We start from the raw sequence: 72,089 nt of genomic DNA, 5'->3' as shown, positions 1-72,089 counted from the left end.
CACTACCATTATCAAAATGCTCTATTCTCTACCACAATCCATTAGCCACCTCTGCTATCCAACCATATCCTCTATAGCACGTGGAGATTGATTAACATATGGTAGATTTTAATAAACAAATAATAAAAAGGTTTTTAATTAAATATGCAATAAGATTAGAAATATAATAAAACGTGTAAATTATTTCAATAATTTTTTTCAGAAGGTAGAACTATTTTCTGCCATAAAATAATATATAAATAGAATCAGTTTGATCTGTATTCATACTTTCTGTAAGTGAAATATTTCAGCTACAGATTCATGTTTTATGCTGTCTTCAGCACTGACGACCATTAATAGGTTGGCTCACTGATGGGAGTTCCTATCACATCCAGGATGTATGTGCTTAGATTGCAACCTGTTCATTTTAAACATAACAGACAAGCCAAAAATCAATACACATTTTTTATTTTAAATCCAAATCCAAATTTTATTGCAATTAAAATACCCCCAAAACAAAGAAACTAACAATTTTTCACATATTGTGATTTTAATTATAATTTGGGAAATACTTATATGATGCTACTGAAGTTCTTGATGTTTATAGTAGGGCAATAAGGAAAATATTACAATTTCTGATGGACAAGAGAGCAAAGTGGGCAATGTGCTTTTCTGGCATACGTTTGACCCAGGCTCTTCTGCAGCATACTGTATTTTCTGGGGCAGCACCAGGAGCCATCCCCAGGCACAGAACCAAAAGGAAACCCTGTGAATAGTTGGATGTGGCGAAACAAAGAAACAAAATTGCTGCAGCAAATGTCAAATGCAATACAATGAATAGAAAACAGAAGCATAACCCTAATTCATGATATATTTGAAAAATGTTGTGATAAAATGATCATGAATACAATTTAGTGTTAAAAGTTTATATTGAGAAAAGTAAGTTTGCAATAGAAAAGTCAGTAGATTTCATTAATTTTTATTTACTATTCAGCATATTTTACTACAAAATATGTGATATAATATATGTATGGTTTAAAGTATACCATACATATATGTACTATAGGATTAAAAACATAATTGCAGAAAGCAAAGAGAGTTTTGGACAAGTAACACAAATAATTCTTCATAGACAATGAGAACATACCCGGAGTTAAAATGAAAAAAAGTTCCTGTTATGCAAAATAAATTCTGAAGTAGTTTATGCATATATACTTCAATCTATCTATTGCCATATATGGTATTATATTTATAACCCTTGGAAATTTTATTTTAATATACTATATCACAAATCTGCACTATAATGCAACAAATTTTGAAATTAATAAAGCCAATTTCATCAATGTAGATCTATCTACAATCTTTGTAAAAACAGCAATATAGTGAAAATGTCATCTGTTGTACTCAGAAAATCGCCAAAATTTAAAGTGCTCATATAAGTTAACTGTAATGGGGACAAAAGTATTTAAATTTGTAGTCAAAAGATTTGAAGCTTTGGAAGTTCAAAGGAGAAATGAAGGTGACTACCACAGTAAGCAGTTCATTTTTAACACTTAAGTTCAATGATATTCATAAAGCACTAGAAAGAAAGGACCTCAAAGGTCTCATAAGCATAAAGAAGTCAAAGGAGGTCATTCTTAAAACAGCAGCTGGAGGGGATCAGAAAGATAAAACTTAAAACGCTTAATTACTGTTAGAAAATTAGAGGAACAAAAATGGTCAGCATCAAATCAAAACCTTTCAAAGTGGCAGGGGATATACCTACAAAACAGCAATAAAATCCCTCAGCATTCATATGGAATACCATTAAAGAGAATATTCCACTTGTACTTATCAGTGTAATATCAGAAATTTTCTAAAAATCATCCAGCAGAAGCAACACGTAATAAATTTATTAGATAAAAAGGTCAGGTGATTTCAGTCATAGAAGAGTAAAAACTTTAAGAAAACGCATCAAGTCAAGTTTCTCAGTGTCTCACTCACATACTATACTATCAATATGACCCTTGATTATAATAGTTTATGAATATTGGCTAAAATTTAGCTATAATCACTGTATCACTGTCATTCCATTGCTTATGGATTTGCTGGGGTGGGCACCAGTAATGTCTCCATTGTGAGATTTGTTGTTACTGTTTTTGGTATTGGCATATTGAATACACCAAGGGTAGCTTGCCCGCCTCTGCTGTGCGGGCAGGATACTTGAGGTAGCTTACTGGGCTCTTTGAGAGCGATGGAGGAATCAAACCTGGGTCAGCCTCATGCAAAGCAAACACCCTACCCAGTGAAAGTTCTACCCAAATAATTTTCTTAAGATATCTTAAAATTGTGAAATCTTTTGATTGAATTATGAGTTCTCATATATCTGGATCCCAGTCCAATGACAAAGCACTTTTCTCTTGAAATATTTCTTTTATATTCTTGACTAAAAGTTTAATTTTATTCAGCTTTAAAAAGAAAAACACATAGTTCACCACATGTCCTTATTAATGATAACCAGAGCACTGATGGGGTTCAAATATATTCTAATAAAAACTTTGTTAAAAAGTAATGTTAATTCAGTTATCAAGGCTAATTTTTAAATCTTATATTTTTATTAGCTGCAAGAGTTCAGGAAAAAGTTGAAATTTTCATAGTGGCAATATCCATTGTAAAATACAGAAAAACAAATCCTCTGTTCATTAGTCAATATATGAAAACTATCAGATTTGTCAAAAGACTAAATGGTTGGATTGAATATAATTTTTTAGCATAGCAATATAATTTATATAAGAGAATGAACTCGCCCCATGTTAATAATACTTTTTTTCAAACTAGAAAGAAACATCCCCACTCCTATGCCTTTTAGGATGATGGACAAGAAACCATGTGAAAAAGATTTGATTTTTTTTATAAGTATTCTATCAGGCATCAGTCACATATTGGACATGCTATCAGTTCCTTGGATTCCTGACCAAATCTTCATGTGGCAATGAGCAGTTTCTTTTTTTAGAAAAAAAATTTATTGAATCACTGTGAGATAGTTACAAGCTTTCAAGTTTGGGTTACAATCACACAATGATCAAACACCAGTCCCTCCACCAGTGCACATTACCCACCATCAATATCCAGGTATATCTCCCCCTTTCCCACTCTCCCCCTGCCTCCATGGCAGACAATATTTCCCATACTCTCTCTCTAATTTTGGACACTATAGCTTGCAGCTGGGAGATGGGAAATCTGGGCGGAGGAGGCCCAGCCTTGGAGGTCTCATCCCCAGGTCCCACACACCTGGGTTCTTCTGCCGGTTCCTTAATGCGTGAGGCTCATTCGAACATGTGGAGAAGGGCCTTGAGCATGGCTGTGGCTGGGTTCCGGAGGTCTTCAGCCACCGGGACCTCTGCTCGGAGTGGGGAGGGAAGCTGGAGCCCATCCCCTCCAAGGGGCCCTGGGGAAGACAGCCAGGTGCACGGGCAAGAGACTCTCATCCAGAGACTTAAAAGTCATCTTCCAGTAGCGAGGCAGTCACACCCAGGGACTGCCCCCAGCACTGTGTAATCCTGTCAACGGCCAGCATCCAGAGACTTAAAAGCCAGCTCCCGAAAGAGAGCAACACAGAGAGTTTTTTATAGCCTACTTCTCCCTCTGTGAGAACCTGGCAAACTACTGGGAGTTTCCTGCCCACATAAGAGAGCCTGGCAAGGTCCCTATTGTGTATTAATATGCCAAAACCAGTAACAAGCTGGGTCTCATTCCCCTGACCCTGAAAGAGCCTCCACTACGGCATCCTTAGAAGGACGAGTAGAGACAGGTTTCTAAAATCTCAGGGCTTGGATGAATAGAGATGCTAATGATAGCGCTGGAGATATTCAACGATCAATGGGATGATGGTGATGATGATGATGATGATGGCTTGCAACACAGACACTGAGAGGTCATCATGTTTCCTCCATTGTGTACTTTTGGCACACATCTCCCATCCCGACTGGTTCCGCCAGCCATCATTTTCTTAGTGATCCCTTTTCTATTCCATCCTCCTTCTACCCTCTGCTCATGAAGCAGGCTTCCAACTTTGGGGCAATCCCCCTAGCCCTTCTCTCATCCTTAAAAAAAAATCCCTTTGTAATATCACAGATACTGAAACCAAAGAGATAGCACTTCGAAGTGACCCGTTAAAAGATTGATACAGGTCATAGATCTTATTATATTTGGAGATTTCTGTTTTGTTTTGGTTTGGGATCATATAAGAAACAGTGCTCAGAGCTCACTCCTGTTTACTCAGCTCTATGCTGAGGGATCATTTCTGGCTGTGCTCACGGGATGATATAAAGTGCTGAAGACTGAATGTGGTGGGCCATGTACAAGTTTACAAGCTTAAAATAATTTATAGTTAAAATTAATTAAAAGCTCGGAATTACTTAAAATCTAGTCACAAAGGACTTTTGACAATGTTTAATGAGCAAATAATTTATGTCCTCTAAAGCAATGGTTAGGTTACTAGCACATGTAGACAAGGTCACCTGGTGAGTCTCGGCATTGTTTTAGCATTGCTATTCTCATGAAAAAGATGTGGGCTCATGAGTTTAGAGCTGCTCAAGCCATTGAATTTAGCTTAGTTGGAAAAGTTTATTGTGAGCTAAACTCTGGATTTCCCTTGAAATGCAGGTAGCTCACTCTGAGAAACCTAGCGTCAGAGTTTTAGGTAATCAGTGGTTCTCCATAATTGTGTAACACTCCTCAAACCTGCAGTGCTCGCAGAACACTACCTGGCTAGACACAGGGCAAAGTGCGTTGTTTACGTGTTCTTGCTTTAATCCAGCCCATGAAATGACCCTGGTCAGAAAATTTAATCTCCAACCCTGGTTTAAAAAAAAAACATCTCTGAATGAAAATGGAAGAATCTACTGAGTGGGAAGAATAAATATGAACCCAAACTCCGTACATCAATATGCGAGAGATTCCATTTTTATTTCTGCTATTATAGAAGCAAATATGCATATCTAAACAATCGCCAGGTTCTAAAACCAATCTAGATCTATGTTCTACTACTCTAGAAGCTTAAAATTAAAAACTTAGAACTATGAAACAGATTGCTCCCCTAAGGACATGAGTATGAAAATAATCACAGTGTGCATAAATGGCTCTGGGAATATGACAAGTGACCATACGAACAGGTCAAGTCTACTCCACTCCCTTGAGAATACAAATACCACAGTGACTAATCTCCTTGAACAAAGGGAAAGTTTGTTTAAATTTGGATTATTGGAGCGTGGATATTTTGTTTTCATTTTTATTGACTGTGGTGTAACTCTAATGTATTCAGAGTCCTGAACTAGGGTTAGGTAAAATGTTTTATCATAGATTGGATCCCTGAACAAAAATAATACGAAATGTATAAATATAATCTAGAGTTTATTTAATAACAATACATTACTGAATTTGTTTTACCCAGTTATGCTAATAGGAGGTTAATGACACTTTTTTTGTGTTAAACTGTTGTCTGACATATCCTGCTACCTACGTGTCCTCATGTAGACTAGGCATTGGAGAGAAAGAGGTAGGTCAAACTCGCTGCAAAAAGTTAATGGACTCTGTAGAGTCTGGCAGCAGACGTATTTATATTAGTGGAATCCCTAGACCAGATTAATAATGGAGACAATGAAATTCTTACCACATAGATGGTAAAATCCTTAAAAAGAAATGACAGTACCAATAGACACCCATGGGCCCATCTCCCTCGTCTAAGTATAACTATTTGTTTTGCTTTGCTTTGTTTTGTGTGGAGGGCACACCTGCCTCTTTATTCCAGCACTCAGGGATTATTCCTAAATCTGTACTCAGCATTCAGCCCTGGAATTTCTCGGGGGACCATAAGCAGCACGAGAGTTCAGAACCCAGTCAGCATTGCACAAGGCAAGTGCCTTAACTATAATTACCTCTCTGGCCCACATGTAGGCTTCCTTCAGAAGGGAGGCTATATCACTCTTATACAAAAACAGAACTACTATGGAATACCTTGACAGATCACTGAGAAAATGTTTTATAAACAAGATCAGGTGAAATGATCATGGTGATCCACATGCAATCCTAGAAGCCAGAAAACTCAGTCTCATATGTGAGTTCTACCACTAAATAATGTTGGCACTTATCCTCTCCAGTTTCGATAGTACAACAGGTAGGAGATTTGCCTTTGCATGCAGCAGACCCGAGTTTGAGTCCTCTGTCCCTCTCAGAGAGCCCTGGAAAGCTACCGAGAGTATCCTGCCCGCACAGCAGAGCCTGACAAGCTACCCGTTGCGAATTTGATATGCCAAAAACAGTAACAAGTCTCACAATGGAGACATTACTGGTGCCTGCTCGAGCAAATCGATGGACAAAGGGACGACAGTGCTACAGTGCTATAGTGGTACTTATACTCTCCATTCTAGATTATAATAAAAATAATGACAGAAAGCACCTCTATAAGTGAGTGGGTATTCATTGTTATGTGACATTCGAAATTCAATGAGTCAATATTTTTTTCACATGCAGTTTTATTCATGTATTGTTTTCATTAATATGACATTATGGCATATTAATGCCAAGGAAAATCATTATAAATCTATGTCTACATAAACTAAATTAGGTTCATCACTAAAGTTTAATTCTATCATTAAACAATCTTAAATTACTTAGCATAATATGTAACAAAATGTGAAACTTTTAAACATTAAAATACCTTTAAGCAATTTACTAATCTGTAAGAGAGGGAAGTCAGCTTGGTAAAAAGTATAAATTTTAAAATACTAAAATGCATTTCAGCTGATTAGCAGCCTCAAATGCAAATTCACTTAAAATCAAAAAAATGCTAATGTTAAGATTTATCATATATATATATATACTCACACATATATATATACATACATATGTTCACACACATAGAAAGAGAGATAGCAACTTTTGAACCTGTTTACACTATTGCTCATTTTCCCATCACCACTATTTTAGGGTGTTTAATAAATAATGTTTTAATACATTTTACATTATTTTTGAATATTTTTAAGTTTTCAAAAATGATATTTAATATATTCTTCATTGTGTGACCTTTATTTATACTATCAATATTTGCCAGCATTATTGTCCCTGCCTCTAGGATAACATTTTAAGCTATTGAGTGGAACTTAAGATATAAATTCTTCATTTTATCCATTTTATTTTCTAAGTGAGGATTTGAAAACAAAGTCTACTTTTGAAAACTACAAGAATACCTGTTTAGTGCTAAAGGACAGATGGTAGATCATACCAGTGAAAACAAAATCTTAGAATAATTATCCAGATTAATTGCTCATTATCTTAATGTGTATGGCAGAGACTGGCAAGCTCCTCATGGCGTATTCATGTGCCAAAACCAGTAACAATGATGGGTCTCATTTCCCTGACCCTGAAAGAGCCTCCAATGCAGCACCATTGAGAAGGATGAGTAAAGAGAGGCTGCTAAAATCTCAGGGCTAGAATGGATGGAGATAGTACTGAGACCGCTTGAGCAAATTGATGAACAGGATGATAGTGACACAGTGATACAGTGATCTTAATGTAAATCCTTCTCACAAAAGATAACTTGGTACTATACATATATATGATAGTTATATCTCTAATATATATGCTATTTGATATAAAATGTATACGCTAGTCATATCTTTGAATTTATACTTCTGAAAATTTTACTTCAGTAACTTACAAGATTATATTCAAATTTTCTTCTTTTGAAAATTCTTCCTGTACATTTTGCATAGTAATCCTCAGATAAGACATTTGAAACATATTTTCTAACATGAAGTTAGACATTCATTTCTAATGTGAGCAGAAATATTTCTAATAAACATATTTAACTATTAATTTGAATTTACAAAATAAGTTACATACAAATATTCAATGTTCACATTTAGGTCATATTACAGGTAGTTGCATAATGTATTTATGTATTTAATATGCTTATGCTGTACATATTTTTATATTGTATAAAACACATATTAATAGGGGGCTGGAGAGATAGCACAGCGGGTAGGGTGTTTGCCTTGCACGCCGCCGACCCAGGTTCGATTCCCAGCATCCCATATGGTCCCCTGAGCACCGCCAGGGGTAATTCCTGAGTGCAGAGCCAGGAGTGGTCCCTATGCATTGCCAGGTGTGACCCCCCCAAAAAAAAACCACATATTAATACACTTAAAATGATATTATATGTGCATCTTTATATCTTTCTCATTGGAAACGCAGGTTGAAAAAGAAATTTCAGACCCTTGCTTAAATTTGCTCCCTATGCTGACCTATGCTTCCTTGCTCCTAAATAAGAGCTAGCAAATATTCTTACAAAATTATAGCAGTGTCTTTAGAGTTAGAGATTAAAGTTGATTTAATGATTTTTTTCTAACTCACAACTCACACTTGAATTTTACTAGTCTTTCTATAAAGTTTACTAAAAGTTAAAACCCCACAATCTTTGTCACTCTCTAAATTTCCTTGCTATAGCTGTGTTCTAATATGAAAAATTTTCTCATTTTTTTAGCTTCGTCCTTAATATTTTTGAAAAGTAGGTCAAATTTTTCTAGAATGTCCTACAATTTTGGAGTAATTAATTGTCCCTCATTATCATAGTTAAATGATGCAGTATTTGCAGGAAAAGCATAATTGATATTGTGCTTTTCTCATGAATCATATCAGGAGGCACATTATTTTTCCATTATTGATGATGTCAGATTTGTTCTCTTGAGAAAGAAGATCTTGACAAAACTGCACTACAAAGTGCTGATGTTCCTAGCAACAGAATACTAATCTATGAGGGAAAGTTGAACTTCTACTATCTTGATCAGATACTCACTCTACCATCCCAATAGTTCTAGCATCTCTTTCTAGAATTTTTATCCATACAGTTTTTATTGCTTAACTTTGAAAGGTAAAGGAGTTCAGATCTTTGCTCTTTATTAAATCTTGTTGTATATATTATCGGAATGATATTTTATTGAATTTTTATGACATATAGTAACCCTTACTCTGATACTAAACTTATTCCAGAATTGTTGAGGGACTCATGTTTATCAGCTCCTGAAGTCATCATTCAACAGGTCCAATTATTTCTTATAGCATTTTCTTACCTTTAGCAATAGCAAATACTAGATTTATCTTGTGTTTCTAGTCTGTGTATAAAATACATATTGTATAATAGCTTAGAAAGAACCATCTATTCTTCAAAACACATGTATTTTACGCATTTGTAGATATATTTTATGCACGTGTATAGTATATTACGTATTCCACACTTAAATATATCTATGTATAAGTGTTAAACATATAATGTTCAATACATATATAATATGTTAGTGCATGTAAATATTTTTGCATCAAATATATAAGATATATATTCATTGTTTATTATATAATATAAATATAAAATACATTTTCCATTGTTTGATATGGTATTTTCAAATATGTGAGGATAAAAAGTTAGATGGAACATATCTTCCCCATCAAAATAATAAGACTAAAATGTTATGGTTAAATTGAAGGAGATTATGACTATAAATACAACCAAAAATAATAATAAAACACAATCAAACATACATGTGTTTGAATCTACTTTTCCCATTGATAGTAATAACCATATTATGCTATGTGGCAGGACATGTCACTCCATTCATGCACTCTTTTTTTCATGCTGAATTAATTATTTGTATGTCTTATGACCTCCGGGGAAAGGTCATTTTTTACAAAAAATGTCTAACAGGATTTGACTTAGAATTCATGAGTATAGTTATGAGATTGAAAAGATTGTTAAGTGATTCCTGAGACAAGAAGTTAAAAATAACTCATGAATAATGCATTCAATCCCAGCACCTCATAAACTCTAAACATCACCAGAGTAAATCCCAGTCATAGAGCCAGGGGTAGCCCCTGAGCTCTTGAAGTATTGTCCCCAAACAAAAACAAAAAATATCAAATTCAAGTCAAATGTCAACAGATCTTGAATGAAATACTGGCTGCATAAATTGTCAAGGTTAGGTTACATTCTAAATATGTTTTATTGTCCTCATCTGTATAATCTTGCAATTTTTATTCTTACAATAAAGGTTTAATATTGCATGATTTCCATAACATAAATTTTGTCTATAAAGTTTTGTTTTAAATATGCATAAAACTATTAATGACTATATTTTTTGCTATGATAATAATTTTAGAAGTTTAATATGAAAAAGATAAAAGAAGAGAAAAATAAAACTCTTGCATTTAAAATAATAACAAAGAGGAGCAAAAAAAATTTTCATTTTCTAAAGTTCTTACAGCCTAACATATTTTGTCCTTGACAAATTTGTTTTGTTATGAAAATGAAAGCATTTGATCCCCAAATTAAAAGGAAAAATACTTATATATATATATATATATATACACTATTTCCTCTGTTAATAAGATTTTATGCAAGGTCTTTGTTAATCTTAGCTAGATGATTCTCATTCAAATAATATTGCATCTACATCAAGGAGCATAAACTTCACAAAGGGCTGTCTGATAATGTTTTTCAATCAACAGAGCTCTTGAAACTGTTCAGCTATTGAAGAGTACATCCATCTCTGAAAACAAGATTCAGGCAAATATAGTCCTCATTTTCTCCAGCACTTAGTTTGTTCAAAAGACTGTAGCCATTTCAAGAGGTGCTAAAGATATTCATGCATAAGGCTTGATCATGCTAACAATGAAAAAGTATAATGAGCATTTATGATTTGAAATAAAGATTTTAAAAGGAATGCAAATTAACATCTTATCTAAAATTATAAAATATATTCCACCAAGTTAAAGAGCGATTTTCCAGGTTCTAAGCATAGCATGAGCATCTTAAAAAGAACTAGTGTTCACTCGACTTGCTGATAGCATATCATATGGGTCCATTTTTCCCTATGGGAGAGCACTTCAGAAATATCAAGGACTCCAGCTCCTAGCAAAGTACACACATGGTGGTAGGGTGGTGATGATAATGACTGGGAAATGTCATTTGAGAAAACGTTATAAATTTAGCTGTTGAAGTTAAGAGTAGGAAGATGTTATTCATGCCCATTTCATTCATTTTCTATGACTCTATTCTGATTCTGGTCTCTAGGTGAGAAATCTTTTCAGATTTGGCTGGACTCTCTGGTTAGGCAATCCCTCAAAAACTAGGTCAGTAGTTGACTGGATGGGGAAAGATCTGTTTGCAGTTTATTCCTAGTGGAATGCATAATACGATTTAGTTTCTTACTGTTGAATGAGAGAGAAGAAAGTGACGAAAATTAAGCCCTAAACTCTCCTAATTAGGACCATTTTATTTGTTTCTTCTGTTTATTTATTTATTTATATTTTAATCCCGATTTCTTTTCCTCAGACATTTCATTTAACACTTTTATAATGCAGGTAGAATGAATGAAACAAATTGAATTTTGTTTGGTTCTATTTTTGTTTCGGGGCCACACGTTGCTGTGCCCAAGACATACCTCTTGCTCTGTGCACAGAGATCATTCCTACCAGGAACTGAACCCAGATCAGCAGCCTGCAAGACAAGTGAAGCCTACTCACTTTCCTATTTCTTTAGTCACACTAATTCAGTATTTTATTTATTTATTTTGATTTTTTGGGTCACACCCAGAAATGCACAGGAGTTTTGCCTGGCTCTGCACTCAGGAATTACCCTTGGTGGTGCTCAGGGGACCATATGGGGTGCTGGGGATCAAACCTGGGTCAGCCACGTGTAAGGCAAATGCCCTACCCACTGTTCTATCAATAATTTAGTATTTTAAAGTTCACACATTTTTAACTGAGTAATAAATGGCAATTATTTTTACCATAGAAATTTGAAAAGTAAATGAATTTTAGATATTTTCTTCACTTTTTAAATTTTTGCTACAAACTCATTCAAGTATTTCACATCAATAACATATGTGGTTTCCTGTGTATGATTTTTAAAACAACAGTTTTTAAGGGAAATAGCAAACATTATCTACATCCTCAGAGTGCTAGTCCTAATGACAGAGGATTGAGGGAGGATCATCTTGTTTGATTTTCACAAGTTATTGTATAAAGTTTGCGCCAAACTGTGCTTCTGTAATGAAATAACAAAAATGTTTCAGAATGAAAATTATTGCTGGCTACATCGAACCTGGAATATTTGATCAATTGTTTCTCCCTGTCTTCATGTTATATTCTAGAAATTTTATGTCATTTCAATATTTTAATGCAAAGGTACAATTTTCAGATTAGTATCACATGGTGATCATAAAATGTGGTTGGTTGCTTCTCAACAGCATAAGTTTCATGTACCCTTTCATATGTATGTTCATATAGCAGTAACCATATAAAGCAACCAAACAGTTATCATTATTTTAGTTTCTACGTAATGCCATTCTAGTAGAATAAAATATTTATGATTATGTAAAAGGTTGATTACTTTTATAATTTAATAGATAAATATTGTCAAGTTGGAGACCTGGAGAAGGAATTTTACTGTTTACTATAAAGAACAAATATCTGATCATTTCACTCCTCTACATTATGTTATAGAGAAACGAAATGAATAAACAGACAGCAATGGATGATGAGAAACCCTTGACCTTGGATTTCAAAGCTGAGATTAGCAACCATCAAGAGAGGTGGGAATAAAGAGACAAAAATTGCAGAAACATAAGAACATTGGGGAAGGGTATTGGACACTTTGAGGATGGTGAGGTGCAACAAAGTTACATCAATATCATAAATGTTAGCACTACTGTAAATGTGTTAAAAGCAACAACAATAAAATATTAAAAGTATAATAAATAAATTTCAAAAAGCCACACTTCATTAAGCCTTAGATAAAAAACATTTTAAGGAAGATTGTAAAAAAGAACACTTCCTTCCTTCATTTCTTTGAAAAAAATTACTGGTCTTTTCTATATAGGGTATTTATTCATATATTCATCCATCGATCCATTTCTCCCAAAAGAGTTAATCCTATTTTCAAGTCTGCACATATTTCCACCATTACATGCAATTTAAACCTAAGTATATTCTTTAAAAAAAATGAACACTTAGATCAGAATAATTGAATAATAACGATATAAAAATGTCATTCTGACCCAGCCTCCCAAAAGCAACATGCCCCAAAGTATATTCTAATTTATTAAATATCCTGTTCTATCATCTGTTGTTCTAAAAATAATCAAACAGATCTTTGCATAATTTTAGAACTCTGCATTTGTTTTTAGTATCAGTATTATGTATTGCATTCTATGTTTTTAAGACCTCTCTCAGATCTGGTGTCTGAATTCAGAGGTAACAAAATAACATCACCTATTGATGTTATTTGGGCTGGAGGAATAGTACAGCAGCCTTTCTTCTTTCTTAAAGAAAGGTGGACCTGGGTTCGATAACTCCGTGCCTCTCGGATTGCCCGGCAAACTACCGAGAGTATCTCCCCCACATGGCAGAGCCTGGCAAGCTACCCATGGTGTATTCGATATGCCAAAAACAGTAACAAGTCTCACAATGGAGATGTTACTGGTGCCCTCTCGAGCAAATCAACGAGTAATGGATGACAGTGATACAGCAATACAGTGATTGATAGTTTACTACTTATAGCACTAGACAGTTTTCTACCTTCATTATTGAGACGTTCCTGTGCTCAAAACCAAGTGCTTTTCCATTTTCAGGTGGCAATTATGTTTTTCTTTTTTTTTCTTTCTTCACCCATAAGTGATAGAAGCATGCAATTATATGTCACAAACTCTTAAGTAAACCTTAAGCTGTGCCTGATCTTAGAGAACTGGTCAGAGACTTATAAGAACTGCTTACCCAAATGTCTGAAATATTTTCTGCTGACGTTTTCTAACTTCTGTTAAAGAATCCTGTTAGAAGATTTCCCTAAAATTGTGAGTTGGGTGAAGGAAAGGCTTGTGACTTCCAATATTCCTGGTTATAATAAACCAGTAATGAAATTAGGTCCTTTATTGTGGCAGAAGGTTTACTTAAGAGTTTGTGACATATAATTGCATGCTTCTATCACTTATGGGTGAAGAAAGAAAAAAAAAGAAAAACATAATTGCCACCTGAAAATGGAAAAGCACTTGGTTTTGAGCACAGGAACGTCTTAATAATGAAGGTAGAAAACTGTCTAGTGCTATAAGTAGTAAACTATCAACCACTGTATTGCTGTATCACTGTCATCCATTACTCGTTGATTTGCTCGAGATACCACCTCACACCACAGAGACTAGCACACATCCAAAAGAACAAAAGCAACCGCTGTTGGAGAGGATGTGGGGAGAAAGGGACCCTTCTTCACTGCTGGTGGGAATGCCGACTGGTTCAGCCCTTCTGGAAAACAATTTGAACGACTCTCAAAAAATTAGATATTGAATTCCCATTTGACCCAGCAATACCACTGCTGGGAATATATCCCAGAGAATCAAAAAAGTACAATCGAAACAACATCTGCACATGTATGTTCATCGCAGCACTGTTTACAATAGCCAGAATCTGGAAAAAACCCAAATGCCCCAGAACGAATGACTGGTTGAGGAAACTTTGGTACATCTATACAATGGAATACTATACAGCTGTTAGAAAAAAAGGAGGTCAAGAATTTTGTAGTTAAGTGGATGGGCATGAAAAGTTTCATGCTGAGTGAAATGAGTCAGAAAGAGAGAGACAGACATAGAAAGATTGCACTCATCTATGGTATATAGAATAACAGAGAGGGAGACTAACACCCAAGAACTGTAGAAATAAGTACCAGGAGGTTGACTCCATGGCTTGGAGGCTGGCCTCACGTTCCGGGGAAAGGGCAACTCAGAGAAGCGATCACCAACTACATTGTAGTCCAAGGCCATGTGGGGGAAGGGAGTTGCGGGCTGAATGAGGGCTAGAGACTGAGCACAGCGGCCACTCAACACCTTTATTGCAAACCACAACAGCTAATTAGAGAGAGAGAACAGAAGGGAATGCCCTGCCACAGTGGCAGGGTGGGGTGGGGGGTAGATGGGATTGGGGAGGGTGGGAGGGACGCTGGGTTTATGGGTGGTGGAGAATGGGCACTGGTGAAGGGATGGGTTCCCAAACTTTGTATGAGGGAAGTATAAGCACAAAAGTGTATAGATCTGTAACTGTACCCTCACGGTGATTCTCTAATTAAAAATAAATAAATTAAAAAAAAAAAGATCAGGCTGTGCCACATATGCTAACATCATGTATGTTTTCCCCTCTGGGGCACAATTCTTTTTTTTTTTAAATAAATTTATTTATTTTTAATTAATGAATCACCATGAGGGTACAGTTTCGGATTTATACACATCTGTGCTTATGCTTCCCCCATACAAAGTTCGGGAACCCATCCCTTCACCAGTGCCCATACTCCACCACCAGTAAACCCAGCATCCCTCCCATCCTCCCCAATCCCATCTCCCCCCACCCCACCCTGTCACTGTGGCAGGGCATTCCCTTCTGTTCTCTCCCTCTAATTAGCTATTGTGGTTTGCAATAAAGGTGTTGAGGGGCCACTGTGCTCAGTCTCTAGCCCTCATTCAGCCCGCAACTCCCTTCTCCCACATGGTGGGGCACAATTCTTATTTCACTTTGTTTACCCCCAGCAGGATTACCTCTAGATTACCGTCAGTATTTCTAAACAGGAGAAGGACAAACCAGAAGTAATTTCTCTGCAACAAATCTATCACTGACAAATCATTTAAAATCAGAGCAATTCTTGAAGAAAGGAATTTTCAAAATGCCAATTACAGCCACACTTAAAGTGTTCTTAATAAAGAAAAAAGATTGATTAAAAATAATTACAGCTTGGAATCACAAAAGGAAGGAGTAGTGCTTCAATAAATCTGACAATTTTTGAAATGGAAGCACAAAGAGTCAGCAGGAGAAATGGGAGCACTAATCTGCCACAGCTTCGAGAGTATTTTCGACAAACTACCGCACACAAAAGACTAATTTAGGGGGTCAGGAAATATGGCATTACTGAATGAGCAATAAAAGCAATCTAGGTAAATTTAGCTGGTGAAGACTTTAGGGGACAAAATGCTTTCAGAATGGATCATATCTGAGAGAAGTGTCACTCAGAGCTGTCCCTAATTTCAACAATGTTTTTTCATCGACCTGGATGGAGGCTTATTGCATGAAATAACAAAATATAAAATTAGTAGATTATTCAGACTTCTGGCAAATGTATAAAACATAAAAAAATCAAGTTGAATGGCAAACCTAGATTAGAAAATTTAAAAATTAGCTATTTTTAAATATATGTGTAGCTCACACACATAAATTCAGGCAAGTGTGCCAGTGAAACTATAAAATCTTATTAACAGAAGACTAAAACTTAATAAAATGTGTTTAGAATAAAAGAATAAAATATTAAAATATGAGTATCTAGTTATTATCAGTTCAAATGTAAAAAAGTAATTTGGGCTGACAACTATTATGCATTCTTCAAATTGGATTTTTTCCTATATTCAACCCATGATTTATTTATTTTAAAAACACATTTGGTTCCTTTTGGCTACAGTAAATCCTTTTGACTTCTCTGCTTTTACATTCTATACCTTCAGATTCTTTACTGATGGTGTCTGGAACACAAGAGTTCTTGATTCAAGTGTAATATCCATTACGAAGGTTCACTCATAACCATATTTATCACTGGATACTGAATGAATAAGGAAGTGCTAATGTCCTATAATAGTTTTATATATTTCATCAACCTTTACATAGCATCATGCTAATGATTTTTATAGCGATGACAGCAGTTATTTTGAATAGAATAATTGTAAGATATTTTCCTTATTATACTTTACACATATTACATAATTTAATGATTATAAGAGCCTATTAAATAAAAGTAAAGATTTTGATTTTGTAGTCATACATTTGAATAACAAGTTACTTCAACAAAATAATAATATTCAATAATGTATTCTATCACATGATATGAGTTTCATTTTATGTTTTCTCTTAAAACACCCTTAGAATCACTTTGCTAAATGTGCACATAAAAATAGGACAACAAAATTACAATCTGAAAGAATGTTAGTTAAAGCCAAACTATTGGGAATTAGTAAAAATAATGTACAAATAAGAGGAACCTTATGCATTCACATGTGGGAGCTGTTAGTTTTCAATAGATATAAAGAAAAGCTTGTAATTTTAAATAATGATACAAACCCCTCAGTGAACTTGGTTCATTTTAGATGGGATAATACAACATAATGTTATGCACAAGGCACTGATATTTACTGAAGAAACAGATCTAATAACACCTATCACCCAAGAAGCCATTTAAAAGAACATGTTACACCTTATTAATTTTATTGTGTATTTCAGACAGATAAATGAAAGTCATAGTATATATTGTCATATGCAATAAGGTTTTGAGATATTAGCACACTCAGCAGTTTTGCATTCTATAAGTTTATAGGGTGACTGATTATATATAAAGATATAGTAAATGTCCAGTAACACAAAGAGAGACAGAAAGAAAGAGAGAGAAACAGAGAGAGAGAAAGAAAGAGAGAGGCAGAGAGAGAGAAAAAAGGAATGGAGAAAGACCAAATGCCAAGTAATAACTTCACATTTCAGTGACCTAAAAGAAGATATTAAATTTTAGGGATGAGTAATTAATAATCCTGGTCATAATTTATCGTTTAAAACTAACTCCAGACAGCACGACGAATCACTCTTTTATAAAGTTCTATTTTTTATTGGAAAGTATCATTAATTCAGTCCAGCAATGATTTCCCAGATAGTTATTCACAATCAACTAAAATAAATATAAAATTTGTATTTTAAAAAAAATGATTATTTTTCAATTTTTATGTTTTAGATTTGCATACATTTTGTGAAAATTGTAGAGTCACAGCAGAATCCATACTAAGATTTCTTTATTAGAGTTTTAGATTTCTACAGTGAACATTGAACATAATAAAATGGAACTATTGTTAACTGAAATTTATGCCTTGTTTAAATTTACCTAATTTTATTTAGGTCCCCGCTAAAGATCCACATTACATTTAAGTAGTTTTGTCAGTTTTTATTGAAAAATAATATTCTCTTTGCTATAGTTTAGGAAATTATATATGTTTAAATATATGGTCTTTAATAACGGGACCGGGAAACAGATCCTCTCCCTGCTTCCCCAGACCCCCAGTGCCCCAGAAATCATACCCAGACCACCCCACCCTACTGACTACAGATAAATAACTGATAGGCCAATCTCCACTTCCTCCACTATCCAGCTACCACCACACTCCAGGTCATTTTGTGGACACATCATAAGACACTTAATACCCATTTTCCATCATTACTGCACCACATAGGATAAGATTCAAATATAGTGTTAATCATGGGAACACCTGTAAGGGCAACTAGAGGCCGCCCAAAAAGCCTCCATCCCTCTCAGAGATACCGGCAAGCTACCAAGAGTACCCCGCCCGCATGGCAGAGCCTGGAAAGCAATGCATGGTGTATTCGATATGCTAAAAACAATGGGCCGCATTCGCCTGTCACCAAAAGAGCCACCATTATGGAAGCGTTAAGAAGAGTAAGCAAGGAGAGGCCAATAAAATCTCAGAAATGAACTAGACTACCCAAACAAAGAAGGGCTAAAAAATCTGCCTGTACTTTCAACCCATGTATGCTGGCATCAGAAGCATCCATCAAGGACCTGATGGTGAAAGCACAGAAAATCAAGTACAACATCATTGGTCTGACTGAAACAAGAAGGCATAGATCGCATCACGCCATTTTCGATGCTGGAGAAGAACTGTTCCTCGGAACATGCGACAATACAACTGTCGGTGGAGTCGATGTCTTTGTCAACACAAACTTGGCCATGAACATTGACTCATTCTAATGCCTAACAACCCGAATTGGACGATTACGCTTGAATAGATGTGGCTCACTGCCAGCAGTTTCTATCTTCATCATCTACGCACCAACATCCAACTACAATGAAGAAGAAATTGAGAAATTCTACAAGGAGTTGGAGAAGTTCTATAAAGAAGACCACACCTTCTACAAGATCATTGTCAGTGATTTCAATGCCAAGATAGGACCAAGAAGGTCACCCAAAGAACTCCATGTTGGGACCTATAGCCTAGAGTGGAACGAACAGGGTGAGAGACTGTCTGAGTTCATCATGTCGACCAAGACCTTCCATGGTAATTCACAGTTCCAGAAAGCAAAATCTAAATTCTGGACATAGAAGTATCCAGGTGGACAGTTCCACAATGAAATTGATCACATCGTATTCAGTCAGTGGTTTTGCATGACTGACGTTGCTATTGTCCCAAAATTCCAAACAAGGTCGACAACATCTCCTTTGTGCAAAATTCTACTTCACAGAGCAGGGACAAAGGACTGCAAAGCTTAAGTGGAGAACCCTCAGATTCACCACCATCTGGGAGCTCTTTGGCACTATTGTGGCATTGTGGGAAGATGCAACAGTGACAAGGAATACAATCGACTGCTTCAGCTCCTCCATGATTGCACAAGGAATGCCGAAAGAGGGAAAGCCACAAACAGAAGCCTGTCTTTGAAAACTCTCGAGCTCATTCGTCAACGTGGTTTGGCACAAGCCTCAGGCAATCACAAGCTAACATCTGAGCTTACAGAGCCATGCAGAGAATCGATAAAGGAAGACCTCAAAGAGAGAAGAACAGCTGTGTTAGCTGATGCAGCAGAAGTCAGGAAAAGTATTTGCAATGCTCGCCTGTCCTTCACCAACTACAAGACCAAGATGACAGCCCTCCTATGTCCTAATGGATCTATCACATCTTACAGAAGGGCAAGAAAGACTTCTACTTGGATCTCTTTGACAGCCATGTCCACCTCTTCACATACCATATTCTGTAGGATGGATATGTTGTTCCCAACGTCCTCCCTTCCAAAATCCGACATGCTATTTCATTGGTAAAGACACATATAGCAACTGGTTCAAACAAGGTCAGACCCGAACACCTGAAGAATCTGCTGCCAGTACTCATCAATGCACTGGCTTGGCTCTTCACACACTACCTGTCTGAATGCAAGGTTCTGTCCCAATGGAAAACCAGCAGGATATTCTGTTGTACAAGAAGGAAGATATGCATGACATTGGCAACTTTGCCCAATCTGCCTGTTGTTCACTTGAGTCATCCTGAATAGGATTGGCAGAACACTAGACAAAGGACAACCATGTGAGCAAGCCTGGTTCTCAAAAGGATTCAGTATGATCAACCATATCCACACAGTGACCAAACTCATTGAAGTTTTGCGAGAGTTCAAGATGCCGCTCTATCTAATGTTCATTGATTTAAAGAAGGCCTTCGATTCTGTTGAGACTGAAGTGGTCACTGAAGCTCTAGCCAAACAGGGCATTCAAACTTAGTATATCAAGATCCTCCATGAACTGTATTACAGATTCACCACCAGGATATCACCATTCTACAAGGAAGTGATCATCGACGTAAAGAGAGGGGTTCGGCAGGGCGATACCATTTCACCGAAACTTTTTAGTGCCACCCTCAAGAATGTCATGAGACAACAGAAATGGGAAGGAATGGTAGTAAAGATAGACTGTTGGCAACTACAGCACCTCTGCTTCACTGATGACATCGTTCTCATAACACCAAACCTCCACCAGGTGGCACAAATGCTGGCCAACTTGGACTGCGAGTGTGGAAAGGTCACACTATAGCTGAATCTCACCAAGATAATTTTCATGAGTAATGAACTAATCCCTGATGTTCCATTTGCTTTCACAGAACGAACATCTCCAAATGCAGCAGCTATGTGTACATGGGTCGAGAACTCAACATGAGGAATAACTTGGTGCCAGAACTGCACAGGAGTAAGAGCAGTGTGGAACACCTTCAAGAGTGTCAAAGAAGTGGTTAAGAGGATGAAGAATCTCCGGCTCTGGGCACATATTTTCGATTCTACCATTCTTGCTGCACTGACATATGTCTCAAAGACCTAGGCCCTATGAAAACAGGACGAGAATGCTATTTGTGTATCCCAAAGAGGAATGGAAAGAGCTATGCTTAAAGTATCATGTTTCACTCAATTGAGAGAAGGAATCCGGTGTTCTGACCTCCATCTATGGTCAAGAATCAGGGACGCTGTCTCGTTTGCCAAGGCTTTGAAAATCAAATGGGCTAGACACAGAGAGATGACCACTGGACTAGATCCGTTATGGACTGGATTTCACGGGATGTCAAAAGATTCCATGGCCACCCACCTCTGAGATGTTCAGACTTCTTTGTCAAAACCTCGAATGAATGGTTTGAGGTTCTTCGAGTTCCTGGAGAGAGAAGATAGCATTGGGCTACGCTAGCATGTGACAGGGACAAATGGAGACGTTATTGGTGCCTGCTGGAGAAAAATCGAAGATCAGTGGGATGACAAGTGATACAAGTGATATGGTCTTGATATATAAACTTATTTCTTCCCATCACCACAAAGGTACCTGTGACCTCCACCACTAAAATTTTAATGAGAATTGCATTGATTTTATATAATGCTTTTGATAGGATTAGTCTTTTGACAATGTTCATTCTCCTACCCATTAACATAGACTACTGTTTCTATTTTCTGAGTTCTATTTCTTTGTAAAGTGCCTTATATTTTTCTCTTTACAAAAGTCTTTCACCTCATTTTTAAAGTTTAAACCATATTTTGAAAGATATTATATTTTTTTCAAATTTATTTTTAATTGAATCACTGTGAGATAGATCCTTACAAAGCTGTTCATGATGAGGTTTCAATCATAAAATATTCCAACACCCATCCCTCCACTAGTGTACATTTCTCACCATCTGTCTCCCCAGTTTTCCTCCCACTTGCTCCCACCTTGAATTTTCTTTTTTTTTTTTTATAATTTATTTATTTTTAATTAGAGAATCACCGTGAGGGTACAGTTACAGATCTATACACTTTTGTGCTTATACTTCCCTCATACAAAGTTTGGGAACCCATCCCTTCACCAGTGCCCATTCTCCACCACCTGTAAACCCGGCGTCCCTCCCACCCTCCCCACTCCCATCTCCCCCCCACCCCACCCTGCCACTGTGGCAGGGCATTCCCTTCTGTTCTCTCTCTCTAATTAGCTGTTGTGGTTTGCAATAAAGGTGTTGAGAGGCCTCTGTGCTCAGTCTCTAGCCCTCATTCAGTCCGCAACTCCCTTTCCCCACATGGCCTTCAACTACAATGTAGTTGGTGATCGCTTCTCTGAGTTGCCCTTTCCCCGGAACGTGAGGCCAGCCGCGAAGCCATGGGGTCAACCTCCTGGTACTTATTTCTACGGTTCTTGGGTATTAGTCTCCCACTCTGATATTCTATATACCATAGATGAGTGCAATCTTTCTATGTCTGTCTCTCTCTTTTTGACTCATTTCACTCAGCATGAAACTTTTCATGCCCATCCACTTAACTACAAAATTCTTGACTTCCTTTTTTCTAACAGCTGCATAGTATTCCATTGTATAGATGTACCAAAGTTTCCTCAACCAGTCATCCGTTTTGGGGCATTCGGGTTTTTTCCAGATTCTGGCTATTGTAAACAGTGCTGCGATGAACATACATGTGCAGATGTTGTTTCGATTGTACTTTTTTGATTCTCTGGGATATATTCCCAGCAGTGGTATTGCTGGGTCAAATGGGAGCTCAACCTCTAGTTTTCTGAGAATCGTCCATACTGTTTTCCAAAAGGGCTGAACTAGCCGGCATTCCCACCAGCAGTGTAGAAGGGTCCCTTTCTCCCCACATCCTCTCCAACAGCGGTTGCTTTTGTTCTTTTGGATGTGTACCAGTCTCTGTGGTGTGAGGTGGTATCTCATGGTTGTTTTGATCTGCATCTCTCTGATGATTAGTGATGCAGAGCACTTTTTCATGTGCCTTTTGGCCATTCGTATTTCTTCCTTGGTAAAGTTTCTGTTCATTTCTTCGCCCCATTTTTTGATGGGGTTGGATGTTTTCTTCTTCTAGAGTTCAACCAGTGCTTTGTATACCATTGATATCAACCCCTTATCTGATGGGTATTGTGTAAATATCCTTTGCCATTCTGTGGATAGTCTTTGGATTCTGGTCACTGTATCTCTTGCGGTGCAGAAGCTTTTTAGTTTAATGTAGTCCCATTTGTTGATCTCTGTTTTTACTAGATTGCTTAGTTCCGTGTCACCTTTGAAGATACCTTTATCTTCAATATCGTGGAGGGTTTCGCTGACCTTGTCTTCAATGTACCTTACGGTTTGTGGTCTAATGTTGAGGTCTTTAATCCATTTTGATCTGACTTTTGTGCATGGTGTCAGGTCAAGGTCTAAACCCATTTTTTTGCATGTGGTTGTCCAGTTGTGCCAGCACCATTTGTTAAAGAGGCTTTCCTTACTCCACTTCACATCTCTTGCTCCCTTATCAAAGATTAGATGATCATACATTTGGGGTTGTGTGTAGGGATATTCCACCCTGTTCCATTGGTCTACGGCTCTGCCTTTGTTCCAGTACCATGCTGTTTTAATTGTTACTGCTTTGTAGTAAAGTTTGAGGTTGGGGAGGGTGATGCCTCCCATCATCTTTTTCCCAAGAATTGTTTTAGCTATCCTTGGACGTTTGTTATTCCATATGAATTTTAGGATTGCTTGATCCATTTCTTTGAAGAATGTCATGGGTATACTTATAGGGATCTCATTGAATCTGTATAATGCTTTAGGGAGTATTGCCATTTTGACAACATTGATTCTCCCTATCCACGAGCAGGGTATATGTTTCCATTTCCTCATGTCCTCTTTGATTTCATGGAGTAGCGTTTTGTAGTTTTCTTTGTAAAGGTCTTTTACTTCCTTGGTTAAGTTGATTCCGAGGTACTTGATTTTCTGGGGCACAATTGTGAATGGGATTGCTTTTTTCATGTCCCTTTCCTCTGCCTCATTGTTTGCATATATGAAGGCCATGGATTTTTGGGTATTGATTTTGTAGCCTGCAACTTTACTGTATAAGTCTATTGTTTCTAAGAGTTTCTTAGTAGAGGTTTTAGGCTTCTCTAGATATAGTATCATGTCGTCTGCAAATAGTGAGAGTTTGATTTCTTCCCTTCCTATCTGGATGCCCTTAATCTGTTTTTCTTGTCTAATAGCTATCGCAAGTACTTCCAGTACTATATTGAAGAGGAGTGGTGAGAGTGGGCATCCTTGTCTTGTGCCCGATCTCAGAAGAAAGGCCCTTAGTTTTTCCCCGTTGAGGATTATGCTTGCCGTAGGCTTGTGATAGATGGCTTCGACTATCTTGAGGAAAGTTCCTCCAAACCCCATTTTGGCGAGGGTTTTCATCATGAAAGGATGTTGGATCTTGTCAAATGCTTTCTCTGCATCTATTGATATGATCATATGGTTTTTGTCTTTACTTTTGTTGATATACTGGATTATATTGATTGATTTCCGAATGTTAAACCATCCTTGCATCCCTGGGATGAATCCCACTTGGTCGTGATGTATGATCTTTTTGATGAGTTGTTGGATCCTATTTTCTAGTATTTTGTTGAGGATCTTCGCATCGCTGTTCATCAGGGAAATTGGTCTGTAATTTTCTTTCTTAGTGGTGTCTTTGTTTGCTTTTGGTATTAGGGAGATATGTGCTTCATAGAAACTGTTTGGGAGAGTTCCTGTTTTTTCAATTTCCTGGAAAAGTTTGAGGAAAACAGGCAATAGGTCTTCTTTAAATGTTTGGAAGAATTCGCCAGTGAAACCATCTGGGCCTGGGCTTTTGTTTTTGGGGAGGTTTTTGATTACAGTTTCAATTTCCTTAACATTGATGGGTCTATTCAGGTATTCCAGGTCTTCTTTCTTCAGTGTTGGGAGATTGTAGGAATCAAGGAATCCATTCATTTCTTTTAGGTTCTCCTTTTTTGTGGCGTAAAGACCTTCAAAGTAGTCTCTAATGATCTTTTGAATCTCACTGGTTTCTGTTATGATGTCCCCCTTTTCATTTCTGATTCGATTTATTAGAGTTTTCTCTCTTTCTTTCTTTGTGAGTCTTGCTAGCGGTTTATCAATCTTATTTATTTTCTCAAAGAACCAACTCTTTGTTTCATTGATCTTTCGGATTGTTTTTTGGTTTCGATGTCATTAATTTCTGCTCTAATTTTTATTATTTCTTTCCTTCGGTCTGGTTTGGAGTCCTTTTTCTGGTCCTTTTCTAAGGTCTTGAGTCTTGAAGTCAAGCTATCTATGTGGGTCCTTTCTTCCTTCCTGAGGAATGCTTGGAGAGCTATAAATTTTCCCCTTAACACGGCTTTAGCTGCGTCCCATAGGTTTTGGTAGCTCGTGTCTTCATTCTTGTTAGTTTCTAAGTATCTTTTGATTTCTTCCTTGATTTCCTTCCTGACCCACTCATTGGCCAACATTGAATTGTTTAGTTTCCAGGTGTTTGATTTGATTTTCCGTGTTTGTGAGTGGTTAGCTTCTATCTTCAGCGCATCGTGGTCTGAAAAAAATGGTTGATACAATTTCTATTTTTCCGATTCTATTGAGGTATGTTCTGGGGCCCAGTACATGGTCTATTTTAGAAAATGTTCCGTGTGCACTGGAAAAGAATGTGTATTCTTTCTTTTTGGGGTGTAAGGCCCTGTATAGGTCTATTAGGCCTCTCTTTTCTATTTCTTCTTTCAGAGTCAGTGTTTCCTTGTTGAGTTTTGTTCTTGTGGATCTATCTAGAGGCGATAAGGCCGTATTGAAGTCTCCAACTACAATCTTGCTTTTAGTGATGTCCTCTTTGAAGTCTGTTAGGAGTTGTTTTAAATATTTAGCCGGTCGTTCATTAGGAGCATATACGTTTAAGAGTGTGATTTCTTCCTGTTGTACATATCCCTTGATAAACAGAAAATGACCTTCGCTGTCCCTTTTGATCTTTTTCATCCTAAAATCTATGTTATTGGATACCAGGATGGCCACTCCAGCTTTTTTAAGGGGGTTGTTTGCTTGGAGGATTGTTTTCCATCCTTTGACTTTGAGTCTATGTTTACTCTGTTTGTTCAGGTGTGTTTCTTGCAGGCAACAGAATGTTGGGTTTAATTTCCGGATCCATTTAGCCATTCTGTGTCTCTTGATAGGTGCATTTAGGCCATTGACATTGAGAGAGATTATTGTGATGTGGTTTTGTGTCATCTTTCTGTGGGATTTGTTATTCTTATGGGGCTCCTCCTTGTCTTACAGTAGCCCCTTTAGACCTTCTTTCAAGATTGGTTTTGAGTCTATGAAGGACCTGAGCTGTTGTTTATCCGAGAAGTAGTGTATGGTTCCTTCGAGTTTGAGTGAGAGTTTAGCCGGATAAAGTATTCTTGGTGAGGCATTCATTTCGTTGAGTTTTTTCACTATGTCCCACCATTGTCTTCGGGCTCGGAGGGTTTCTTCTGACAGATCGGCCGTAAATCTGAGGGGTGCTCCTTTGTATGTGATTTCCTTCTTTGACCTTGCTGCTTGCAGAATTGTGTCTCTATCCATGGTATCCGCCATTCTGACTATGATATGCCTTGGGGTCTTTTTATTCGGGTCTCTTTTTGCTGGTACTCTTCGGACTCCTTGTATCTGGATGCCTGCCTTCTCCAGCTCTGGGAATTTCTTAGCAATGATATCTTTGACTGTGTTTTTTTCATTGGGGTTGCTTCCCTGCGGTTCTGGTACTCCAATGATTCTTATGTTGTTCCTCTTGAAGTCATCCCCCAGGGCTCTGATTCGCTCTATAGCCATTTTGAGGTCTTTGGCCATGATTTGTTGTTGTCTATAAGCTTTCTGCAGCTCATCTTCCAGATCACTGATTCTGTCTTCAGCTGTAGTCATTCTACTGTTGAGGGCTTCTAGTGAGATTTTTATTTCATCTACCGATTCCTTTATTTGTGAGACTTCCGTTCGAAGGTTTGAAATTTCTGCTCTCATTTCTGCTCTCATTTCTTCCTGTATTTTCTTGGTAGACCGTTCCAGCGCTTCATTCATTTCCTCCCTTAATTTATTGGATGTCTGTTCCATATTTGCTTGGAGTAGGTCGACTCTCCTCCAGATTTCCTCTCTGAATTGTTTATCTGAGAGGTCGTAGATGTTGGGAGCCTCTTTTGAGGTTTCTAGTATCTTTTCTTCTCCCTCTCTTCCTGGAGGGGATTTTCGCTGCTTCTTCATATTGTTATGGAAGTATAGGATTGGAACTTTGTAGGTGTTTATTCCTCCTACCTCTTGCTGAGAGAAGGAGGGGCTCTGTTTGTGCTATTTCTGATGGCAGCTTTATTCCTATTCTAGAAGTCTTCCTTACACTCAGCCTTTTCTTTGTGATTGATGTTGGGGCTTTAATGAAGACTTAAGGCTAAGTTGTCTTTACAAAAGCTTTGCTAAGCTTCTCTTATTCACTGATAATTTTTCTAAACTTAGAGCTAATAGGCTAGGTCGCATAAGTGTATGAGATGTGTTAAACCGATTATCAAAGCAAGAAGACCATACCTAATGTGCTAAGGTAGGAAATAATAACTGCGGCCACGTTAGCGGTGGCCGCTCTGGCAGGAGGCCACGCCCCTTTTTAGACCACGCCCCTTTCAGGCCACGCCCCCGTTTCTTCCTAGCAGGGGCTCCTGGGACAATGGTCCCAGGAAAGCCGGGGCGGTGGGACGCTGGAAGTGGCGGCAGCAAGGGTCCCAAGTCCCGGCGGCCGCGTGGGAACCAGGGGCGCACTCGGGAGGCGTGGCTGGGAGTCTCCTGATTACCTGGGAAAAGGCCGGGTTGGAGGGAGCTGGGCGGACGGGAAAGCCGGGGCGCTGGGACGCGGGAGGTGGCGGCGGCAAGGGTCCCAAGTCCCGGCGGCCGCGTCCCACCTTGAATTTTCTTCTCTCCCTCTCCCTCACCCTCTCCCTATCCCTCTTTCTCAACCCCCTTCTCTCTCTCTCTCTCTGTCTCTCTGTCTCTGTCTCTGTCTCTCTCTCTCTCTCTCTCTCTCTCTCTCTCTCTCTCTCCTCTCCATTCTCCTTCTCTCCCTTCTCTCCCTTCACCATTTGGGCATTGTGGCTTGCAATACATATACTAAAAAACATTTTTAGGGTTTTTAAACCTTTAAACCTTTCAGGGATATCCCTTTACCTACTTCCATCACTCAATTCTTATGAAGCGTGATAATTTTTCCAGCTATTTTTATCACATTGGTCCCTTCTCTATCTTACCTACCCTCTGCCTCAGACACATTTGTGGTTGATTCCAACCATTAACCAGTCCTCCTAGTCCATTTGCTTGACTGTGGATATTAGTATTCCTATATATATTTATGTATATATATATACATATATATGTATGTATATTAGAATGTGTTAGAATGCTATATGTATACATCACTTCACTTGTATCACTTATCATCCCATTGATCTTCAATTTGCTAGAGTGGGCACCAGAAATGTCTCCATTTGTCCCTGTCATGTGCTAGTGTAGCCCAATGATATCTGCTCGCTCCAGGAACAGGGAGACCGTCAAACCATTCACTCAGGGTTTTGAGAAAAATTCTGACCACCTCATTGGTGGGCTGCCACACGGTCTTCTGACATCCCGTGGAATCCAGTTGGTAGCAGCTCTAGTCCAGCGGTTGTCTCTAAATCACATTATGTGTCCAGCCCATCTGATTTTTGACGCCTTGGCAAATGAGCCAGTATCCCTGATTCTTGATGATCGACAGGTCGGAACTCTGGATTCCTTCTCTATATGTATACATAGTATTCTGATATATGTATGTATATGTACATATTTGTATTGAATGCAGTCATTTTATATCTGTCCTTCTCCTGTCTCAAACTCAGCATGATATTATTCATGTCCATACATTTATAGGCAGATTCCACAATTTCATTTTTTCTAATTATGTCTTGCAGCTGTGGCATAGATTCTTTATGCATTCATTTGTCCTCAGGGAGTCAGGTTGTTTGTCGATTCTGGCTATTGTGAATAGTGCTGCAATGGACATAGGGCTGCACTTTGTATTTCTGCTGTTTATGGGCCTCCAGGGAATATTCCTAGAAGATTTCCTGCTGGGTCAAATGAGAGCGCAACTTCTAGATTTTTGAGGAATGTCCATATTGTTTTCTAATAAGGCTGCACAAGTTGGCAATCACACCAACCATGGAGAGTCCCTTTCCCCCACATCCGCGCCAGCACTGGTCACTCTGATGTTTTTGGGTGTGTGCCTGTCTCTGTAATGTGAGATATCTCATTGTTGTTTTGATTTGGATCTCCCTGATGATTAGTGATGAGGAACATTTTTTCATGTCCCTTTTGGTCATTCAATTTTTTTTGAGAAAGTTTTTGTTTGTTTCTTCACCTCATTTTTGATGGAGTTGGATGTTATTTTTTTTTTCATAGAGTTCAACCAGTGCCTTGTATATCCTTGATATTAATCCCTATCAGAAAGGAATTGGGTGAATAAACTTTCCCATTCTGTAGTCATTCTTGGCATCTTGGTCACTGTTTCTATTGAGGTGCAGAAGCTTCTTAGTTTAATGTAGTCCTGTTTGTTTATCTTATTTTCCATTTGCTACGAAAGTGGCAGGCTGGAGCAATAGGACAGCGGTAGGGCGTTCGTGGCCAACCCGTGTTCGATTCCTCTGCCCCTCTCGGAGATCCCAGCAAGCTACTGAGAGTATCGCGCCCGTACGGCAGAACCTGGCAAGCTACCCGTGGTGAATTCAATATGACAAAAATCAGTGACAATAAGTCTCACAATAAGAGACGTTACTGGTGCCCGCTTAAACAAATCAATGAGCAACAGGATGACAGTGACAGTGACAGTGATGTAAGTGGCATTTCATCTTTGATGTTACCTTTAGTTTTGATTTGTGGAGGATTTTGCTTACATTTTTGTTCATGTATCTTATGGATTCTGTTCTGATGTTGAGGTCTTTAATTCATTTTGATCGGAATTTTGTGCATGGCTTTAGATAGATGTCTGAGTGCTTTTTTTTTTTTTGCATGTAGCTGTTCAGTTTTGCCAGCACCACTTGTTAAAGAGTCTTTCCTTGCTCCACTGCTAGCTCTTGCTCCCTTACAAAGATTAAATAATCATATATTTGAGCATGTGTGTCAGGATGTTCAAGACATTTTATTGATATGCAGGTATATCTTTATATAAGACCATATGTTTTAATTACTACCACTTTGCAGTACATTTTGAAGTTGGGGAAGGTGATGTATCCCATTTTATTTTTTCCAAGGATTGCTTCAGCTATGTGTGGCGATTTACTTTTCCATACGAATTTCAGAAATGTTTGGTCAATTTATTTGAAAAATGTCGTGGGTATCCTTATAGGGTTTGCATTGAATCTAAAATTTTGGGGGGAGTATTGCCATTTTGACAATGTTAATTGTCCCAATCCATGAGTAGAGGATGTGTCTCCATTTTCTTATGTCTTCTTTTATTTCGTATCACTGTATCACTGTTATCCCATTGCTCATCAATTTGCTCGAGCGGGCACCAGTAACATCTCCATTGTGAGACTTGTTGTTACTGTTTTGGCCATATTGAATACGCCATGGGGAACTTTCCAGGCTCTGCTATATGGGCAAGATACTTTCGGTAGCTTGCCGCGCTCTCTGAGAGGGGCGGAGGAATTGAACCCGGGTCAGCCTCATGCAAGGCAAATGCCTTATCTGCTGTGCTATGGCTCTGGCCCCTTTTAGTTCATAAACTAGTTTTTTATAGTTTTCTTTGTACAGGCCCTTTACCTTCTTATTTAAATTCGTTCTGAGTTACCTAATTTTCTGAGGCACTATTGTAAACTAGATTGCTTTTTTAATATCATATTATTCTCTTTAACTATTTGTATATTGGAAAACCATTGAATTTTGGGTATTCATTTTGCTCTATCAAGAAGAGATAATGTGGTGTTGAAGTACCAGAGTACTATTGCATTGCTACCAATATCCTCCTTAAAGTCAATTAGCAGTTGTTTTAAGCATTTTGCTTGCCCCTAACTGTGTGTGTTTATATTTAGGAGTGAAATGTATTCCTGATTTACATATCCCTTGATTTCTTTAAAAATAGCCATAGCTGTCCCTTCTAATCTTTTGCAGCCTGAAATCTATGTTGTCAGGTACTGGAATGGTCACCCTACCTATCTGAGGAAGTTGTTTACTCGAAGGATTGTTTTCTGTCCTCTGACTTTGAGTGTATATTTGCTCCAACTGTTTAAATGTGATTCTTGTATGCAGCTGAATAGTGGATTCAATTTTTTTCCTCCATTTTGACACTCTGTGTCTCTTAAGAAGTTCATTTAAGCCACTGACATTGAGAGAGATTATTGTCATGGGGTTTTGTGCCATCTTACTTTAGAAGTTTGTTGTGTTTATGGGGTTTGTCTTGTCTTACAGTAGCACATTTAGTTCTTCTTTTGAGGTTTGTTTTGAGTCAATAAAGTTCCTGAGCTGTTCTTTATCATAAAGTAGTGTATTACTCCTTTGGGTCTGAATGAGGGTCTAGCTGGATAAAGTATTCTTAGTGAGGCATTCATTTCAATTCATATATAGTATTTTTCACTATACCCCACCACTATATTCAAGCCCAGATGTTTTCTCTGATAAGTCTGCTGTAATTTCAAGTGATGTGTCTTTGTATGTGATTTCCTTCTTTGATCTTGCTGCTTTCAGTATTGTGTTTCTGTCTATGGTATTCATCATTCTAATTATAATATGTCTCAGAGTCTTTTTATCAGGGTGTTTTTAATTGGAACACTTTGAATTTCTTGGATCTGGATGGCTGCATTCTCTAGTTCTTGGAACTTATCGGCAATGGTGTCTTTATCTGTTACTACCCCGTTGGGTTTCTTCCCAGTCCTTCTGGTACTCCAATGATTCTTATGTTGTTTCTTTTGAATTCATGCCATACATCTCTCACTCACCCTTGAGCTATTTTGAGATCTTTTCCCATCCTCTATTGTTGCCTGTGTGCTTTCTTCAGCCCATCTTCAAGCTCACTGATTCTGTCTTTGGTTTTTGTCATTCTACTATTGAGGCAAGCCACTGTGTTTTAAAATTCATCTATCGGATTTTTAATTAGTGACACTTCTGTTTGTAGTTTTCATGTTTCTGTTCTCATTTCTTCCTGTATTTTATTGCTGTGCATTCCACTGTTTCTTTCATATCCTCCTGCATTTATGCACTGTTTATGTGAGCTCATTGAACATACTCACCATTTGTTCTCTTAATTCTTTATCAGAGAGATTGTTTATGTGGGTGTTCCCTCTTGAAGCTTCAGGACTCTTTTCTTCATCTACTCTTGTGGTGAGGATCCGCATTGTTCCACAGGATGTCGTAGTATTATATAGGTGGACCCTCCAGTATATTACCAGTGTCCCCCTCTCACTGCCAGTGAGGACTCTGGGCCAGCTCCGGGTAACATGTTGTTTTAGATTGGGTTTGTATAGATTCTTGTGTTCACATTTATATTGGTGAGTTTGGGGGTATTTGATCAGAAAAAGCTAGTGGACTATTGACCTAATGTGGTTGGGGTAGCCAGACTTTCCTCATGAGTTCGGAAAGGAAGGCCGAGATGTGCGAGTACACAATCAAAGGGGAAATTACCTGTTGACCATTCATGCAGCACTGCCGAGGTATATGTTTGGGGAAGAGGCCCTTCTTTGGTGCAGATCCAGGATTACCGTTCGACTTCTGGCACGCTTCGAAACCTGAAGGTGCCCCCTCTTGCCCAGGCACTGATCTGGGTACCTTTGGCTATAGATGGATCTTCCTGTTCGCTGAAGCTGCTTGGCATGCCACCCTGAAGTTTATCTTTTAATTTCTTTCCTTGTTTCTTATTTACATTCAGGAACACTACAGATTTTTGAGTGTGGATTTTGTAGCTTATTAACTTGCTGTTTTGGTTTATTGTTTCTAGAAAGTTTTTGCAGATTCTTTAGGGTTTTCAATGCGTAATATGTCATCTCTGCTAATAATGATAATTTAACTTATTTTCTAGTATGAATATATGATTCATTTTTCTTGTTTACTGTTATAAGGACTTTCAAATTATATATTGAATAAGAGTGGAGAAATTGGACATCCTTACCTTATTTTTTAACTCAAGGGAAGGCTCTTCATGTTTCACTATTAGGTTTTATATGATCTATGGATTCTTTGTAGTTGGCACTTGTTATCTTGAGATAATTCCATGTATTCCTATTTTTTGAGGGTTTTGTTATATCATGAATGGATACTGGATCCTCTTATTTAATATAATGTTAAGTTTTCAAATGCTGGGGCTTCTTTCACTTTCTTTTTACTTTTGATTTCTACCTATGTGAATTTGTGCTCTGAAAAGTTTCTTGGAAAAATTTTTACTTTTGTTACTTTATGAGTAATTTTTTCCACAGCATATAATGTTCATCCTTATTATTATTATTATTATTATTATTATTATTATAGCACAGTGGTAGTGTGCTTACCTTTCACGTGGCCAACCTGTGTTCTATTCCTCCGCCCCTCTCGGAGAGCCCAGCAAGATACCAAGAGTATCGAGCCCGCACGGCAGAGTCTGGCAAGCTACCCGTGGTGTATTAGATATGCCAAGAACAGTAACAATAAGTCTCACAATGAGAGACGTTACTGGTGCCCACTCGAACAAATCAATGAGCAATGGGATACAGAGAGATATTATTATTATTATTAAACTATTTAATTATTATTACACTATTTAATTATTATTATTATACTATTATACTATTTATTGATGTGAGTATATTGTTCCTACCATATGATAGTTTTTCAGTTATTTACACTGAATCTATGCTTATGAGCCTTTTTTTCTTCTGCCCTAAGCAAAAAAGATTCATTGCTTCCTAATCTATCCAGTTACTCTGTGCCATTTTATAGACTAGTTAACTCCATTTATATTCTGGTAAATTATTATATAAAGAAATTTGTTGCCATGAATTTGTGAGAAGCTGTGTTGCTTGCACTTTTCAAACTTTGCTTTTCATATGAGGCATGAAGTGCTTTTTCCAGAACTGATTTAGATTTTAAATATTTATTGAGGGGGTTTTGGTGAACCGAAAAGTATATTTTAAAAACAGAATATTTACCCTTCTCAATATATTTTACCATTCTATATTCTCCATTATTTATATTAGTCTATCACAATTTACCGAATATAAGGTAATTCATTTCTTACTTATTACTAAGTAACACTTTATGTGTATAGATCTTAGCATCTTTATCTACTCACCTGCTATTGAATATTTGGGTTGTTTTTAGAACTTGGCGACATCTCACAGCCTAATTTTCCCCTTTGGAGAACCTGGCAAGCTACCAAGAGTTTCCTGCCCACAAGGGAAAGCCTGGCAAGCTCCCCGTGGTGTATTCATATGCTAAAACCAGTAACAATGATGGGTCTCATTCCCCTGACCCTGAAAGAGCCTCCAATGCAGCGCAGTTGGGAAGGACGAGTAAAGAGAGGCTGCTAAAATCTCAGGGCTAGAATGAATGGAGACAGTACTGACACTGCTCAATAAAGTCGATGATCAACGGGATGATGATGATTCTAGAACTTGACTCTATCAAATAGTGCTGAAATTAACATAGGTATTCACATAAAATTTAGCATGTGTTTGTGTTTCAAATAGATATATAAAGATGCAACTTCTAGGTCATACAAAAGATGTATGATTAATATTTTGAGAATTCTTTATACTGCTATTCATACGGGCTAGATCAAGTTACATCACCAATAATAAATGAGAACTTTTGTTTTTCTTTTTACATACTCCTACTAAACTTATTTTTCTTCGCCTTTGAAAGTAGCTCATTTTACATTCAACTTATTTTTCAAACATATGCATGTGATCTATTTATACGTAGATATATTCATACTCATCAACCTTGTTAGCTGTATTGTCAGATTTATATACAATTTCTGATTTCTTCATTGGTTATTAACATATCAACATTTCAGTGTTATAATATTATACATCTTTATGTGTAAAACTCATCTCACAATCCAGTTCTATTACCAGCCCATCACCAAAAGGTCCCTCTTCCCATTCTTCTCAGCATCCTCCTATTTTACTATTAACTACCAGTTTCTTCTGATTCTAGAATTTAGTTTCGTTTTTGTGAGTCTTTTGCTTTATTTATTTATAATCCACATATGAATGAAAATATCCTGCAACTGTTTATAAGTTCCTTACTTATTACATTTGAGATGATTGCCTTAAGTTCCACTCATTTTCTCTCCACCGTCAAAATTTCTTTTTTCCTATTTTAATTACAGAGTTGTAAGTCTTTTAGTATACACTTCATAGTTTGCATATCCTGGTACTTGTGAATGCATATTTTGGTGAATTCTTAGATATTTAAAAATGAAAAACTCCCAAAGAGTGCAATTCTTGTAACTTATTACCATGCAAAAGCTTCTATCAAGTATAATTTTCATTCAACAATTGGAATATTATTTGTCTTTACAATCTATACATTATACATCTGAGTCAAAATTCAGCTAATTCAAAATTATCTTATAGCATATTTAAGCTAACAATTTCTTTAGGAATCTTAACTGTTAAAGATAAGTGTATTTTGGTTTATTTAAGTATCTTCTTTGAGATTTCTAGGAAGAGCATTATTATACTAAATTATAATATTTCAATATTTATTTGGGAGATAATTTTTGAACAGAATCTGAGTAAAGCTGCTTTATTTAAATATTATATGCATGATGGTACAATAAAAATAAATTTAGCTATTGTTAAATATCTATTAAATATTCTTTGGTAGAAACTTGACCACTTTACAATCATCTCGCTGAATTAAAAGTGTCAGATGGGTGCCTCTATAATTACAGTTTAACAGATAAAATGACTGAAACATTGAGGCATTTAGTTTCTTGTTCAAGCATTATAAGTCTTAAACTGCAGGAATACAATTCTGACCTATGAGTCTTCAATTTCACCTACCTCAGTTTTAATGCTCTGGCACACTGTGTTTAGAACCTGTCTGAGCCTCTTTTTGTCACATACTCTCTCTCTTCTACACGACTGCTTTCAATATCTCTCCGAAGGCTATTTTTTAAAAATTTGTCCTTCATGATTATGATTTTTACAATTATTATAATCACCGCATGGCAGAGCCTTGCAAACTACCTGTGGCATATTCGATATGCCAAAAACAGTAATAAAAAGTCACAATGGAGACGCTGCCGGTGCCTGCGAGAGCAAATCGATGAACAACAGGACAACAGTGCTACAGTGCTACCGAATACCTGTGATAAAATGTATATTCTCTACAATGTTGCGATTCCTGGCAGACATTTCTCTGGACTTAGTTACTAAAATACAAAAATACAGAAATCCAAAACTATGCTGCTGCTAGTGCGGCCTCCTGACCTCATATCTCTTCATTCTCAGCAATGGAAAACAAATTACCAAATGCTTTCTTTTCAGCAGGTCGACTTTAGGGGGGAGAAACTCCAAATCAATAATAGTGAGTTTTTCGTTGAAATATTGAATGTAATCAAAGTAAAGTGAAAGTAAAGTGAAATTTACCAGTTACACATGCGGGGTGGGGGGCTGGGAAGTTGGGGGGAGGGGGAGGTATACTGTGATTCTTGGTGGTGGAATATGTGCACTGGTGAAAGGATGGGTGTTTGAGCATTGTATAACTCAGACTTTAACCTAAAAGCTTTGTAACTTTCCACATGGTGAATCAATAAAAGAATTTTAAAAAATAAAAAAATAAAAAATAAATAAGGTTTAATACTTAATACCTCTATAGCAAACCACAACACCCAAAAAGAGAGAGCGAGTAAATGGGAATGACCTGCCACAGAGGCAGGGTGGGGTGAAGGGGATAGGGTGGGGGTGGTGGGAGGGATGCTGGGACCATTGGTTGTGGAAAATGGACACTGGTGGAGGGATGGGCACTCAATCATTGTATGACTGAAATGTAAGCATGAAAAGCTGTAAGTCTGTAACTTCGTCTCATGGTGATTCACTAATAAAATATAAAAAAAATTTAAAAAATGTATATTCTGTTCTCTGTAGAAAACTAGGCCATTTTGAAATAAGGGCATAATATATTAGCAATGAGTATAGGATCAAAACTTCAGGAAAGTTACAGCACGGTGCAATGGTCTAACTAGTCAAATGACTTTCCTGTGCATTCACTGGGTTACCTAAAGCAACTTATGTTTTTCTATCATAATTCTGGAGTCTGAAATCAAGAGGTAATAAGGTTATATTCCCTCTTGAGTATGTAGGAAATAATTCTTCCTATTTCCTCTATTATTGCATTTGCATTCCTTAGATTTTTCATCAATTGCCCTAAATAACAATAAACAAATCTTTAAAATACTATGGTGGTTTGGAGGGATAACTTCATGTGTGCATGCTTTTCATGGGGGAAGCATGGGGTTCATAACTGGTGCTCATGGTCACCCAGAGTTTCTAGAAGATACCCCCAAGCACATGGCCAGAAGTAGCTCCTGAATACTACCAGCTGTGACTCCAAGAGCAAAAGCAATCTGTATTATTTTTTTCTAAACGAAGATAGAAGCTTCAAAAATATTGGCTATTTTAATGCATGTCATTTTTTAAAAAATATTGCATAATTAATAATATTGTAATCAAAATAATTGTAAAATAATTAAAAAATTATAAAGAGAAGCCTGTAGAGAAAAAACCCTGCCCCGCTTGCGGCGAATGGGCCAGGGGCTCCCATCCCAGTCTGGTGGCCTCTCCGGGAGCTGCTCGTGTCCATAGTGGCTCAGTTGCCGCCGGGGTCGAGTTCGTAGGGCAGCTGAAAAGGCCGGGCCTGCGTGGCGCTGTGCTTAAATATCAGTAAAGGGCGAGACCGGCAATCCTGCCCTCTGGGATCACCTGGACATCCTGCACCGCAAAAGGAAGGTAAAAGCTTCCAGGGATGCAAATACTGGCAGAATTTTCCTTGGACTTCATACAAAAAAAAAAAAAAAACGGGTGGCCGCGAGACCTATTATATCTTTATTGTCAGCAATGTGAAAGGGTTCCTTTTTAGCAGGTCTGATTGTGGGGGTTAACTCCAAACAATGATACTGAGTTTTTTGTTGAAATATTGAAGGTAATCAAAATAGCAACCATTTGTCTAGACTGTAAATTAAGCCATAGCCCCAAGCCGGCCGATGAGAGGAAATATCCTCCTTTCTCAGTTCTTTTCCCTTTTCTGAGAGAAACATGGTGTGACATCCACCATATTATGAGGTCTATGAAGCAGGCACGAACTTAGAGGCACGGGAATGAGGGGGGGAATTAAAATTTAAAAATATTATGTACTTGGAACAGCAGGACACTTGGGGAGTCTCGGGCCAATACCAGAGCATGCTCCGCCGAGATTCAATCTGGGTGGCCACACTCTTGTGTGGCCGCGTTGCTGCAGATCAACCAGAATCTGGAGGAACTACTTTTGGTTCCAGAAACTGCTTGCAGTCATGTCTCTATACTGTGAACTAAGCTATAGCCCCGCTGGCCGAGGGCAGGAAATATCTCTTTTTCTCATCGGGTGGCGTGGTGTCAGCCGTAATATGAGGACTGTTTATTAAGCAGGCATGAACTTGGTGGCGCGGGAAGGAGGGGGAAAAAAATTCTATGTACTTGACAGTGGAACTTCATATCTCTCCAGTCTCAGCAATGGAAAACTATCAAATGCTTCATTGGCAGTAGGGCTGTCTTTCTTGGGGGTAAACTCCAACAATAGTGAGTTTTGTGTTGAATTATGGAAAGTAATCAAGGTAAAGATAAAATGAAGTGAAATTTATCAATTACGCAGGCGGGGGTGGGGGTGGGGGGGCGGGTGTTGCGAGGTAGACTGGTGTCTTTGGTGGTGGAATATGGGCACGGGTGAAGGGACGGGTGTCTGAGTATTGTATAACCGAGACATAACTCTGAGAACTTTGCAACTTTCCACAGGTGATTCAATAAAATAAATTTAAAAAAATAAAATAAATTAAAAAAAGAAAAAAAAAGTTACAAAGATTTGAAATCACCCCTTACATATTTCTTTGTTAATAATGTATCAGATTGGGGCTGGACTGATTGGACTGATATGAAGTGGGTAGGGGGTTTGCCTTGCATGCAGCCGAGCCAGGTTCGATTCCCAGCATCCCATATGGTCCCCCCGAGCACCACCAGGAGTAATTCCTGAGTGCATGAGCTAGGAGTAATCCCTGTGCATTGCTGGATGTGACCCAAAAAGCAAAAAAACAAACAATAATGTATCAGATAATATAAAACTCAGTTCTTGTGAATGCATACTGTTCTTTCTAAAGGTAAATTATTTAGAAAATAGATGTTTTTGTAAGATTATTTCCTTGACAAACACATTATTTTCACAGTTACTGCTGGCATGTCAACTGCCAGCAAATATTAAAATCCAACTTGTCTTGAATGTATATTTCTATTTAGATGACTAAAACAAATCTTAAAATATTTATTGTGGTAGGGAAGATTGCTCTTTTATTTGGAAAATATGGGTAGAAATTAATACATGGAGTCCTTTTGCTACCAAAGTCAGAATTCTAATACTGATGCTCTTCAGTTATTTTTCATTTGAATAATAGTAGTTTGTACAGCTATACATACATTCTGTTGCAGTTTCATACCTTTAACAAAGCATATTTTAACACATTACAACCAACATCAAACTGCCAATCTCCTACCAGAATCTAGTACGCTCCCTTCCCCTGGAATTCTCCTTCCCCTCTCCCTGGCTGTTCTCACTTCCACGGTCTAAGTCTATGGTTTTGTTTCCCTTGGTCATATCTGTGCTCTCTTGCCTGCCTTCACGGACAGAATACATAACGGCTCTGTACAATAAGGTTTGTTTAAATATAAGCCCCTTCAAATAGGATTTATTCTGCTCAATGTTGCCCCCTGTGTCCTCGTAATATCATTTCAGTTTACCTTATTTTTACTCTTCGAGTGAAAGTACTGGCTTTCTGATAAATTTCTCAGGGACATTGCCCAATCCTATGGATTCTAATATTCTTTAGTGCCATACTTAAATAGAGTATCAACAATAAAAAGTGGAATTGGGCTGAGGATTTAACATACTATAAAATTCTTTAGAAAAAATGCCAGTATCATAACTATTTAACAAAAATAATTAATCTTATTGATGATGGTGATGAAAATTATTTCATTGTGCTCATTCAATATACTGTATCACTGTATCACTGTCATACCGTTGTTTGTCGATTTACTCGAGCGGGTAACGTAACATCTCTATTCTTCCCAACCCTGAGATTTTAGCAGCCTCTCCTTACTCGTCTTTCTCAATGATTTGAGGCTCTTCCAGGATCAGGGGAAAGAGACCTATCATTACTGTTTTTTGGCATATCGAATATGCCACGGGTAGCTCTTCAGGCTCTACACATGTGGGCAGGATATTCTTGGTACCTTTCCAGGCTCTCTGATATATGTATATCTAAGAGGTGTATATATATATATATATACACACATGTATGTTTATATATATATATATATATATATATATATATATATACTCTCTATGATTTGTTGTCTCCTGTCTGAACTCCATCAAATATGGTGTGGTAATTATGGAAAATGGGTAGGAAGTATCTTATAATGTGTCACACGTCCAGAAAGTGGCTGAAGCATGGCAGCGGTTGGGTAGTACAGGTCGGCTGCCAGGGCTGCATCCCTTGGGGCAGAGAGGGTTCGCACACACCCTCTTCCGGGGCACCCTGAGTGAAGACAGCCTGGCACGGAGTCCCATTCGATATACAAATCTTAAAAATACTATGGTGGTTTGGAAGGATAACTTAATGTGTACATGCTCTTCATGGAGGAAACATGGGTTCATAACTGGCACTGCTTGCACCCAGAATTTCCAGGAGATACTCCCAAGCCAGTAGCCCCAGAACACTACTACTACTACTTATTATTATTATTGTTTATTTGTTATTAGTAATCATTATTATCAATTATTATTGTCACATGTAGCAACATTAAAAGTTACAGTCAATTTGCATAGGTAACAGTGGAGCTATAGAGCATAGGGTTAGGGGAGTAAATGTGCAACACATTTCCATGAACCTATGTGTAGGATAACATGGCCTCAGGTAGTTTAGGTTTATTGGGTTACTCCCATTACAATGCTCCCATTCCTCTGTGTTTATTTGTAACTTCTTTTTTTTGTGTTCTGTTGATCTGTAAATGTTTTTCTCTTCTCCTTGAGTCCTTTGCATAGTTTATTCAGAGCCATGTCCTTTTGTATGGGCACAGGAAGACTGTAGCAAATGCTATGCTTTGTAACCTGGGAGTCATTTGACTCTATATGATATTTTTCTCCTGGGCACCTGTTCTCTCGACCTAAGCCTCAGCTGCCCTTACTTCCTAGCACCCCCAAAGGCAGGGTCCCGATGAGGGATTAGAGGGACCCAGGGCAAGTGGTGAGTTATGTGCTACCTTGGCATCGAGATGGGCCTGGCCAACGTGCCTAATGCTTAACTATAAGTTAAGAGCTTGGTCATGGACAAATGCTGTAATGATCCAAACAGTGATAACTAGATTTGGACCCTGCTAGGGTTAGGAATGATTAATCTGGCCTGAGCTCTGTAGTCTGAGTTTGTGGCAAGATATTCCCAGGAGAGCTGCCCTAGAAACCTCAATGTATCTCTTACTGTGCCCATACAAAAATAACTAATATTGAGATGTTAATTAAGATGCTAGGAGGAGGGGAATGCCTCTAGGTGGGTTTCCTGTGAGCCTGGTGGGTCCTCAGGAAGGGCTTTCTTATGTTGATTTTGCTACCAGACTGTGTGTAGCCTAGAGGGCAAGGTGGAGAGGGACAAGTATGGGGAGAGACTAGTGGAGCAGAGAGCAGAATCCAGAAAGCAGGGATGGAGGAATGAGGGACTAGGAGAGACAGGAGGAATGAGCGGCAATGTGAGACTAGAATGGAGGGCTCAGAGAGACTGGAACAGGCAAATGGAGAGAATGGAATAAATGGCAACTGATCAATCTACCAGCTTGGCCCTCGTTTCCTCTTTTGTCTGCCCCATGGCCCGGGCTGCTCCAGCTGGTCTAGCGGCCGGAACTGACTGCTCCCCTCCCCCAACCCGGGGGTGGTCGACAGGGAAAGCTTCCAGGGCTCTCCCCTGGTCGCCCCTGGCAGATGTTTTTTACACCTATGCACTGCAAATTAAATAAAAAACTATATTATAAAATAGAAATGATCATCAATGATGCTCTGTGTGTATATACCTACATGTATATAACATGGTATAATATACAGTATTTACTCTTCGACTGAAAGTACTGGCTTTCTGATTAATTGCTCAGGGACATTGCATAATCCTATGCATTCTAATGACATACTTGTGCATACATCTATATTATATTCCCTTTTCTATTGTCTCATATTGACTCTGTGGACATTTAAAATTCAGTTAAATTTCATTAAGTTTCACATGTGAATTATAATTTTACTCCTATATGTTCAATGAGTAGTAAGTTTTATGACTTCTCTTTTACTACCCTTCTCAATTTTAAACTAGGTGCTTCACAAGTGAATGTTTTTATGATTTATAATGTTAATTTTTTAAAAAATGTATAATGCTAAATATTCTAATAATTATTCTTATGATCTAGTAGCACAGTAGCACTGTCACCCTGTTGTTCATCAATTTGCTCGAGCAGGCACCAGTAACGTCTCCATTGTAGACTTGTTGTTACTGCTTTTGGCATATCGAATACACCACGGGTAGATTGCCAGGTTCTGCCATGTGGTTGGGATACTCTCGGTAGCTTGATGGGCTCTCCGAGAGGGGTGGAAGAATCGAGCCCGGGTTGACCACGTGAAAGGCAAATGCCCTACTCGCTGTGCTATCACTCCAATTCATTCTTATGATATTTAATTATAATTTTAAATGTTTTAATGATTATTGGAACATTTCAAAAATATTTTATAAATGATTTCAATTTTGAAATAAAAATGTAAAATAATAATTACATTATAATGAATAGGATAGGAACTATTAACACTCAAGCTTTATAGAGTTTTATTGAACTAAAACCTATCTTATATTTGAAAAAGACATCTAAAATCCCACACATCCTCTTACATCTCTGGGCTCAATCAATAAATCTTTACAGAATATTTTGAGCTTAAAACTATGGCATAAATCATGCTCACATTAACTGTAGATAAAGAAACCTGGATGAATTCAGTATCAAATAATTCCCATGGAAAGCATGGATTTGAATAGGTTCTTAACAAAGCATGAGACAATGAATGGAAGAAATTAGAATCAATGTAGGTTTAAAAGAAAGAGTGATTATTTATTATAACTAATGATAATGCTATAAATGCTTAGATTAGTAAACACAGATGTCCTATTCCTCTGGCTTGCTCTAATTCCACTATTGAACTACAAATAAACAGTGAATACACCTTTGTTACTTAAATATTAAACTGCTTTGCATTATGAACTTTTCTTATTTTGCTCAACTAAAAATATATAATACTATACTACCACCCAGAACATAGAATGTATTGTATCAATTTCACATCTGTTACATATACCCTATATATTAATGCTCACAGCAGTTTCATAAGGTTTTATTACTATTAATAGTTTTTAGATGAAGAGATTTCCTCATAGGAAGGCAAATATTATAAACATTACTAACTTGCTTCATGTATCTCATGATCGTTTTCACCCAGTGTCATGCGACAAAGAGGCAAAGTATGTAAGTGAAGTTAAACAAAGACACAAAACTGCAAGACTTATAAGAAAGCTAGAGGTAACATGACTCTCAAAAAATAAAAATAAAAAATTGTTAATGACTTATCTGTGAATGAATTGCAAATTCTTTTCTTAGTGTCCTTTTTTTCCATATGGTAATTTTCACATTCAAAACCAGAGTTAGAATATCAGGTAGGACAGTTGTCTTGCTAGCAGCTGATGGAAATTTGATTTCTAGTACCACATATGTTTCCCTGAACCCCTCCTAGAGTGATCCCTGAGCACAAAGCCATAAGTCATCCCTGAGCACAGCTGGGTGTGAGCCCCAAACAAAAGCAGCAACAACTACTACAAATTTAAACACCAAGGAGTAGCACTGTAGCATTTTCGTCCCATTGCTCATTGATTTGCTCAAGTGGGCACCAGTGATGTCTCCATTGTGAGACTTATTGTTACTGTTTTTGGCATATCAAATACACCATAGGTAGCTTGCCAGGCTCTGTTGTGTGGGTGAGATACTCTTCGTAGCTTGCTGGGCTCTTCGAGAGGGACGGAGGAATCGAACCCGGGTCAGACACATTCAAGGCAAACACCCTACCTGCTGTGCTATCATAATTCTTAATGACATTTGTTTACTTGCTTCCTAAGTTATAACATAATTTTACTTCTAATCTAAAAAAATTAATATGTAGCTCCAGATAGTGGTGATGAGAAATCTCTGAAATGTGTTAAGACTTCTTAAAATGCTTTCAGATTTTTCAGCAACTCAGGCCTGTCTCTTTTTGCATTCTCATCGAGAAACTGTATCCTCTGAACAGAGTCAGAAATGATTAAACCCTCCCCAACCCCAAAATACTTCCTTGGTCATATTGCTTAGAGCAGGTGGGACAGCATATCAATTTGGACTAAAACTTCACATTATTCCTGTATATCTTAAAATACTGCAATTTATCTGATATTATATTAGGAATTCTGAAGAATCAATATGTACAAAAGAGCTATATGTTATAGTTATTTCTTAAGGAACCAAAAAAGAGCACAGGAGTTTACGGATCATTTCCTGTCATGAAACCCAGGGATGTACAGGCATGTGTTCTGCATTGATAGATAGACTCATTTTGAATTTTTATTGGCAGTGTCTACCCAATTAATTTTCCAGGTTCCTTATTATAGTATTGCAAAACTAAACTCAATAGGATGTCTTTCTATTCTGGTCATTGCTCCTTTATCCATTAAGTATCTTAATTCAATGCAGCTAATTTGATTCAGTCAAATTAATTTGATACTTATCTTTGATTTGTTTGTTTGGCCAATGACATTGAAACATCAAAGATGCCTCAAGATTCAGTGTCATGCTAATGTTTTCCACAGCATAGTTTACAGATTCTGATCTGATATCAAGGTATTTAGTTCATTTTGAATTGACTTCCTTGTATGGTGTAAGATAGGGTCAGTTTTTTTTTCTTAACATCTCCAGTTTTCTCAACAGCATTTATTAAAGAGGAATTTTTGCTCCAATTCATACACTTTGTCAAATATTAGGTAAAAATGTACCAAAGAATCTATCTCTGGACTCTCAATTTTATTTTACCGATTTGAGAGTCTATCTTTAATCTAATGCCATGTTATCTCAAATACTACGTAATTTAAAAACTGGGAGAAGAAAAGTCTCCCACTTTCTTTTTTCCAGGATTGATTTAGCTATTCATGAGAGCTTCTTACTCCACATAACTTTCAAAGTATTAAATTCATATATTTTTTGAAATGTCATAGATAGTTTTATAGAGACTGCATTGGATCTGTATTCTACCTTGTGAGGTATTGCCATTTTGACAATATTAAGGCTTCCAATCCACAAATGGGGATAGATTTCCGTTTAGGAATGGCTTATTTTGAGATATGGTAATGGAACAATGATCAACTTAAGACAACAGATAATAATAAGTATTAAGCTTACAAAAGCAGGAATAAAAGGGGTGTCATTAGGGGAACACTAAGAGTGATAAATGGAAGCAGAAACCGGCTGAGGGTTTGGTGTTGGAACACTCTGTCTTTGAAACTGTATTCTAAACATTATTGCAACTCACAGTGTCTCAAATAAAGTTTAAAAATTAAATTAACATTTTAATTATCATTCTTCTGAATTGGTAAATCCTAGGTTGGAAGTTATTTTACTTTTTTGTTTTTTCTGTTTGTTTTGCTTTGTTTTTGGATAGCATTCACATGCTAAGAGCTTATTCCCCTGGCTCTGCCCTAAGAAATTACTCCTGGCTGGCTCAGGGGACCATACAGGATCAAATCTGGGTAGGTCACATGCCTGACAAGCACTCTATTCTACTCTCTATACTATTAATCCAGCTCCAATTTTACATTTCTTTTGCTAAACAACTATGATTTACAAAGTTATGGATAGTTGAGATTTAGGCATATAATAATTCAAAACCAATCCCACCACCAGTGTCAACATTTTAATCACGAATCACGAATCACAAAATCCCGTTGATCATCGATTTCCCGAGCGAGCTCAGTAACCTCTCCATTGTCCTATCCCTGAGATTTTAGAAGCCTCTCTCCATTTGGCTTTCCCAAATGATGCCTCATTGGAGGCTCTTCCAGGGTCAGGAAAATGAGATCCAGCTTGTACTGGCTTTGGCATATGAATACACCATGGGAAGCTTGTGAGGCTCTCCCATGTGGGCAGGAAACTCTCAGTAGCTTGCTAGTTTCTCCCAGAGGGAGAAGTAGGTTATAAGATATCGCTTCTGGGAGCTTGCTTTTAAGTGTCTGGATGTTGGCTGTTGATGGGATTACACACACCTGGGTTCTTCTGCCGGTACCTTCATGCGTGAGGCTTGTCTGAACGTGTGGAGCATGGCTTGAGCCATACTTGAGCATGGCTTGAGCATGGCTGTGGCTAGGTTCCAGTGGTTTTCGGCTGCCAGGAGCTCTGCTCAGGGTGGGGAGGGAAGCTGGAGCCCATCCCCTCCGAGGGGCCCTGGGGAAGACAGCCAGGCATGCGGGCAAGAGACTCCGCATTTAAAAATCCAACATTTTAAAAGATAAACAAAAGACTAGGGTTAAGTGAGCATTTAGTTACTTTCTGTTATATACCCTAAAACATCCTCCCAGCTTCTTGAATAAAAATAATGAGAAATTTCCTGTTTACTTGCATATATAAAAATAACTTGAGAATCATCATTTCCAGACTGTCATCAAGGAAAATGAAAAAGAATTCTTAAAAATTGAATTATTTTTGATCAATCAGATATGTCTATTTAAAAGGTTGTTTATCTTTGCTTCCACTTGCTTGGTCAGTGATGTTTCATGTTTGGAGATGCCTTTAGATTCAATGGTCATGAAGAGATCTACCTATGTTTTCCTCTATGTACCTTGTGTATTCAGGTGTGAATAAAAGTCTTTAGTCCATTTTGTATGATATTTGTGAATGGTGTCAGAAAGCGGTCCTGAAATTATTTATTTATTTTTTTGCATTTAGCTGACAAGTTTTTCTTACACCACTTGTTGAAGAGGCTTTCCTTGCTCCACTTCATATGTTTTTCTCCTTTATCAAAGATTAACTGGTCATAGGCCTGAGGGTTTATCTCAAGATATTCAAGTCAATTCCATAGATTAGAGGGTCTATCTCTTGCAATAAGCTGCTGTTTTTATTACTATCACTTTGTACTACACTAATAAGCTTCTGCTCTTCAAAGCAAAGAATGACCCGAATACAAAGACAGACTAAAGAATGAGAAAATATATTAATCCAACACAGGGGTTAATATCCAGGATAGGTCAGGTACTAGTAGAATTACAAGAAAAAAAAAAACATACAACCCAATCACAAAATGGGGAGAAGAGATAAACAGAAACTTCCTCAAAGAAGAAATACAAATGGTCAAAAGTAATATAAAAAGTACTCTATATCATTAATAATAAGGGATATAAAAATAAAAACAACAAAGAAACATTATCTCACACTTCAGAGAGTGGCACAAATCAAAGACAACAATCAGTTCTGACATAGTTGCAGAGAGAATGAAACACTCATTCACCTCTGGTGGGAATGCTGACTGGTGCAACCTTTCTGGAAAACAATACAGAATTTTTCAAAAAACAGAAATTGAGGTTCCACTTCACCAAGAATTACTGCTCCTGAAACATATGATATTCTATTAAGAAAACAACAGCAACAACAACAAGAAACTCAGAAAAGCCATCTTCACTTCTATGTTCAGGAGCACTTTTCATGATAGCCAGAATCTGGAAACAACCCAAGTGCCCAATAAAAGTTGGGTGGTTAAAGAAACTATGCTAAATCTATAGGGGCTGGAGCAATAGCACAGCGGGTAGGGCGTTTGCCTTGCACCCCGCCGACCTGGGTTTGATTCCCAGCATCCCATATGGTCCCCTGAGCACTGGCAGGAGTAACTCCTGAGTGCAAAGCCAGGAGGTAACCCTTGTGCATTTCCAGGTGTGACCCAAAAAGAAAAAAAAAAGAAACTATGCTACATCTATAAAATGGATTGAAACACAACTGTTAGGAAAACTGAAGTCATGAAATTTGCTTATACTTGAATTGACATGAAGAATTTCATGCTGAGAGAAATGAGTCAGAGGGCATTTCATGCTCAGAGAAATGAGTCAGCGGACATAGAATAATTGCACACATTTGCGGCAGACGGAGTAGGACAGAGAAGAGACCACTATGTCAGTGATAGTTGGTAATGATCACACTTGATAAAAACTGAGGATTGAAAGGAGGTGAAATGATATGCAAGATGCGCTTTCAGTAATAGCATGACAGACACAGTGCAAGAAATAGAAGAGGAAGAAGGAGAAAAAGAAAAGGGAGAAAAGTGTCTGCCATAGAAGCAGGCTGTGGGTATTGTGCAGGGAGTTGGGCTGGGGGACATTAGTGGCAGGAAATATCACTGGTGAAGGGATGTGTGTTGGAACATTATAGGACTAAAACTCTGTATGAACAATTTTGTAACTGCATATTTCATAGTGATTCAATTAAAATTTAAAAAAGTGAATCTACTCTAAATCCAAATCATTGTCAAAACCCAAAATTTATGAGTATGTAGAGCAATAACATTTTTGTTAATTGATGCTAAGAATGAAAAATTGTATTGCCTCATTGTAGGGTAGAGTAGCAGTTCCTTATATAATTAAAATAGTTTTAATTAAGGCCAGAGAAATAGTACAGGGATGAAGGTGCTGAGTGGACAACTGTGGTTTGATATTAAACACTAGATATGGTTCCCTGAATATACTAAAAACTTATTCCCGAGCACAGAGTCAGTAAGATGCCCTGATCAGTCAGTATGTCTCCAAATTAAAACAAAAATACCTAATCTCATATATATATGATATTTTAATTATATGCCTACATATTTATCAAAAAATATTGAAAATATCACTGTATCACTGTCATCCCGTTGTTCATAGATTTACTTGAGTGGGTGCCAGTAACATCTCCATTCATCCCAGCCCTGAGATTTTAGCAGCCTCTCCTTACACATCTTTCCCAATGATTGGAGTCTCTTTCAGGGTCAGGGGAATGAGACCTGTTATTGTTACTGTTTTGGGCATATCAAATATGCCACTGGGAGCTTGCCAGGCTCTGCTGTGTGGGTTGAAAATATACACACTTAAATTTCTGTATATGGCTGTTTATAGAGTGGTTTCTTTGATCATTACCAAAATTAGAAAAAGATAAGATGTGACTTCTGAGGTAAATGCATAGGCTGGAGAGATAGTTCAAGGGTAAAGACACTTTCTTTGCATAAGTGAACCTGGGTTTCATCTCTACAAACATATTTAAGTCCCAAGCACTGCCAAGATTATTCCCTGAGCAAAGAAGCAGGAGTAAGCACAGCAGGGTGTCGCCACGCAAAAATAATTTTAAAATATTAAAAAAGAAATATTCTAGTATATACACACCTCAGTATATCTGTACAATGGAATATTACTTAGTTATCAAAGAAAATGAGTTCTATCATGAAAACTCGTGAGGAAATTTAAAATTGAATACTCTAAATAACTGTACCTAAAACTATAATAATCTATAGAATATCCACTATGCAATATTTTGAAATGAAAGGCAAGCATGTGAATGGTTTAGTGATTTCCAAGTTCTTTAGTTGGACTAAATGAAGAGGCGAATAAATAGATGAGTGAAGAGATAAAGACCAGTGACAAAGTGTTCGATAGACTAATGGCAAATCCATGACATTATGCATTTGTCAAAACTCATAAAATTGAAAAATATGAAGGAATTATCTATTTTACTTAATAAAAAATCAAATTTTCTTTAGTTGTAAAAAATGTAACACACTAATGAACAATGTTACAACAGAAATTGTTAGAATGGAAAATAATTTTATATGGAAGACAATATATGGAAGGTAACATATGAGGGAAAGTAGTATATATTATTAGGTCAAAATTTCACAAGCATAAAATTATTCAAAGGTAGTATATTTATAACAAAAATTAGAAAAGCATTGTTAAATACACATCTCAAAAATTTTAATTTAGATAGACATAGACTGACTAGATGTTTCAAAAAATATCCAATGCAATCAGACGTTTCCCAGCTTATTTGATATTACTATAATTTCAGCAGAATATTCATTTTTTAAATGTTATTAAACTTCTCATTATGTGCTAAAGCTTCATATTGCTTTTTAAATAAAAATCACAGATTCTCCCTCTGAGACCCTGCCCCGTGTCAAGGAGCTCCCCAATCGCCCCCTACTTGGGTCTGGGGCTCTGAAGCCCCCAGACCCGCCTCGCGCCTCTCAATCACCTCACCGCCTGCCCTGACCCCCTCCTCCTCTTGCTCAGGCTGTTAGGGGTGTGTCCACACGTCAGGGGGCATGGCCTCAAAATGGGGCGTGACCTTCTAAAGCGGCTACAGTTATTTCTCCCATTCCATGCAATGTGCTTTGGCCACAATTGATACAATCTATTCCTCTGAAGAATACCCTGGTCATCTTAGTCACTATATGTTAATAGTCAATTATCCTATCCTATCCTAATTTCACAAAAAATGTCAGTGAACACATAAAGCTGCACATAAAGTCCTTTGTAAAAAGATCATAGCCCCACGCCTTAAGTTGAGGCTCCTCTCAAGCTAAGGAGGGCGCCTGATAGTAAAGCCCATAAGAACGTGAAGAAACAGCGCAAATCCCCACCACCAGGAGACATGGAAGGGAGGATCTCTGTAACCTCAGCAGTGACTTACCAGAAATACAACCTCCTCTCAGATAAAGAATTCAGAGAGGAAATCGTGAAGATGGTTGACGGACTCAAAGCAACTATGGAACGAACATCCAATAAATTAAGGGAGGATATGGATGCAGCATTGCAATGGTCCACCAAGATAATCCAGGAAGAAATGAGAGCATAAATTTCAAAGCTACGAACAGAAGTAACCCAATTAAAAGAATCAGTAGATGAAATAAAAATCTCAACAGCAGCCCTCAACAGTAGAATGACTACTGCCGAAGACAGAATCAGTGAGCTTGAAGACGAGCTACAGAAAACATATAGGCAACAACAAATAATAGCAAAAGACCTCAAAATGGCTCTAGAATGAATTAGAGTCCTAGGGGATGATAAAGAGAAACAACATAAGACTCATCGGAGTAACAGAAGCACAGGGAACCAATCCCAATGAAAAAAACACAATTAAAGACATCACTGCTAAGAAATTCCCAGAGCTAGAGAATGCAGCATCCAGGTCCAAGGAGTTCAAAGGGTGCAGCTAAAAGGGACCCAAATAAAAAATCCCCAATGCATATAATAGACAGAATGATGGATAGCATGGATAGAGACACAATACTGCAAGAAGCAAGATCAAAGAAGGAAATCACATACAAAGGAGCACCCTTTAGATTCACAGCAGACCTATCAGAAGAAACCTTCCAAGCCTGAAGGCAATGGTGGAATATAGTGAAAAAAACATAATGAAATTAACGCCTCATCAAGAATACTTTACCCAGCTAAGTTAAACTTGAAGGAACCATGCACTATTTCACGGAGAAGCAACAGCCCTGGAACTTCATAGACTCAAGAACAAATTTAAAAGAAGGACTCAAAGGACTACTATAAGACAAGGAAAAATCCTACAAGAACAACAAAACCTACAGAAAAACGGCACAAAACCACATGACAATAATTTCTCTTAATGTTAACCATCTAAATGCACCAATCAAGAGGCACAGAGTGGCATAATGGATTCGGAAACGAAACACAACTTTCTGCTGCCTACAAGAAACACATCTGAATAGTCAGAAAAACACAGACTCAAAATGGAAGGATGGAAAACAGTCCTTCAGGCAAACAACTCCCTTATAAAAGCAGGGGTGGCCATACTAGTATACGACAACAAAGATTTCAGGCTGAAAAAGATCAGAAGGGACAGCGAAGGTCATTTTCTCCTCATCAAGGGATATGTACAACAGGAACAAATGACACTCTTAAACATATACGCACCTAATGAACTACCAGATAAATACTTAAAAGAACTCCTAACAGAACTTAAGGAGGACATAACTAGCACCACGATAGTAGTTGGAGAATTCATCACTACCTTATCACCTCTGGATATATCGACAAGAACAACACTCAGCAAGGAAACAATGGCTCTGAAGGAAGAAATGGAGGAGACAGGGCTAATAGACCTATACAGGGCTATAGACACCCCAAAAAGAAAGAGTACACATTCTTTTCCAGCTCACATGGAACATTTTCCAAAATAGACCACATTCTGGGTCACAAATGATACCTTAATAGAATCGGGAAGATAGAAATTGTATCAACTGTCTTTTTAGACCATGATGCACTGAAGATGGAAGTTAATCACACACAGATGCGGATTACCAAATCAAACACTTGGAAATAAAGCAACTCACTATTGAACAATGAGTGGGTCACAAAGAAAATCAAAGAAGAAATAAAAAAATACCTCAAAACAAATGAGAATGAAGACACAAGCTATCAGAATCTATGGGACGCAGCTAAAGCTGTGTTAAGGGGAAAATTTATAGCTCTCCAAGCATTCCTCAGGAAGGAAGAAAGGGCCCACATAGATAGCTTGACTTCACGGCTCAAGACTTTAGAAGAAGACCAGTAAAAGGAACCCAAACCAGATCAAATGAAAGAAATAATAAAACTTAGCTTAGAGATTAATGATATGGAAACCCGAAAAACAATCCAAAAGATCAATGAAACAAAGAGCTGGTTGTTCGAGAAAATAAATGAAATTTATAAACAACTTGCAAGACTCACAAAGAAAGAGAGAGAGAAAACCCTAATAAACCGAGTCAGAAATGAAAAGGGGGAAATCACAACAGAAGCCAAGGAAATTCAAAAGATCATCAGAGACTACTTCGAAAGTCTGTATGCCACAAAACAAGAGAACCTAAAGAAATGGACGAATTCCTTGATTCCTACAGTCTCCCAAGTCTGAACCATGAAGACTTGGAATACCTGAATAGGCCCATAAAAATCAGGGAAATTGAAACTGTAATCAAGTCTCCCCCAAAACAAAAGCCCAGGTCCAGATGGATTCATTGGCGAATTCTTCCAAACATTTAAAGAAGACTTGTTGCCAGTTCTTCTCAAGCTTTTCCAGGAAATTGAAAAGACAGGAACCCTCCCGAACAGTTTCTGTGAGGCACATATCTTCCTAATACCAAAAGCAAACAAAGACACCACTAAGAAAGAAAACTATAGACCAATATCCCTGATGAACACCGATGCAAAGATCCTCAAGAAAGTACTAGCAAATAGAATCCAGCAACTCATCAAAAAGATCATACACCATGACCAAGTGGGATTCATCCCGGGGATGCAAGGATGGTTTAACATTCGGAAATCAATCAACATAATCCACCATATCAACCAAAATAAAGATAAAAACCACACGATCATATCAATAGATAGAGAGAAAGCATTTGACAAGATCCAACATCCGTTCATGATAAAAACTCTCAGCAAAATGGGTTTTGGAGGAACTTTCCTTAAGATAATCAAAGCCATCTACCACGAGCTTATGGCAAGCATTATCATCAATGGGGAAAAACTAAGGGCATTTCCTCTCAGATCGGGAACAAGACAAGGATACCCATACTCACCACTTCTTTTTAATATATACTGGAAGTACTAGCAATAGCCATTAGGCAAGAAAAAGATATTAAGGGGATTTAGATAGGAAAGTAAGAAATCAAGCTCTCACTATTCGCAGGTGATATGATACTATATTCAGAGAAGCCTAAAAGCTCTAGTAAGAAACTCTTAGAAACAGTTGACCTGTATAGTAAAGTCGCAGGCTATAAAATCATTACCCAAAAATCCATGGCTTTCCTATATGCAAACAATGAGACAGAGGTAAGGGAAATGAAAAAAGCACCCCGTTCACAATCGTGCCCCAGAAAATCAAATACCTTGGAGTCAGCTTAACTAAAGAAGTAAAGGACCTCTACAAAGAAAACTATAAAACGCTACTCCATAAAATAAAAGAGGACATGAGGAAATGGAAAAATATCCCCTGCTCATGGGTAGGGATAATCACCATTGTCAAAATGGCAATATTCCCCAAAGTATTATACAGATTTAATGCAATCCCTATAAGTATACCCATGACATTCTTCAAAGAAATGAATCAAGCAATCCTTAAATTCATATGGAGCAAAAAACACCCACAGATAGCTAAAACAATTCTTGGGAAAAAGATGATGAGAGGCATCACCCTCCCCAACCTTAAACTTTACTATAAAGCTGTAACAATTAAAACAGCATGGTACTCGAACAAAGGCAGAGCCTCAGACAAATGGAACAGCGAGGAATATCCCTACACACAACCCCAAATATATGATCATCTAATCTTTGATAAGAGGGCAAGAAATGTGAAGTGGAACAAGGAAAGCCTCTTCAACAAATGGTGCTGTCATAACTGGACAACCACATGCAAAAGAATGGACTTTGACCTTGATCTGACACCATGCACAAAAATCATATCAAAATGGATTAAAGATCTCAACATCAGACCACAATCCATAAGGTACATCGAAGACAAGGTCGGCAAAACCCTTCATGATATTGAAGCTAAAGGTATCTTCAAAGAGGATAGGGAACTAAGGAATCAAGTAGAAACAGAGATAAACAAATGGGACTCTATTAAACTAAAAAGCTTCTGCACCGCAAAAGACACAGTGACCAGAATATGAAGACAATCTACAGAATGAGAAAGGATATTTACCCAATACCCATCCGATAAAGGGTTGATATCAAGGGTATATAAAGCACTGGTTGAGCTTTACAAGAAGAAAACATCCAACCCCATCAGAAAATGGGCCGAAGAAATGAACAAAATCTCTTCCAAGTAAGAGATACGAATGGCCATAAGGCACATGAAAAAATGCTCTGCATGACTAATCATTAGGGAGATGCAAATCAAAACAACCATGAGACACCACCTCACACCACAGAGAATGGCACACATCCAAAACAACAAAAGAAACCGCTGTTGGAGAAGATGTGGGGAGAAAGGGACCCTTTTATACTGCTGATGGGAATGTTGACTGGTCAGCCCCCTTGGAAAACAATATGGATGCTTCTCAAAAAATTAGAAATTGAGCTTCCATTTTATCCAGCAATACCACTTCTGGGAATATATGCTGGAGAAACAAAAAAATTATAGTCGAAATGACATCTGCACTTATATGTTCATCGCAGCACTGTTTATAGTAGCCAGAATCTGGAAAAAAACTGAGTGCCCAAGAAAAGATGACTGGTTAAAGAAACTTGGTACATCTATACAATGGAATACTATGCAGCTGTTAGAAAGGATGAAGTCATGAACTTTGCATATAAGTGGTCAACATGGAAAGTATACTAAGTGAAATGCGTCAGAAAGAGAGGGACAGACATAGAAAGATTTTACTCATCTGTGGAATATAGAACAACAGAGTAGGAGACAAATTCCCAAGAAAAGTAGTATATAATATGAGGAGGTTGGCTCCATAGCTTGAAATCTAGCCTCACACGCTGGAGGAAAGTCATCCCAGATAGCGAGGCGAACACCAAGTAATATGTGATTGGAGATCCTGCACGGGAAGTGAGATGTGTGCTGAAAGTAGACTAGAGACTGAACAGGATGACCACTCAATACCCTTATTGCAAACCGCTACACCCAAGAATAAAGAGAGATATCAAATTGGAATGCCCGGCCACAGTGGCAGGTTGGGGGGGGATGGGATTGTGGGTGTGGGAGGGATACTGTGTTCATTGGTGGTCGAGAATGGATGACACTCGTGGAGGGTTGGGCTCTCAAACATTGCATGAGGGAAAAACAAGCATGACAATATGTGAATCTGTAACTGTACCCTTACTGTGACTCATTAATTAAATTATAAATTAATTAAAAATAAATAAATAAAATGAAATAAATAAATAAAAATCACAAATTTATAGCTAATACCATTAGTGTCATGAAAACTGTTATCCAATTTTTCATGTTTTCATCTAAACTGTCTGTTTACTACATGGCTATTTGACCCTTGCCCTAAGCTTTTCCTAATTCTATGTATTAATTTCTCTGAGTATAAAGATATATCTCACACATTCTTTTTTTTACTATTTATTGATGTTCTGGTTGTTATTGCTTTATCAATGTAATCTGCTAATAAGATTTTAGCTCATACCAAATATGATAATATTTCTCTCTGAAACCCTACAGATTTTAGCAATACTACGCTGATAGATTAAACTTCTTGAATTTAGTGCCATTGCTGAGAGTGATTCTATTTTCAATCCTGCTTACCATCTTGCCCACAAATACTGCTTATATTTTTTTCTCTGTATATCTTTTAATACTCTCAAAGTCTGGTGAATGAAGTAAACTTCTATCATAATATAAGCCGTTACTTAAAATTATTTACATTATTGCTGGAGCGATAGCACAGCAGGTAGGGTGTTTGCTTTGCACGCGGCCAGCCCTGTTTCGATTTCTCTATCCCTCTCGGAGCGCCCAGCAAGCTACCGAGAGTATCTCACCCACATGGCAGAGCCTGACAAGTTACTGTGGAGTATTTGATATGCCAAAAACAGTGACAACAAGTCTCACAATGGAGCCGTTACTGGCGCCTGCTCGAGCAAATTGATGAAGAAGGGGATGACAGTGCTGCAGTTATTGTGATTAGAGTACTTTACTCAACAATAAACATACTGTCAAATAATATTGTTGCCAAACATAATTCAACAGCTTTCTCAATCTTTTCTAGATGGCATAGTAAGTTGAGTTTTAAATGAACTGAACATAAAATAAATAAAAATATACTACCTTCATTAGAATGCACATATGCTATTTATTTGGGAAATCAACCTGGTGATTGGAAAAGGAAAATTACTAAACAAATATCTGAACTGAGAATACTAAAGGATATTCATAATCCAAGAAAAACAAAAACAGCAATGTGATTCAAAACCATTCAATATAATTATAGCCAGCCCTATACTTCATGACTCTACTTCAAATCTTCATTTTCTCATTATTTAGTTCAAACAAATATGTGTAGGTAATGACTAATTTAATTCAGACACAAATGATTTTTGTGAAACTGTAATTTTTGTACAGGAAATATTTTTCATAAACACATAGACTTTACAAGAAACAAATTACACAGATCTTTTTCTTTGAACAGCTCTAAACACTAGTTCGAAAATTTATATATTGGCTATTGCTATTAGAACACAAAAATCCTGTTACAGGCTATATAACTACAAGAATGAAGATTATCATGTCCATATCATAAACCCATACACTAAGTATTTTAGAAAACCTAGACAGACAAGTGGTATTTTGAAATCTGAGGAACTGATTTACAAGATTAAGATTTAAAACAATTATTTGACTATTACTCAAACACGTATAATTACCTATTATTGATGCTATTTGTTTGAAACAGTGGATTATTATGATCAATTTCATGTTTTTTATTCTTTTTGATCTCAGATTTTTGGTGAATACATATTTGTCTTATATAAAATGAAACAGTTCTATGTTTGGGCATTTCAAAGTAGGCTTATTGTTTTTAGATAGTTTTTCTGACTTAAACTTAATATTTGAATTTCCATTGCAAAAAAAATGTAGCAGAAACAAAATTGACAACAGTAATCCAGGCTAGAGATAAGTATAGTAATTAACTGCATATAGGTAAAGACTGTAAAAGACCCTTTAAGTCACCTCAACAGAGGTAGTTATATTACAAATTACAATTCACCTGTGGGAATTTAATCATATGCTTACTGTTGATAGTTGATGCTTGAGCACGAAGGAAAGTCAAACTAAAATAACCTCTTTCAAATGACTCAGAAAGAACACAAATTCTTCGTGTAAGGGCTGACTTTACTAGTTGTGACTGCTCCAGGTCTCATTAACATACTGATTAAGTCTGGACAGAGCAGTTCTTTGAAAATAGGTAAATTTATTTCCCATGTTCTCCAGTTGTTAATGTAATAGTTTAGAGCTTATGGGTGTTCATAAATGACTTACAAGTCATCAATAGGGGTGGGGAAGATAGCATATAGGGTGAGTCAATTTCCTTGCATGAGAAAATTCTGGTTCCATCCCCAGCACCACATATGGATCCCAAGCACCACCAGAAGATATATTGGTGAGCACAGAGCCAGGAGTAAGCCCTTGGTGCCACCAGGTGTGGCTCAAAGCCCAGAAACAAACAAAACAAAACAAATCGGAGTATATGAATGCATTCATTTAAGGGATTATTTGAGATTTTCCATTTGTTTTCAATTAGTTCAGGTTTGAAAGGTAAAATAAAGAAGAAATCTTTTCTTATACAATTCCATCAGCAGGCACTAGGAACTCTGCCATAGGGTAGAATATAATTTGGAAGAAAATAAAACTTATAACAGTGCCACAAATTTCTTAAAGTTTTTCTAAATTTCTTTGCTTTAAAAGATGGCACTGGCACTCTCAATTTTCATTGTTGTTACTTTAAAAAGCAAGGCTTACCAGTTCTACAATCTTTCTGGCTCATAGCTAATTATGATAAAATATGATGAAACACAAACACCAAAAGAGTTTTATACTTAGTATGAGCTGTGACAATGGTACCATTACATCAACAAGATTATGGGAAAATATACACACATTTTTGCTGTCAGATCTGAGATTTTTATCCTTTATTTTGAAGGTATGTAGACCTTGTCAAGACAATGGGTAGGAGAATATTTTCTTGTGCCCAAATCTTATCTTGATTTTTTGTTTCATAAAAAGTAAACGCAACATTCCCTTGATTCATTAACTTAAAAATATAACTAGAGAAGTTTAATTACCCGAGAGATGAGGTAAGAAATGCAGAACAATGTACGGATGTCAATTAGAAATATTTGTGCAATGTAACGTCCTACTAATTCAAAATGCTGTATTTATGGTCCACCCAAAGTAAACTTTCAGGGTTTCATAAAAGATTGGGAAAACTTTTAAGTGAAAAGAAAAGAAAACAAAACGTTTCTGACAAGACCATTTGTCTATTTAAACACATGCGAGAGGAACGCTGTGACTTGAGAAATGTTCATTTAATTTTCATTAGAAGAAGATACATAAGATACTTGCAACAATAGAATTTATAAGTTTAGAAAAGTTATCGGTATTTTGGATGAGAAGCATGGTCTTATTCTGGGAAAAGTACAAAGTAGTTTGCACTCTGATAATCACCCGAACTTTCATGACATGAGAATAAGACACACTCAAGCTGATAGAGTTATCTATCAGATAATTTTTTTATCCTAGTGTTTTCTTCCAATTTAAGATCAGTCTCACATTATTTTTTAATTGCTGTCTTGTTTTGTATTGTTGTGGGGCTCAACACAACAATACAAATCCACTGTCCTCAGGACTTAGTCCGAGTTCTGCTCTCAGGGATCACTCCTGACAGTCATGGGGACGAAGGGGTTGTTTCAGGTGCAGGAGGTCAAATGCTGATAAACTAAGTGAAGAGTAAGCACCAGACATGCTGTCCCATGTCTCTAGTTCCAAATAATACTTTTAAGGGAACAGTCATTAATAATTAATATTATACAATCTATTTTGAGATTTTTTTGAAAAAAAATGCCATATGGTTTTACTCACTTGATATTCTTGTCTCATTTTTGTGGGGTTAGCTGCTCACCTGTCTGTGCTTGGGGCTTACTTCTGACTGTTCAGGGGCTGTGCCTGTCATTCTCGGTGAGGCTCAGAGGACCATATGTGGTGCCAGCAATAGAACCAGGTTTGTCTAGAGCAAGGCAATAGTTCTAGCAACTTAACTATCTCTCTAATCCCTTCTTTCCGTGTTGATTGTGGTGTGATATCTTAGACTTTTAGTGGTTATGGTTTTAAGTCAACAAATCAATTTATAATTTAAAAAATGGCCAGTACTTTATAAATATTAAGCTATAAGTGTATTTTTATCAGATACCTAGAATTAAAAAATAAATATATTCCCAAATTCTCCAAAAGGTGATGTACATTATGACTGTAGATTATCTATATAAATTTAAGTATATTTTTCCAAATTAAATACCTCATTTAATATTTAAATATTAAATATAAATATTAGTAGTTATTTATATTGGGTTTTGAGGCCACGTCCAGTGATCACTTGTATTGCATGTCATCCTGTTGCACATTGATTTGCTCGAGCGGGCACCAGTAACATCTCCATTCATTCCTGTCATGTGCTAGTGTAGCCGAATGGCGTATGCTCACTCCAGGAACATGAAGAGCCTCAAACCATTCATCAGGATCTTGACAAAGAAGGCCATCAGTCTCGTAGTTGGATAGTCACGAGTTCTTGTGACATCTAGTGGAATCCAGTCAGTTATAGCATTATTCCAGCAGTCATCTCCAAATCACATTTTGTGTCTGGCCCATCTGATTTTCGACGCCTTGGCAAACAAGACACTGTCCCTGATTCTCGATCATCGAGGAAGGTCGGAACTCCGATTCCTTCTCTCACTTGAGTGATACTCCAAGCATAACTCTTTCCACTCCTCTTTGGGAGACACGAATAGCGTTCTCATCCTGTTTGCGTAGGGCCCAGGTCTCTGAGGCATATGTTAGTGCAGGAAGAATGGTGGAGTCAAAAAGATGTGTCTGGAGCCAGAGGTTCTTCATCCTCTTAACCACTTCTTCGATGCTCTTGAAGACATTCCATGCTGCTCTCTTCCTCCTGCACAGTTTAGGCGCCAAGTTAATTGTCATGTTGAGTTCTCAACCTAGGTACACATAACTACTTCATTTGGAGATGTTAGTTCCATTGAGAGCAAATGGAACATCAGGAACTAGTCAATTGCCCATGAACATTACTTCATGAAATTCAGCTGTATTCTGACCTATCCACACTCATGTACCAGTATTGGTACTGCTTAGCTAATGTTGGATGTTATTATTAGACAATGCCATCAGCCAAATGGAGGTGGTGTACTTTCTGACCATCTATTTCACTCCCATTTCTTCCCATTCCAGTCGTCACATGACATTCTAGAGGGTGGCAGTAAAGAGTTTTGTTGAAATGGTATTGCCCTGCCAAGCCCCTCTCTTTATGTTGATGATCACTTCCATGTAGAATGGTGAGATCCCGGTGGTGAAACCATAATACAGCTCGAGGAGGATCCTGATGTACTGAGTTTGAATGCCCTGTTTGCTAGGGCTTTTGATGACTGCTTCAGTCTCTACAGAATCAAAGGCCATCTTTAAATCTATGAATGTTAGACAGAGCAGCATCTTGAACTTCATAAAACTTCAATGAGTTTGGTCACTGTGTGGATATGATCTATTGTGCTGAGACCTTTTCGGAACCGGGCTTAGTTTCATGGTTGTCCTTCCTCTAGTGTTCTGCCTATTCTATTCAGGATGACTCGAGTGAATAACTTGTAGACAATGGATAACAGGCAGATTGGGTTACAGTTGCCGATGTCGTGGATGTCTACCTTCTTGTATAACAGGACAGTCCTGCTGGTTTTCCATTGGGATGAAACCTTGCATTCAGACAGGTAGTGTGTGAAGAGCTGAGCCAGTGTATTGACGAGTACTGGTGGAAGATACTTCAGGTGTCTGGGTCTGACCTTGTCTGGACCGGGTGTTATACACTTCTTTACCGATGAAATGGAGGGTTGGATTTCAAAAGGGAGAATGCTGGGAACAACATATTCATCCTGCAGAATTTGGTGTGTTGGCAAGTGGAAGTGGCTATCAAAGAGATCTGAGTAGAAGTAGTGAATAATCCTCTCCATTGCTCTTCTGGAAGATGTAATAGATCCATCAGGACATCAGAGGGCAGTCTTCTTGGTATTAGAGTTGGCGAAGGACAGATAGATGTTGCAAATACTTTTCCCAGCTTCTGCTGCATCGGCCAACACTGCTGCTATTTTCTCTTTGAGGTCTTCCTTTATTGCTTCTCTGCACAGCTTTTCAAGCTCAGATATTAGCTTCTGATTGCCTGAAGCTTGCACCAACCCATGTTGGCGAATAAGCTCGAGAGTTTTCAAAGACAGGTGTCTTTATGTGGCTTCCACTCTTTCGGTGTTCCTCACACAATTGTGGAGGTGCTGAACCAGTCAATCATAATCCTCATTGAAGTTATCAACAAAGTAATCTTCACATATTGCTGCAATAGTGCCAAAGAGCTTCCACTTGGTGTTAATTCTGGGAGTTCTCTTCTTAAAGTTTGTAGCCCTTTCTCCCCACTCCATGAAGCAGAATTACACATGAAGGGGACTGTGATCCCATTTGGATGTTTGGGAAAACACTGACTTTGGGCATGCAAAACCATCGATTGAATATGATGTGCTTAATTTTGCTGTGGAATTATCCACCAGGAGACTCCCATGTCCAACATTTAAATTCGGCCTTCTGGAAATGTGAGATACCATTGATGGTCTTGGTCAACATGCTGAACTAAGACAGTCTCTCACCCTGTTCGTTGCATTCTAAGCCATGGATCCCAATGTGGATTTCTTCAGGCTACCTTCTCAGTCCTATCTTGGTGTGAAAATCAGCAATAATGATCTTGTAGAAGATGTGCTCTTTTTTTAAAAAAAATATTTTGAATCACCTTTAGTTACAAGTTTTCATTTTTGGGTTACAATCACACAATGATCAAATGCCCATCCCTCCACCAGCGCACATTCCCCACCACCAATATCCCCAGTATACCCCCCATTTCCCACCCTCCCCTGCCTCTATGGCAGACAATATTCCCATACTCTCACTCTACGTTTGGGCATTATGGCTTGCAATACAGACACTAAGAGGTCATCATGTTTGGTCCATTATCTACTTTCGGCACACATCTCCCATCCGGACTGATTCCTCCAGCCATCATTTCCTTAGTGATCCCTTTCTGTATTCCATCTGCCTTCTCCCCTTCGCTCGTGAAGCAGGCTTCCAGCTATGGGGAAATCCTCCTGGCCCTTGTCTCTACTGTACTTGGGTGTCAGCCTCATGTGATGTTATTCTATATTCCACAAATGAGTGCTGTCCTTCTATGTCTCCCTCTCTTTCTGACTAATTCACTTAGTGTGATACTCTCCATGTCTATCCATTTATAAGCAAATTTTATGGCTTCATCTCTCCTAACAGCTGCATAGTCTGTTAAATGTTATAGTTTAGTCTGTTAAATTAAATGTCTATCCATTTATAAGCAAATTTTATGGCTTCATCTCTCCTAACAGCTGCATAGTATTCCATTGTGTAGATAAACCAAAGTTTCTTTAACCAGTCATCCGTTCTAGGGCATTTGAGTTGTTTCCATATTTTGGCTATTTTGAACAGTGCTGCAATGAACACATAGGTACAGATGTCATTTCTACGGTGCTTTTTTGCATCTTCGGGATATATTCCCAGAAGTGGTATTGCAGGATCATATGAAACCTCAATTTCTAGTTTTTGAAGGACTGTCCATATTGTTTTCCAGAAAGGCTAGACCAGTCAGCATTCCCACCAACAGTGAAAGAGCTTCCCTTTTTCCCCACATCCACGCCAGCACTGGTTGCTTTTGTTCTTTTGAATGTATGCCAGTCTCTGTGGTTTCTGTGGTGTGATATATCTCATTGTTGTTTATTTGCATCTCCCTGATGACTAGTGATGTGGAGCATTTTTTCATGTGCCTTTTGGCCATGTGTATTTCTTTTTTGAGGAAATTTCTGTTCATTTCTACTCCCCATTTTTTAATGGTGTTGGAGGTTTGTTTCTTGTACAATTCTTGTATATCCTGGATATACAAGGATATCCCTTATCCCTTATCTGCTGGGTATTGGTATATCCCTTATCTGCTGGGTATTGGGTAAATATTTTTTCCCATTCTGTGGGCTCTTTCTGTATTTTGGTCTATGTTTCTTTTGAAGTGCAGTAGCATCTTAGTTTGATGTAATCCCATTTGTTTATATTTGCTTCCACTTCCATGGTCAGTACTGTTTTGTCCTTAAAGATGCTTTTAACTTCAATGTCATGGAGAGTTCTGTCTACATTTTCCTCTATGTACCTTATAGATTCATGTCTGATATTGAGGTCTTTAATCCACTTGGTCTGACTTCTCCAGCTCCATGTAGAACTTTTCAATTTCTTTTTTGTCGTAATTGGATGATGGTGCGTAGATGACGAAGATAGAAAATGCCGGCAATGAGCCACATCTATTCAAATGTAAGCGTCCAATTAGGGTTGTTAGGCATTCAAACAAACCAATGCTCATGGCCAAGTTCTTGTGGACAAGGACACTGACACCACTGACGCGTCTACTGTCGCATGTCCCAAGGAACACTTCTCTGGTATCGAAAACGGTGTGATGTGATCGATGCCGTCTCATCTTGGTCAATCCAATGACGTTGTATTTGATCTTCTGCACTTGCACCATCAGGTCCTCAATGGGTGCTTCTGATTCCAGCGTACATGTGTTAAATATGCAGGCAGTCATTTTAGTCCTTTTTGTTTTGGTAGTCTAGTTTGGCAATGAAATTTTAGAAGCCTCTCCTTGCTCGACCTTCTCAATGCTGCCATACTGGGGCTCTTCCAGGATCAGGGGAATAAGGCCCATTTTTGTTACTGTTTTTTGGCATATCAAATACACCACACGTAGCGTGGCAGACTCTGGCGGGCAGGTGGCATGTAGGGAGCTGGCTTCCTTCCTATTACTCACTTACCTACAATAGCTGGTCCCCTTCCTAATCCTCACCCATCCACTGTAGCTGGTCCCTCCCTACTCCTCACTTATCTACTGTTATCTACTCCTCACTATTCTATGTCCAGTGACATTACACTAAAAATAAGCATTTACCTAATTTCTAAAGTATATCAGACTCTTGGAATTTAGTTCTGATATTTATAAAGCAGAATCTAAAATGTGACATCTAGGATGTTGGGCCATAGTTCACCTGGTAGGGCAGTCACTTTACACACCCTTGACTCAGATTTCATCCCCACACCACATACTGTCGCACTGCCCACCAGGAGTGATTCCTGAGTACAGAGCAAGAAGTTAGTTCTGCGGCATCCAGGTATGTCACAAACAGACAAACAAAATCAAAAGAACTCTAGTATTTAGCATGTATAACATACTCACTTCTGTTAATTGTTTATGCCACCAGTAAGACCTGTAGTTAACATCAAGATGTTATAAATTAGTTTTGGGGAGATTCAAAAGTTACCCATGAAGATCAGGGGAGTGCTTGAAAGGTAAATTGATTTTTGGTTGCTGTGTTTTAAGATTTGTATGCTCTAAACCTCATGGGCTTCTTCAGATGGACTCACCTCACAAGAGAAATTGTGATCTGTGCTGATCTATCAGAGCAAGACGTCCCAGATTCCTGTGTATGTTTCTTATTGTCGGTATTTTTCTCCTGATGTTATTGTTTTACTTTGTTAGTTATAATAAAATTTAGTTTTGATCTTAACTTAAAAAAATGTGCTTGGGGCTGGAGTGATAGCACAGTGGGTAGGGCGTTTGCCTTGCGTGCGGCTGACCCGGGTTCGAATCCCAGCATCCCATATGGTCCCCTGAGCACTACCAGGGGTAATTCCTGAGTGCAGAGCCAGGAGTAACCCCTGTGCATCGCCAGGTATGACCCAAAAAGCAAAAAAAAAATATATGCTTGTCTCTTCCAGTATGTAACCACTGAAGATATGAGAAAAGACTGAGGTACGCTGCTGGATGGATATTGGCATTTTCTGAGTAGGCGTCGTGAAGTAAAACTGCATACAAAATACTAACAGTAATATCATTTTAAACAATTGTACTGCAGCTTTCAAAAACTGAAACAAATAAATTCTATTTTTATGTCTCTGTATAGGTCTATTCAAAATATTCTCAAATTTTAAGATTTGGCATTTTATTTTATTTTTTAATTTGGGCACTATGATTTACAAACTGTGATGAGTAGGATTTCATAAATGAACTCTTTCAGCACCACACCCTCCACCCAGTTGTTTGCTCCCCCTACGTTGTCCCATAGTCCCTCATCTACCCTGTGACCCAGGGCTCAGGATTGCAGAATTTCACATTAGCTGACCACAGAAACAATACCTCACCAAAACAAAAAATGATTTTGCTAAGAAAGAAAACAAACAGAACTGTATTTTAGGCTTCAGTGACTCTTGTGAAAAGTATTAAAAGATAACCAGTGAGTTAGGGGATTGAGAAACTAGATGCATGCATTTTTGTCACAAAATTTCTGATTGTTCGTTGCATCTCTGATATACTCTTCAAAAATATCACACCATCTATGTAATTTTCAAACATAACATGCATTTTTCAAACAAAAGGTAAAAGGCATAACTATCTCACAAGATAGGATAGCTAATAGTATTTATTTTTCAGAATTTCATGTAAGAACTTTATGAGGACTTATAAAAGAAACACATTAAAAATCATATTTTTCAAATTATTGTTAAAATAAAATTAGCACTTAAAATGCTTATTGTTCATATTCCATTATTAAATGCACTGTTAGTTCTTCCAGCTGATCATCTTCTTAGTGAAAAAGTCTTAGACAATAAACAAAGTCTTATATTTAGTTGTTTTATTCTTTAGTTTCTCTCCTTTCATCTTGGGAGATAATCATGATTTATACATTAAAAATATTGAATAAAATGTAAGCATAATGGGGCTGGAGTGTAGCACAGCGGGTAGGGTGTTTGCCTTGCATGCGGCCGACCCGGGTTCGATTCCCAGCATCCCATATGGTCCCCTGAGCACTGCCAGGGGTAATTCCTGAGTGCAGAGCCAGGAGTGACCCCTGTGCATTGCTGGGTGTGACCCAAAAAGCAAAAAAAAAATGTAAGCATAAGACTATCTCTTATCTAATTTAATTTATTAATTTATACTAAATTTATTAATAAATTTAACAATCTGGTGTTGAATTAAATGTTACATGGAATGAATGCTAATTTCTGAACTAAAGAAATTCTTTTAGTGATTTCTTTTCTGGAAAGGGAAAACAAGGTATTGGTGAGTGAGAAGGAAAATGTACCTAGTGATAAAATGTTTAATTTTAAAGCAATGTTTTCTCTAGAGCACCTTATTATAACTTATTATATATTATAACTTATTATTATAACTAAAAGTTAGAATATAAATTTTTGCAGACCATGAAAATAGTCAAACTGCTTTCAGTTTCCAGTCTTGGCATATTCCCATCACAGTCTTTAATGAATGGTACTTGGGCTGTTGTATTTGAAACTATATCATTAGTCACTATGTAAATATTATATGATTCTATAATCATATTTTGCACTTTTCTTTGCTATATCAGAAACATGGCAAAATTTCTGATTGTTCGTTGCTTTTCAGATATACTGTTCAAAAGCATCATATCATCTACTGTGTAGTTTTCAAACATAGCATCCAATTTCTCTCATTTAGAGATTAGAAATGTACTAAATATATTTTATTTGATTCGGTTTGTAATATGTCACTGTTAATCTGAACTATATTTTGTATCACTTGTATCACTTGTTGTCCCATTGATCTTAGATTTGCTTGAAGGCGCCAGTAATGTCTCCATTTGTACCTGTCGCATGCTAGTGCAGCCCAATGATATCTGCTTGCTCCAGGAACAGGAAGAGCCTCAAATAGTTCATTCAGGGATTTGACAAAGAAATCTGACCATCTAGTTGGTGGGCGGTCATGCGGTCTTCTGACATCCCGTGGAATCCAGTCGATAACAGCTCTAGTCCAGAGGTCGTCTCTGGATTGCATTACATGACCGGCCCATCTGATTTTTGATGTCTTGGCAAACGAGACAGCGTCCCTGATTCTTGACCATCGATGGAGGTCAGAACTCCATATTCCTTCTCTCACTTTAGTGAGATGTGATACTCCTAGCATAGCTCTTTTGATTCCTCTTTGGGATACCCGGCTAGCGTTATCATCCTGTTTTCGTAGGGCCCAGGTCTCTGAGGCATATGTTAGTGCAGGAAGAATGGTGGAATCGAAAAGATGTGCCTGTAGTTGGAGGTTCTTCGTCCTCTTGACCACTTCTTTGAAGCTCTTGAATGCATTCCACGCTGCTCTCTTCCTCCTGTGCAGTTCCGGTGCCAAGTCATTCCTCATGTTGATTTCTCGACCCAGGTACACATAGCTGCTGCATTCGGAGATGTTTGTTCCATTAAGAGCAAATGGAGCTTCAGGGACTAGTTCTGTTTTCCATGAGCATTGTCTTGTTGAGACTCAGCTGTAATCCAACCTTCCACACTCGTGGTCGAAGTCTCCCAGCATTTGTGCCGCTTTGCTAATGTTTGGTGTTATGAGAACGATGTCATCAGCAAAGCAGAGGCCAACCATCTATCTTCACTCCCATTCCTTCCCATTCCAGTCATTGCATGATGGTCTCAAGGGTGGCACTGAAGGAAGAGCTTTGGTGAAATGGTATCACCCTGCCGCACCCTTCTCTTTACATCAATGATCACTTCCTTTTAGAATGGTGAGATCCTGGTGGTGAATCCACAATACAGCTCACAGAGGATTTTGACATACTGAGTTTGAACTCCCTATTTAGCTAGGGCTTTGATTACTGCTTCAGTCTCAACAGAATCAAAGGCCTTCTTTAAGTCGATGAACGTTAAACAGAACAGCATCTTCAACTCTCACAAAACTTCAATGAGTTTGGTTGCTATGTGAATATTGTCTATTGTGCTAAATCTTCTTCAGAACCAGGCTTGCTCGCATGGCTGTCCTTCGTCTAGTATTCTGCCTATTCTATTCAGGATGACTCGAGTGAACAACTTGTAAATGACGAACAGCAGGCAGATTGGGTGATAGTTGCCAATGTCGTAGATGTCTACCTTCTTGTACAACAGAATGGTCCTACTGGTTTTCCACTGAGACAGAACCTTGCATTCAGATAGGTAGCATGTGAAGAGCCGAGCCAGTGTATTGACAAGTACTGGCGGCAGATTCTTCAGGTGTTCGGGTCTGACCTTGTCGGACCAGGTGCTGTTTGCATCTTTACCAACAAAATGGCGTGTCAGATTTCGGAAGGGAGGACGTTTGGAATGACATATCCATCCTGCGGAATTTGGTATGTGGGCAGGTAAACATGGCTGTCAAAGAGATCTGAATAGAAGTCGTGAATAATTCTCTCCATTGCCTTTCTGGAAGATGTGATAGATCCATCAGGACGTCGGAGGGCAGTCATCTTGGTCTTGTAGTAGGAGAAGGACAGGCAAGCATTGTGAATACTTTTCCCAGCTTCTGCTGCACTGGCCAACACTGCTGCTCTTCTCTCTTTGAGGTCTTCCTTTATCACATCTCTGCACAGCTTCGCGAGCTTGGATGTTAGCTTGTGCTTGCCTGAGGCAAACTTACAATATTTTGTAAGAATTACTATATTCATGATAGCAATCTAAGATACAACTGTGAGATGATACATATGAAAACAAACTAAAAGTAGCATGTCTTATATATGTTTTCTCTGGTTAGCTCTCACCCCATGTCTCTATGTGATCACTTTACCCTGATATAATGAGTTTTAGGAATTCTTTACTTATCTTGTGAGTTAGCAAGTTTTGCAGATGTTTGGTGAGCAATTTTTCCTTGAACTCAGTATTATGTATTTTTATTTTAGCAATAGCATCTTTGACAATAAAAACACTCTTATTTTGATGGTGTGATCCCATTATTTATTTTAATTTTGTTTTTAAATTATAAACAAGTGATCAAGCCTAAGTGATCAAGTTACTGAAGACACCACTGAAGCTAAATCATAGTATGTTTTGCTTAAGGTTTACTTACTATAACATTATGTATTTAGCCTTTAATATCTGGGCATATGAACCATTTTGAATTTTTGCTGTTGAACATGGTCAATTGTATTCCTTGTACGTGACCAGCAGCTCAATCTCAAACATAGCATTTTCTTACTATACATTATGCTTTGGGTTATTTTACATAAATTAACTGACCAGATATAAGAAGGTTCATTTCTAGAATCAAATTCTATTTTACTGTTCCTAGTCTCTGCTTATTTTTAAGTAGAGCACTGTTTGATTATTTATAATCTAGTTCTAAGTCAGGAAATACCATGTTGTTCCCTCTTATCTATTTCCTTAAGACTTTTGTCTACTCAGCAGATCATAAAAGCCTCAAGGTGCTTATTCTATGAACTTGAAGAATTTACTGGAATTTTGGTAATAATTTGTGTATTTACTAAAAATAAAATTAAAAAGGCCTCAAGGCGGCTCTCTCTCTCCGCCTTTTGCGTTCAGTAGTATTGCACTGCTTTCCCCACCTTGGGGAGGTCGATGGTGATAGGCAGATGAAGGAGGGAATGAGGGCCTGGCTGGCTGGTCTCATTTGCAGCTTATTCCAATCCCCTCTCCATTTTCCTCTGAATCTCCTCCTGCTTCTTCATCTACCATGCTACTTTGGATCTACCATGCTCTCTGGATCCCCCTTCATTCTCCTTCTGGCCCACTCTTACAGCCTAGTTAAATCCCAAAGTATGAGGGGTTGGGGCTTACACGTAGTTTCATTAAACAATCAACAGAGGTAAAGTCTTTCCCTCAGCGGAAGCTTCTTTTAGTATAGGTTCTCATCCCAAGACTGAAATTCCAATTATGGTGTTTCTCCTTTCCTTAGTTCAACAAACATTAAATATTCATAATATTAATCCTTTTGTATGGATACAGTAAGAGATACATTAAGCTTATAGAATTGCCCTCCAGGGGCCATCTCTATCTCAGTCTATAGTGCTCAAGCCAGATTAGTCTTTCCTATCCCTAGTAGGGTCCTAATTTCATTGTTACTTTTGGATGATGACAGCATTTGTCTATGACGTGCTCTCAACTCATTGTTGACTATTGTGGCGCCTTGGCCTGGCCCATTTCAATGCCAGAGTAGCTCACAGCTTGTCCTGGTTCCATTCAGCCCCTTGTTAGGACCCTGATTTGGGGGTACTAGGAACTAAAGGCAACTGAGGCTTAAGTCGAGGAAGCAGATGCCCTGCAGTGCGTGTTGTTTGGAGTCAACTAACTCCCGAGTTATAAAAGCATAAGATTAACTACCTTCCTTTGGCCATAGGATAAGGACATTGCTTTAAAGTAGCACTGCAGCACTGTCGCACTGTCGTCCTGCTGTTCATTGATTTGCTTGAGCGGGCACCAGTAATGGCTCCATTGTAAGACTCGTTGTTACTGTTTTTGGCATATTGAACATGCCACGGGTAACTTGCCAGGCTCTGCCATGCTGGCGGGATACTCTCGGTAGCTTGCTAGACTCTCTGAGAGAGACTGAGGTATTGAACCCGGGTCGGCCGCATGCAAGACAAATGCCCTACCCACTGTGCTATCGCTTCAGTCCTGCTTTAAATTCAGAAGATATAAGGAGAGGAGAAAGGCACTATTAACTTACAATACAAATTCAGTGTCCTTAGAAGGGTCCGACCTTACAAGTTAACAGAGTCTGATTAGGGGGAAAGGGTGATTAACTGCTTAGGGAGGGAAGCAGAGAGAGGTTACAGATAAGCAAAGAGGAATGGGGGTGACTCGGGAGCACTGTGATTGGTGTAACCTGATAAACCTGTGAGAAGATATAAAAGACAAACCAATGTATTTTATCTAAAGATTCTAAATTAAGGAATTATTATTCATTAAACTTATTTTTTTCCCTCTGGATCTCTTTAGCTACTGTGCTTTTTATAGTCAATAAATATTCTAGGACTGATTTTTCTATTTGTGATATCTGTGGACTGATTTTTCTATTTGTGATATATGTGAGTAGATTTTTTAAAGTCGCTTTATTAATTCACTGTATTTACCAAGTTATTAGTTGTTGGGTTTCAGGCATTCAATGCTCCAGCACCTATCCCACCACCAGTACCAACTTCCT

Source organism: Sorex araneus, chromosome 1, assembly GCF_027595985.1.
Source record: "Sorex araneus isolate mSorAra2 chromosome 1, mSorAra2.pri, whole genome shotgun sequence".
Lineage (NCBI taxonomy): Eukaryota > Metazoa > Chordata > Mammalia > Eulipotyphla > Soricidae > Sorex > Sorex araneus.
The sequence above is the reverse complement of the archived record's forward strand: the minus strand, read 5'-3'. Positions refer to the sequence as shown.